Source organism: Beta vulgaris, chromosome 6 (genome assembly GCF_026745355.1).
Source record: "Beta vulgaris subsp. vulgaris cultivar EL10 chromosome 6, EL10.2, whole genome shotgun sequence".
Taxonomy (NCBI): Eukaryota; Viridiplantae; Streptophyta; class Magnoliopsida; order Caryophyllales; family Amaranthaceae; genus Beta; species Beta vulgaris.
In genome coordinates, this window is record NC_079207.1 from 60,597,656 (window position 1) to 60,669,744 (window position 72,089).

Genomic DNA, 72,089 nt, shown 5'->3' on the forward strand with positions numbered 1-72,089 from the left:
TGTAGTGAAGACTTATTGGTCAGTTGATCAAATACTATCACTGCTCGTCTTCTAAGGGAAGGTCATGGTCGGAGTCCTGGCAATAGTTGTTTAATTAGGGTTGGAAGGTTGCTCTTCAAATCTGAATCTTGAGCTAATAAAGCTCTAAGATAAGGTCAACCCTAATATATATTAGGAAAGTGTTTTATTGGACAATCGTTTCCTATTAGGAAAGAATATTGTATGTAAGATTATATTGCAAGCAAATTATTAGAAAAACTATAATTGTAAATTTGTAATAGAAGAATGAGTTCATCTACTTTTTAGATTATACATTGGGTTTTACATTCATTTGATAGGGTATCAAGTAGTCTATACCCTCCTGTACTCCTATACTTGTTTTATGGTCCAGACTATGTTTGTAATATGTGCTAGACGTGAAAGAATTTGCACCAAAATTCAGAAACTTAACTAATTATAGCATTTACGTTCAAAATTATATTTGGAACTAAACTAGTATAACATAATATAAAGAACCTCGTTTAATAATGTATTATTCTATTGGATTTACTTGCATACACCACTTTCGTTTCTTAATGAGGAAATGACATACGAATCAATGAGAACGAGAGAGAGATGCATGATTCATGTGATTAGAAAATAGACATAGGATTTTCGTATATAAATAGTTGTCTAGATGAGAAATGATATAAATTTTATAAAATATTTTTTAAAAAAATATGTTGTATTTATCAAGAAATGAAAAGGTAGTATGATAGAACTGGTATTAGATTTGAAATTATTTATGATGAAAAAATGTCCATATGTATATGGTATAGAAGTTCCTCGAATTGCAATTTGGCATAATATTGAGTGGAAATGCACAGCCTTATTGTTTGTGATTTTATGTCTATGGTTTGTTCTGGTAAGATTCTCAGTTTTCTGTTGGAACAAAAGTGTGGGGTTTTGTTTGGAATTGGATCTCAATTCCCAAGTCCTGATAACAAATAATAACAAAGATAACCGAAATTACCGCCAATGGAAGTATTCTGTTACGATCTCATAAGTAGCTTAGTAGATTACTTTTGCTTCTGCATCACTGCATGAATGATATGACCTATATATATTGCTTCCAAAGATAATCACATGGTGATGATGACTAGAATTATGGTATGTCTAGAATAATCAATAATGGAATCCACAACACCTCCACGTAGCAAAAAGTTGTTGGTTTTTATGTAACTTCATATAATCTCCACAATAAGAGAAAATAAATTAAATGCAGTTGCTCCCAACACTTTGCCAAAATTTGTGGTAGTAAATTAGTAATGCTTTTAACAAAAACTTTGCCCAAAATTTGTGGTAGTAGTGCTTGTCAAACTCCTTGGCCATTCATATTTTTGACAACAAAGTTACGGTGTAAACTACGCAACTTGACTTAGGTTGATTTCCCATCTCGATTATCAACACCAACGCTATATACTACTATTTTTATTTTGTTGTTCACGTATTTTTCATTTCCGTGTTTCTATTTTGAATCTTTTCATACATAGTGGTTGTTTGGTATTACGGGAAGAAATACATGCAATGGAAATTTCCATGCATTTCTAAGCTAGTCAGTTGTTTGTTTAATGGAGAAGTTCAAAATTCTTGGAAATTTGTAAGTACCACAAAATGTGATAATTTATTGACCCACCCCCCTCCCCTCCCCCCTTGTCATTCAAAAATCTTGAGAATTTTTAATTTCTTAATGTCAACCAAACAATTTTAGTAAATTCCTATGAATTACATGAGGGAATTAACTTCCCACATATTGTAACTTCCCATATGAATTAAATTCTTGTATGTAGCAAACAGCCACGTAGTGCAATTTATTATGAATCAAATTTCCCGTTAGTTTTAAATTGCAATAAATATGTTCATCACACTATTGAGTAGTCATTTTTTTTTATCTTTTTTTAATTTACCCCTCAAACTTTTATCTAATTAACTACCTAACATAGAATAACTCAAATCAGTGGTGGATTATTACAAGGGCGGGTCTGGGCCGGCCCCCCATTGTTATTAAATAAAAATAATCCAGCTACAACTAATTGTGTTAAGTTTAATTTGACACAGCGGTAGGTGTTGTTGATGCAGAGCAACATTCACAAACAGACTAGGTCTGAATCCCACTGAGTTTAATGTTTTGTACCTAGTGCTTTCTAAATTCTCTTAAAAAAATCTCTTTTTTCTTTTTTTTCCCCTTAATCGTTCCTATCTTCTTCTTTTTTCCAACACTGACATTGTTTTCCACTTCTTTTGTGATATTGTTTTGTACTTTTTTGTCTTCAAATTATTTCCAACAATCATAAAAATCAAGTACACCTCTTTTTTTTCTTTTTGTTGTGATTTAAGAAAGCAATTGGTAATTGACTTAGTTACTACTACTGCTTCTTTTTACTTCCTAAATTTTCTTATATGGTTGTTTTTTTTTTACTTACTACATTATTTCAACTTTCCTTATTACTTATTAAAAGATTTGGTCCACTAAAAACTAATACTATTATATTTGTTTTTTTCTTTTTCCACTAAAAAGTACTACTTTTTTCACCTTTTCCCACCTCATTTAATGTTAAAGGGGTCAAAAAGTATACCAAAAATGATAAAAGAGACATCTCTTAAAAACTAGTGAAAACAATAATGTAACAAATAAAAAAAATAAAGAGTAATAAACTACTTCAATTTCTTAAAATTTACGTATTTAAAAACTATTCTTTCAATTTCTTGAAAATTCGACAATGATCAAACAAATAAATAGACAAAACTCCTTCAAAGTTGAAGGATCAAGATTTATAGCAATTATATTATCTATAGCTTCTTTATAGCTATTGATGACATTATATTCGTTCAATTAAATTTGATGTGCTTCTATTAATTTTATTTCATTAATTTAATAATTTTATACTTGAACTTTTTTAATTTATCTATTCGACCCCTGTAGAATAATTTATCAAGTTCCGCCACTGACTCAAATGGCAATAAACGTGTTCACTCTAGTTTGTAGTTATTTTTTACTCTTATCACTCAAACTTTTATTATGTCATTGATTGCCTAACATAGAGTAGCTCAAGGGGTAAAAAATTTATTTTATTTAAAATAGTAAAATCATACCCATTTTTTGAGTTGTATTGGTTTCTCCACCGATTCTAAATAGGAACAACAACAACAAAAATGAATGGAGTATATATATATAACAAAAACAGTCCAACTAATGTTTGGGTGACATGATCCAGATATAATTTGAACTAGCCTTGCATGGACATGATACAAACTAATATTATATAGACCAAAGTTAGCCATGTGATATAGACATATAGTAACCCTTTTTCATATAGTCACCTTTTACAATCTAAAGTTACAATAATTTACTATTATTTAGTATAGTGACATTTTTTTCATAAAATCACTTGACCTTTTCTTACACTTTTTAATTATAATGAAAGCTACAAGGAAACTTTTTATCTCATGCAGTAACCATTACAGTTTAAGGTTACTCTTTTATATAATAGAATATTTTGTGGATATATTTTCTAAATAGATTTCTAATATAGATAGACTTCCTAATACAATATTAGGAGTATCATTAGTTTGTATACTATAAATATTAGGAAAAATCGACAATAGAGGTATGAATTTTGGGCGATAATTTTTAAAAGGTTTGAACTATTGATTAACCTGTGTAGGTCCCAACTTTAGGGGGTCTTAACTTTTAGCGGACCTCGGTGACTTAAAACTGACAATTTTTTTAAAATCTCACCTAGTTCCTACTTCCCTCCCTCAATTAACCCTTCTGGTGTAACCCAAATTTTAGAAGTTATGACCTATTAAGCCAGTTTCAAGTCACTAAAGCCCGCTAAAAGTTAATACCCCCTAAAGTTGGGACTTACACGGGTTAATCAATAGTTCAGATCTTTTAAAAATTATCACCTAAAGTTGAGACCTCTATCGTCAATTTTTCCTAAATATTAATCAAGTAGTTTCACTAAATCTAGCATGATATCACAACTTTAGGTTTCCTAGATATTGCTTCCAAAAAAAAGTTCCTTTGCTCTTTTCCTAGGGTCGTGCACCCCTCCTCCGCTCCCGCCACTTTGTGCCACCCTAGTCTGCTCAATGCATCCTCATGGCCCTAGAAAGTGAGCAATTAAAAACTCCATCACCTAGCCATTTTCGTCACTAGTATAAAAAATTGAAACATTCGAGGTAGCTCAACCACAACCGGTTCAAGCCTCTAACACTACCTCCCCACCACCGAACCACAACAACTGCTCACCCCAGTTTTTTTAACATAGTGTTACCTTGTTTTTTTTTTTCGTAAATCATATGTACAAGCATTAGCCACACTAAATTTCGTGTCAACCAAGTCCTTATAAAAAAATTTTACATATAATTACACATCAAGGACCTCCCTCCTTGTTTAAGAAATTTCATTTGGATCTTTGTATCGTCCATCTTTTGTTATAACCCAACTGAATTAGTTAGCTTTTTTTAAAAGAGAAATTTCATTAATTGAAGGTCAAACGGCATCTACGATATATATTAAAGAAAAACAAGATACATTTAAACAAGTTTAAATCAAATACATTTTTTTTTTACAGTTTTAATTTTTCATTGATGAAGATATTAGAGGGATTTGTAGGGAATAGTTAACCATGCTCAGTAATTCAAAATTTGATAGTTCTTTTTAAAGTTCTTCCATTTATAAGATAGTTTTGTAAAACAAACGTGACCGTTAAGAGTATGACAATTTTACCTAAGAATTACATATTACTCATATTGTCATCAATTTACTCTTAATTCGTATCTACGATTACTCGTAAGCAAAACATGATTTGATAAATTACTGATAATGCTATTTGTTTGGTCATTGATTAATGACGTTGGGTCATCATTTGAGTATACAGTATACACCTCCAACGCAATAAAAATGAAGAAAGTGTTCATTTGTAGGGGTTACCATTTTACCAATGCGTAGTTCATCTTTGGTAATGGATTGGGCCTGACAGACTGTGGGTCAAAAAACTTTCGGTATCTCATTTATAGCCTTTTTGCTGACCCAGTACGATGATGGTCCAATAACACCACCGAAACTCTTAAGAGAGGAAGAGACAATGAGATAGGCGGTCAAGAACTACATTAAACTTTATCTGAAGTCCATGACGAGACAGATTAAGTTTGTTTTGGGAGACATGGATGGGGGATGGTATTCGGAATTGTTTCTCTAGTTGTCGTTGGCACTCGGCATAGTTATTCAATAGGCGAGAGGGAGGAGATTGGCGGCATCAAGGGTAGGAAGGGAAACAAAATATGGGAGAGAATTAACGTAGGTCGCAGTAGCCAGTAGCGATGCCAAAAATTTATAGTTATGGGGCCGGATTGTCATTACTTTTTCAGAAATCGAAGAATGACCGGTTGAAGGGAGCGTAAATTAGCTGATCCAACTTGTGAGTTATTCGAACTTGACTTGGTCAAATTTTGGCCAAAACTAGCTCAAATTTGACTAAATCTCAAGCTAACCTCGAATATAAATGAACCAATCAAAGCAAAGGAAAACTCAACTCGAAAATTAATAGATAATTAAGTTTGAATATAACAACAAAATAGTTAGTAGCTTACAATTAATTTTTTAATACAAATTAGTATATTATGCATCTTTTTTAATTAAAATTTCATCATTAAAATGCATGAATTGAGGTATGGTTTGAATACTTTTATATAAAAGAAACTATTTTTTTATCAAGCTTAAAATTTAATCAAGCAATGCATTTGAATTACCTTAAAATTTGATCAACCTTAATGTTTAAAAAGAAGGAAAAAAAATAAGGAGATCAAAAGAAGGAAGAAGAAGATTTTACAAAGACAGTTTTAGAGTACCGAAAGATAGAGAGTGAATTTCATCACAAAACAATAAAGAAAACAAAAACAAAGGTTTATTAATTCGATTGTTGTTGTCAAAAGGAATCGACCTCCTAAAAGCATGGGCACTCATGTTAAAAAAACATGTCATCCTTTTCTCTCATCAACTTTCTCTTTCATCTTAAAAAAGTTGATCATGCCTTATGATCCATTTTGACAAATGTACTCCACTCATGATCTAAAAAAAAATATATCATCCTTCTCTCTCCTACTTTTTACTATACTCCACCACATTTCCTCTCTCCTACATCAATACATTGTTTATACCTTTTAATATTTGTAATATTATATAATATTATAGATAAAATTATTTTGTGTATTTATGATCCTAGTTAAATTCATTTAGTACAAGATGTATAATTTAGTCGGAAACTCTAACTTCTTTCAGCAATTTCGCAAGAAATTAACTCTAAATTTCTAGTCTTTTCTGGCAATACAAGTTAGCTAGCTTCTCGACAACCTGCCTATTCAAAGACGAGTCTCTTGGAATTTGATCTCTTTCATTGCGAATTTGCAGATGTATTAACAAAGCCGCTTAAAGATTCCAAAGGAAAAACGTGAATGATTAGGGTGATGGTAATTTTTTTTTTTTTGACATCGAGGTAACCCTACAAGAAAAATAAAAGCCCTAAAAACTAAAATTATTGTTCCTACACCAATACGCTAAAGAACATGCCTCAGCAACTTGATGTTTAGGCACCTGTAGTACGTTGATGGTATTTATAGTACAAAACTATAGAATGATTTAAATTAGGCAATAATTTAAGACCCAATTTTTGTAATCTTTAATTTGTTTTCCTTACAAATTAGGTGCTTGATTTATTGTGAATAATTTTTTTCCCTTGAAATAGTTGATTTATTTTTAAATTCCTAACATAATCGCTTAATATAATTGATTTGTTGCCTAAAATGTTGGAGGCTCAATTGAACCAATTGATTTAATTGACATAAATGTCTGAAAATATCGAGTAATGGTGAGACGAAGAAAAATTGATGACACGTGTTATAATCATGTAACTAGTTATTAGGCTCGGGCTATGCCCCGGGTAAGAAAAAATTTCATTTATTAATATAATACTTTATGATAATAACAATAAACACAACTTAGCCTAGTGGTTAAGACTTTAGTATATGTACTTGAGGTCTCGTGATCAAACCCTATACTACACAATTTCTAAATTTTTTTATTGTACATAGATTACATGAAGTAAAACTCCCTAGGGGTAGTACTGTAGTGGTCAACACTGCTCTTCAAATGGTATCATGCATACATAATTAATTTTAATGAACATGCAAATTTATTTATTTTTAAGGATGCAAGGGATATGTTTAATAACGTTAACTGTGGAAACATGGATCACTAAGAGAAGTTAGATGAGATGGTGATTCTTTGAAAATCCTTACATAAGGTCAGGGGTTCGAGCCCAAGCTTTAGCATATTTATTTTTAAAATAATGACCACTTGACTTTGTTGGTTGACAGACGCGTGACGAAATTCTGGTGGCAGGAAGAGGGTGTCATGTGGCGCATCGACGTTGTTACGCACGCCTTTTAATATATTAGTATAGATGCTTGAAAAAACCTAGGTGCAAGGAAAGGAGAGGATGAATCATGACACACCGCATAGTATAATTTTTTCTTCTTTTATTAGTATATACTCCATCCATTATGTGAAATTCTCACTTTTATTAGTTTGTCCAGTGAAATTCTACTCACTTTACCTTATTCCTCATTTGACAAAAGTTGTACAATAATTTAATCATCTTTGGCCCACACACTTTTTTTTCCATGTTTTCTATTTCCCTTAAAATAAAAGAATTTTTTGTCTGAAACTACATTTACTTTCAAGTTTTTGCGACAAAGTACCTTATAAAATTTGTTGTCCTAGACTACCTTACTTTTACTTTATGTTGTTGACAACTACCTAATGCTGATTTTCGATGTTGACTTGTTTTTTGAGTTCAAAATTGTGGGAGAAAACAAAAATTACAGTTGTGGAAAGTTGCTTGAGATTCAAGGAGACTGAGAGGGTGATTGATTGTTGCAATTTTAGTTTAAGTAGTAGAAGAGAAATTTGATGGTGGATTGGTGGTACGAGAAACGGAGAAAGAGAGAGGGGGGTAAAGTGGGGAAAATGGAAAAAGGATTTGAATACTTTAAGTGATATTATGTGACATTAAAAAAATTGAAAAAAAAAGTCAAAGCCGAAACCTCGGCATAAGGCAACTTTCAACAACAAAATGGTAAAAGTAAGGTAGTTTGGGACAACAAATATTTTATAACGTATTTTCTCGTAAAAACTTGATAATCAAAGGTAGTATGGACAAAAAAAAAATTAAATACAATAATCCACACTTTCTCTCCTCACTAGAACAAAAAAGTAAAGAAATCAAGTGAATTCAATTTTTACACTTTATCTCCAATGTATCGCAAAATGTGTATCTACAGTAAATGAGTAGAATTTCATAAAATTGAGGTAATATAAGATACAAAGTGGATAGAGAGAGAATTTTGACAAGAGACATTATCTTGATAAGAATAGAATTTTAAGCAATTAAATTATTCATATAATTAGATCATATTATCCATCAATATTTACATAATTACATCATATTATTTTTTACATATGATTTTCTACGCCAAAAGTTAAAAAATAATTGAGTATTACATGTGCTAATGATATAATAAGTTAGTACTTTTATTATTTAAAACTTTTTAAATATTATTATAAAACTAGAAAGTATATCATTTCATACATAAAAAAAGCTTAATAAAATCTACTTCTTTCTTATCATTTACTCCTTCCGTCTTATAAAGATCTGAACATCATGTTGTGACGCGTATTTTAAGGTGATAAGTTGTATTGTATAGTTATCAAATGTTATTCTATTTAAAAAAGTAGATGTAATAGGAGTTGGTGACTATTTTTATTAGAAGAGGGAGAAAATTGGGTAACTTTTATAAAAAAAATAATATATTAATAGTGCTCTTATGTTAAAAATAAAAATGTTCAAATTAATTTCGAACAAACATAAAATGAAAGTGTTCAGGCTATTTTGGGATGAAGGGAGTAAGTTGCAATAACTTTTCTTTTAAGAAGTTCCAAATTAGTTGCAACATTTCTTTATTTGGTAATATATTTTCTCTATTTCTATTCTCATCACGAGTTTTCTCTTTATCTCTCCCCATGTCTATAAACTTACGTCTCCTCCCCCCCCCCCCTCCTCCCACCCCACACAGGTTGCAACTATTCTGGAACTTCCGAGGAAGTAATACTCAATTTTCTTGCAAGCTTGTTAAATGCACCTTTTAGTTCCTTGACTTGTTTCGTAATATCTTTAACACGATACAACTCAAACCGAATTTCAATTAAGTTGGTCTTGAGTAGTTCACGAGTTTACAAATCATTCTTAAGTATCTCAACCTTGAAAATGAGCTCTTATATCCTAGTAAAACGACCCAAGTCAAGTAACCACAGACTCACACTAGACTCTATTAATTGCCATCTCTACTGCGGCTCCATCCAGAGTTCCTATGCATAATTAAGGGAACCCACAAAATCACGAGACACTTTATTATAATTAAAAATTTTGCAGTCAAAGTATCCTCATAAGATGATGAAAATATGTGAATCTTACGTGTTTATAATGTATAAGAGCTCTTCTTTGTTGAGAATCTGATAATAGAGACCTTTCTGAAGGAGGGGAAAGGCTGTGTGGTTATGCGAGTCTAAAGCAAAACACACACACCACTCAATTTAATCAACCACAACAAACATCCAAATGCATTTTCCATCTCCCTTTCTCCACCAAACATGACTTTAGTTGAAAATGCTTAATGCCCACATTCTCTCTCATCTCACTCTCACTTCTCTCCACCTCTACCTCCAGATTCCATGGCTAAGAGCTCAACTGAATAATTTTTCTTATTTCCTCTCTTCATCTACTTCATACGATTACACTCTCTCTCTCCTCGCTCGCCTCACTCTCTATCCTTCTCCTCCATTGAGTCATGACTTCCTCCTGTCTCCTATCTTCAACCAGAAACACCACAACCAACATCACCATCCTTACCAAGTATCACTACCATAACTCGAACAATGAAAAAAGAGATTGTCTTCTTTTCAAACTTCAACTTCCACCACTAAAATCGTCTCATCCAATTCTAAGGCTACGGACTTCAAAGTTCACCTACCCTCTAGCTTCTCTGTCTTCCTTTGCTGAAGCAGAAGGCCAAGAACATGAAGAAGTTATCACCACTCATCAACATAATGTCGACGATCACCAACATGATGAAGGAACGACATCAAATGATTTACCAGGAATGGCGAAAGCCTTTAACATATCATCTAGAACAGCTGTTGCTATATCAGTTTGCATAGCATTTGCTGCTCTTACCTTTCCCTTCTTTATGCAGTCCCTTGGTCAAGGGATGCCCCTTAAGACAAAACTGCTTTCCTATGCTACCTTGCTTTTCGGGTTTTATATGGCTTGGAACATCGGGGCGAATGATGTAGCCAATGCCATGGGGACATCTGTCGGCTCAGGAGCTCTGACGATTCGACAGGCAGTTCTGACGGCTGCAGTTTTGGAGTTTTCCGGGGCACTTTTGATGGGTAGACATGTTACAAGCACAATGCAAAAGGGGATTCTTGTAGCTAGTGTATTTCAGGGGAAGGATACATTACTGTTTGCAGGACTTATTTCTTCACTTGCAGCTGCTGGTACTTGGCTACAGGTAAATCTCAAATTTTCTGAGGTTCCTTCTCTGATACCGAATTCATAGCTGCTAAGATAATAAGAATTTATAGTTCTCGATTGCCATAGAGAACTCATTAGGGTAATAGAACAATTAGGATTAGTTCTGGTTTTCATTCTAATTATAGTTAAATCTTGGAAAGGTACAGATTAAAAACACAGGAATGAGGTATTAGTCTGTTTTTTCAGTTTGTGAATGTGATATCTTCTTTGAACAGCTAGGTTTGAGAAATGAGAATGCGTATAATTTGAACACAAACAGCAGAGTAACTGAGTTTCATATTTACAAAAGCCACAGTGAACATTTCAAGTACTGTTCCTAGGGTAACTCCCATAGTCCTATATCTGGGTTTGTGGAACCTGATTTTCTCAAAATTCTTTAAGCTTATAATGAGACATCAAATTGTAAAATATGAGCAGAGTAACTGTTACAAATAATGACTACAGTAAGCGGATATTTCAAAGTTCAAACAGCAGAGAGAGTGAAAAAGTAGGCGAAATCAAGAACCTATCCCCCCCTACTAAAGACTTACAAGTCTCGTGCGTAGGGTTTTTCTTAAGGCTTTAGCTGCAGTGTAAGTTTAGTAAAATGAATTCCTAATTACGCTAGAAAGATGTGCTTTTTATGACAGATTTCTCATAACAAAACTCCAATATTTGTTACAACTTGGCCATTTTGTAATGGAACGACTGAGATAATTTCATGCTAATATCTTACAGGAAGCACGACACTGATGCAGCAGATATCATTAGTATTGACATTCTATACTATGCTCCACAGGTAGCATCTTTTTATGGCTGGCCAGTTTCAACTACTCATTGCATTGTAGGATCAATGGTTGGGTTCGGTCTTATCTATGGAGGAACTAATGCTGTCTTCTGGAGCTCACTGGCAAAGGTTGCTTCTTCATGGATTTTTTCACCTGTAATTGGAGCAGCTGTGTCCTTTCTTGTCTACAAATGTATCCGAAGGGTATGTATTTGTTTCACAGCACTTCAAAAGAGGATTTCATGTCATAATTTTACTCCAAGTATTTTTAAATTGTAGGCATTTTAAAGTTTATGAGATCAACTCAAAGAAAACTCATAGTGATTGCTACTTAAACTAGAATTTCAACTAATACAGACCTCAGAAGATCTAACTAGCATCCCTTTTCTAGTTCGTTTACAGTGCTGAAAATCCAGGACAGGCTGCTGCTGCAGCTGCACCAATTGCAGTATTCATGGGTGTAACTGCAATATCCTTCGTAGCCTTCCCTCTTAGCACGACCCTTCCCCTAGCTATAGCCCAAGCATTGGCCTGCGGATCTGTTGGAGCAGTTATTGTCTACCGAATGATCAACATACAACTGGGACCCCTTCTTGCCAAAGCCAAGTCATCATCAGCACAACATAAAGACGATCACCATCCTGATCATCCAGAGCAGAAGAACATTGGGTTCCTCTCTGACATTGCTGGCCCTACAGGAACCCAATTGGAGATAGTTTACGGTGTGTTTGGATATATGCAGGTTCTCTCGGCCTGCTTTATGTCATTTGCTCATGGTGGAAACGATGTCTCTAATGCAATAGGTCCCTTGGCTGCAGCATTATCTATACTCCAAGGTGGGGCTAGTGCTGGAGGAGAGATTCTAATCCCAATAGATGTTCTTGCATGGGGAGGGTTTGGGATTGTAGCAGGTCTTATGATGTGGGGTTACAGAGTGATATCAACCATTGGAAAGAAAATCACAGAACTCACACCAACAAGAGGGTTTGCTGCAGAGTTTGCAGCTGCATCAGTAGTTCTCTTTGCATCAAAGCTAGGGCTGCCTATCTCGGCCACTCATACGCTAGTAGGTGCTGTAATGGGAGTAGGGTTTGCCAGAGGGCTAAATAGTGTCAGAGCAGAGACAGTTAAGGAGATTGTCACTTCTTGGGCAGTGACAATTCCTGTTGGTGGAATCCTCGCAGTTTTATACACCGCAATCTTCACCAAGATTTTATCCTATGTATTATGATTATGATTCAACGACAGCATTGACCAAATTGGTTTATCAGATTAAAGTGAGAGAGTTTTGATTTTGTATGTGAGAACAGAATGTTTCTCCTAGACGTAATCTCTTATTCGAGATTGGAATTTCATGACTTCATCATTTCTTCTATTTATAACCAGAGGTTCCTACACACAAACACACACATACACTTACATATAATCGTTTTTGGCCCAACTTAGCTCGGCATATATTATACTTTCTCCGTTCTTTTTTACCTGCAACATTTCCCAGGTTACGAAGTTGCATATTACTAACAACATTGATATTTTTCGCAATATATTCTCTCACTGCCTCCTAGCACATGAGGTTCTTTTTTCTTTTTTTTTTTTAAATCTCTCTATCTCTCTCCTCTCGTAAATTCTTGTGTATGCTCCAATATTGCAAGTAAAAAAAACAGACGAAGTATATAAGAATTTTTTTATGGATTAAATTTGAATATGTTTATTTAAAATCCCAATTGGTCAAGGAAGCTTTTCTGGTGGTATGCCTCTAGGAATCTCTAGTACATTAGTACTTTCAACTTTATGATTGTATTCCAAGCCCGCTGTATGAAAGTAATACTCTAACCGCTGAGTTAAGTAGGCCTTTTATCATTCCAAAGATGACTAAATATAACCATCACATACATTGCATCTTTTTCGTAATATGGAGCACAAAAATAAATATTTTTAGAGATTCTTCTTTATATGTTTATTTTTTGTCTGTTTATAGTTAATTCTTTTTACTACAGCTCAATCGAAAATGTATCTTCATAATTAATTCAAAGGCTTGACAATTTAGTTTATAAAATACTCCATAATTTAAGAAAATTACCATAGATTTCCGTTGAAAGAAGATAATTTTTTTTCTCAAATCTTAAATTAAACCTTTTATTTTCTAGAATCTCACAAAAGATTTAGGAGGCAATTCTCTATGGAGATACATGTGTCATTTTGGACTCCCATAATCTAACATTTATGGCATTAACAACAACAGTAGGATTTAAAGTTAATAGCTCTTTCTCATTCATCACCTCTGGTTTCTTATACTAATTTTCATGACGGAAAAAAAGGCATTGTCATCCTTAAAGGGAAAGTGATCTCCAGTCTTTTCATTTAGCACTTAACAAAGATCACTCATATATCAAGTTAACATCCAGGTCATGGAAACAATTATAGTTTCTCAATTGCTATCCTCCAAGCAATCTCAATAGTCATCACTAGACACAAGTAGCTAGTAATTTTGTTCAGATATAGAAACTTGAATCATATGTCTTGTAGTATCTTCAGTATTTAAACAAACACCAAGTGATGCAACCAATGAACTCCCACATACAAGAATATACAAAAACGAAAGAAGATAGAAGAACAGGTAATTGCTCAACAGCATACATGATATGACAGAAAAGTTATGCTGACTAGACATGTAAGTGCATAGCCTCTAAGACTCACATACATTGAATGCAAAAGCATTGTAAACAAACAATGATTACAGCTTTACTCGAAGGATGACATACCAGAACATATTGGATGATCTGTAGAAGTCACTCAAGTCAAAGCATTAAGCACTGTGTCAAAAGCAGCTGAGAGACATGTCAAAACATTAACAACCTTTCATATATCCTTCGAACTGGCCAGAATCTTTCATTCCCAGAAACATTCTCCAGCAGAGACATTCGTTTTAAATTATTCAGACATTCCATATGTTATCATCAATACAACTTTAGGACATCATTTGGCCAGTCCCACAGTTAAGAAAAATCCTCATGAGAAGATTTAATGGCTATTTCTGCATCACAGTTTCACTCTTTTGCATTTGACCATAGTAGTCCCAACAATGAAACAAGCTCTTTTAGCATATCTCCTCAAAATGCAAAGCATCTTATGGTAAACATGGTCGGCGAGTATAGCATCAGCAACCAATCTAATGTACCTTGGTTTTAGCCCTTTGAGAGTGTAAAGTTCATCAATCCCATGTTCTTTCAAAGAAAGAATGATGCACCAAAACCAATTTTGGGAACACACAGAACTGGCTCTTGTTCATTTGCTATGCAGCTATATGTCAAAACCTAAGTGCAAGAACAAAATTTTCAACTGCTATTTTATGCGCCTGCCTTCGTTCTTTGCCATCTATGCAAACACATTCTTGAGCTAACATCGTAGTCCCATAGCCTGGAATGCACCTGACGTTCTAGCTTCTTTTTTCTCCCACTAATCCAATTGTTGTGAAGAACATAACATCCCTTCTTTGCACAAGTTGCTCGAACATTTTTTTCCTGCCACAAATTTTGGTAGGCACCGTTAGGGAAGAGGTTTCTGTCCAGAAACTGAATGGTAAGATTTGTCCTGGGTTCCCAGCATCTATCATCTCCAACACGATTTGAGCCATCTAGGCCACATAGAGTGTCATAGAAACTTGGCTGCTCAGAGAGTTCTGTGGTCATAGCATGCATCACCACTCTCTCCAGGGCAGCAATGGTTGGACTATCAGACCAAGCAAAATAGAAGCCAGAGTTCAAGCGCCTTGGTAAGTTGATAGGTACTAGAAGAAAAGATCGAAATTAGAATCAGATATGCAGTTATCCGCATACTAAATGCATTCAATAAAAATTACTCTGAACTATTTTGTGCTTCCAGTTGTTTGACACAGATACAGGGGTGCTTGGTAAACAGTTATTGGGTCAAAACGAGTATATTCAATCTCAATATTGCATATAGTATATTTGAGTAGTCAAACACATATAATATGTTTGACAAGTGCATATTGAAAGAGTAGATTCAGGTGAATCTATTATTTCGAATATGCTAAAAATAGCAAATTTGCTTTGGAAATTTGAAATAAACCCTTGAAATACTAATCATTTACCTTATGCTGCATATATCCTCAAGTATCGTTTTATACATACAAACAGCAAGCTGTTAGTTTTTGTGATGCATTAACCTAGCTTGGACACCATTAATGATAGAGATTAAGGAAGAAAGAGAAGATTTGATTGATAAACTAAAATCACAGAAAAAGTAAATGATACTCAAGCTTTCGAGAGGCTTGATTCTCTCCCAAAATGAAATCTTAAAAGTTCACCCAAAATACTACTCAATCTCTATTATATAAGGGGAGGGGGAGCAATAGTGTCCTTTTTCGAAATGCCTATTTTGCCCCCCTTCCCATACTAAATTACAAATTCACTTACAAATCAAAGGGAGCTTCAAACAAAAATACCAAAAATATAATTATAACAATCACTCACAAGTCAACTAAAACCATAAAATTGCATAATTTACGTTATGCAAATCACTAAAATGAGGAAACTTTATAAAAACTTAAAAATTCACTTACAAACTACAACCTATGAAAAAATTGACTTGAAATCAAAGTGTCCACTTTCTTTACAATTTATGAAGTACTGTACTTAATTCAAAAATCAATTAAAAAATTATAATATTAGAAATCATAAATAATTCAATAAATTTTTATTTTGTTCATAGAATTTAACTTTGAAAAGTAAAAAAAAAAACAAAAAGAATGGTGAGAGACTTAAGTGACAGAAACTAAACCAATCAAATTTTGCAACTAAAAACAATTATACTTTGTATGTCTAATGTTCAAATTTTGACTCTTATGCCGAAGAAAATCGAGTTTCTGTTTCGAAAAAAATTCAAGCACGCATCGCGTGCTAAAAATTCTAGTATTCAATATGCCTTCCCTCTCCCTAATCTCCTATATTTATAGAAATATTTCCTCACTAACTTCCTAACTTATTCTTCAAGCTACTACTAAAAATAACTAATTATTGCAATACCAAAAGTGCCCTCTCCCTAGGTTGGTCTATTACATTTTGTTAACAAGTAAAAAAGCAAACTACTTAATCACCAAACAGTCAAGAGAATCTGTTCAGCTGTTAGTATCTATTAGTCAAATCTGATATCTACAATCTACAGCTTCAATACACTACATGCCAATGTAAAAGGTTCTTGCACCGGAGCACTAAGTTCTTTTACACTCATATGTGTGCTGTGTACTCTAGATTTAGATAGAAGAGAATAGAAAGGAATGCACATGAGATTTAGATTACCAGTTAGATTGTATTCATCAGATTGAGCAGCAAGAACAGCAGGACCAAAAGTCTGAAGCAATGGTATTGGGTTTCTGAACCAGTAGACATCAACATCACTTAGAAGTACATTGTATCCCAGCTTCAAAATCTGCAAAACTAGTCTGGACTTTGTCTTGGTAACCTTTTGAAAGCACTTAGTCCCGAAGTGACAATCATTGAAACTGATGTTTCTTGGAGCAAATGAATCCCTGAAAACAGGGATTCCCTGTTGAAAGAATTTGCAAAAAATATTTCAAGACAAAATAATATGGTACTCCTGATTTAATCAAAGAAAAAGGGACACAGGAACTACAGCGGAGTATCAAAAGAGCCAACCTGCAGGACAGAGAACTCATAGGTTTCAGCATCAAGGGCACAAACAAGAAAATTATTAATCTTTAGGTGGCGCAATCTGCACACCCAACTCATTAACATGTCCTTGTAGCTGTATCCGGCAACACTAAGCACCACAGTCTTGCTTTGATCAGCTAATATCGGTAGGAGTGTCTCCAAGTTATACGGAAGATGTAGGGGCTTTGAAGCATTTGTGTTGCTCTGAATAGAGTAATTTATAGTCCAAGCCGGTGTGCTGAAACCAGCAAGACAAGCGATTATTTTATTTTTCCTCCTGGAGACAACCTGTCCCTTCCACAAGCTTCTTGAGCTGAGATGTTCAGGAGAATAAACAACATTCTGGTCTTTGTTCGTAAACATAAAGTGTTTACCACACTTTACAAGCTTTATGAAGTCAGAGAAATTAACTTCACGGGAAGAAAATAGGCCATACAATTCAGCAAGATGAAGATTACCATTATACTCCCAAGCCATCTTTGCACATTCTGGAAAGGTAGAAGATTGAATGGGTTCATAATCATCTAAATCATGCACATGCAAATTTGAGATGGTCCAACTTGCATCAAACACAAACCTATAGTTGGAATGGTATACTTCATTGATGAACCAATGATTATGTAGCCCTTTCCCGTATAAGAAGGGAGGGAGAACCCCCATATGCAAAGGGACATCCCTGTTATTCCATGCCATAAGCATCCTCCCTTTACAGTATTCCCATTTCCAGGTCTGAGCAAGAACCTCCTGCAACTGATGGAATAGAGCAAAATTTCAATCATATTGTTTCATATGGCCAATCCACTTTGGACTCTGTATAACATTCTTCAATACCTTCCGCAATGAAATAGGTTTACCATCCTTTCTCAGCCACCGCCTCCCAGCTTCATCCAAAAAGAATGGGAAGAAAGAGCCTCTTTTTGAGGAGGCAACAAGGAACCAATCATGATCAAGTTCATGAACATGGTTTACAGCGGATATAAAGTCTGGAAGGAGAACGGTTTCAGGATGAATAAGAACAGATATATCTGACAAGGATGTCTCTGCTCTAGCAACCATGGAATGGAAGAATGGAACATTTAGGAATCTACATAAAGAATACAAACATCAAAAACTTCTGTCTCATTTGGCAACTTTTTGGTTGTTTATTCAAGGCTGCATCAATAGACACATCTGATTCTCAAATTATACAAATGTCACTCGAGGTAATGAATAGAATAACTGAGTCCTGGCCAAGATAGCAGACAGCAAACTTTATCGCACAGCAATATGTGCTAACTTTATAAAATGATTTTATACATTTCAGTTGAAACTTATAAAAAGCGAATACCTACAAAATACATGATACAATTGCTTTTGATTATGAAAATACAATAAAGACTCAACTTTCAAACAACCTAAGATTTAGAAACTGTTAAACTCAGAGAAAATAAGAAACGAAAAACGAAAGAGTTTCAACTTCCAAGTAGCAATAACAACATAGTAAAACACACTCTGATTTGCTCATCTAAGCCGGTGTACACAAAAACCGAAAAAAACATCAATAACAAGAGAAACAATTCAAAAAGGTTTCCTACAACATTAACCCTGCCCTTAAACCTACATGTACAACCATCAACAGGAGTTACAAGACCAAGCATAACATCAAGCAAATATCATCATAGATAAAAGTAATAAACCTCAGATAAAATCTCATGCTTCTCATAATAGAACTATAGTAACTACACCAAAAGAAAAAGAAACATGAAACATGGGAACTTACGAAAAATCGATGTCGGAATCAACAAGAACACGAGAACCAAAGGCAGAAGCAAAGGATTGAAGAGATGGGTCATTGCCAAAAAGCACAACATTGATATTAGGAGACAACACTAGCCATGATCGAACAGCAAGAGCCTGCCTTTTCCCAACAGAACCATTAAAAGGGTTTGGAGCACTGAAAATGGTTATACTGGGACTACCCTTTTCTGCTAAATTTGTTGGGTGCAAAAAACTGGGTTTTCTGATTTCAACTTTAACAGAAGGCAATAACTTAGTAGCATAAAATGAGAAGCAAATTAAAAGGAAACCAGATAACCAAATTGACCATATTCCCAGTTTCAAACCCTACAAATTCAGAAACAAACAAATTAATGAAACCCAAAATTAATTCAGATTAGTATGGTAAAGTTTATAACAATGCAAAAATAATGGGTTTTACCTTGGTGAAGCTGAAAGGAGGAAAGAGGGAAGAGAGAGTCATATTTGAATTGATTCACATGAAGAATCAAATTGAATGAAGCATTGATAATATGAAGTGGGTAATATTATTCATTTATTTGATTAGGAGAATAATTAACGGAAAAGGAGGAAAGTGGAGAAGTAACAAACACGTTAATAGTGCGCAAGCCAACAATGGCGGCATTGAGAGTTGGGAAGGTAGTGTACAATCCATGTGAGATGAGAAACAGTGAGTCTGACTCCTGCATACCGACTTTTTCATGGAGTAAAGTTGGCGCAAGTCCATCATCTTTTCAAACAACGAAATTTAATTTTTAGAAGAATAGCTTCCATCATATATTTACACAACTTTCACGGTTTCAAGGACATCCTTGTGACGGAGCACGGTTTTTTTTTATTCATATGAGCCACGAACCCATTATTACAAAGTACAGACAAGAAGAGGGAGATTTGAACCTGTAATCTATTGTTCATAAAACATCAATCTTAACTACTCGACTAAGACATTCTTGATTGTGATCGAGTATGGTCATTGGAAGGATCCGACCTTGTAAGTTGTAAGTTGTAAGTGATAAGTTGTAAGAGCATGCCCACTCATGCCCAAACAAAACATGTCAGCCCTCTCTCTCATCAACTTCCTCTCTCATATTACAAAAGTTTATCATGGATTAAGATCCATTTTAACAAATGCACCCCACTCATGACCCAAAAAAAAAAAGAACATCATCATTCTCTATCTCACTTCTTACTATACTCCATCTCATTTTTTCTCTCATACATCAATACATATTTATACCTTTTGATATTTATAATATCATACAAGATTTTAAATAAATTATTTTATATATTAACAATCCTAAATAAATTCATTTGGTAGTAATTAATTTTGATTAAAAAACTTCTTCAATAACAAAAACTCTCAAAAATAATTATTCCTATGCGTACAATGTATAGAGAAAATAATTGATTTCGAAAGTGTGTCAAAATATAGTAAAATGGATGTCTATTTATAGATCTCAAAAAGATAAGACCATTGGTGAAATTTTTATTTTTTTTAATTTGTATTATTTTAAGTTATTCATATTACAAAACTTGAATTCTAAAAAATAACATTTATGACACACTGCCACATGTCTACAAATGGTTGACTTACGTAATAAGATGATCAACCATGGTTTGGGTCATAGGATGACCAACCATGAATTGAGTCATAGCATGACCCAAATACAAACATCAAAAAATCATGGATGCGATGCCATATTTTTTTTGAGCAAGGTTCATGACTCAAATTGATGCCCAAAAAAATCATGAGTCGGGATGCTCTAATATCAAGGTAACATCTCATGTAAGGGAAAAGATCAAATGTCCCAATAAAAAACAAACACTTTAAATGGCGAAGCGTCTCAATTTAGAAGAAACGGTGGGAGTATTTTATTCCTCACATATAATTAACTAGGTAATGCCCGAGCTTCGATATTTAAATTTTTTGATGAAAAAAATCCAACTTCTAGTTAAATGTCTAACAGTAATACTACTTGCCTACTTTAACATGTAATTTATATCTAACTATATATATTTGCATAAGAGGTCTACAACTCATGTATTACCATGATCTTACCACTAAATTATGACTTGGGCTTGTGGCAACATGTCAACCCTCAACTATACATCCTTTTTATCTTAATAAATTAAGGGCTTTGCTAAACAACGCCCTAGTATTTCCTAGTAACGCCCTAAATACGGTATTTTTATACCGTATTTATATACCTGTATTTTTTTTTCTCTCCTCCCCTTCACTCACTCACTTTCTCTCTCCTCTCCACCACAACCCCACAATTTCTCTCTCCTCTCAACCACACCACCACCACCACCACACCACCATCTTCTTCTTCTCCAATTTCACACATTATACCCGGTAAAAAAAAAAATTCACACATTATGTATTTTTCTTTCACAAAATAACAGATTCTCTCATCTCTTAAAAAGTTTAAATTTATACTACATCTTATTCAAACAGGGGAGAAACTGTAGATTGTTGCATCATCTTATTAATTCCAGAATCATAATGGAGAAGAAGAAATATACAGTTTGAATAAGAAGAAACTGGACCCAATGTTAAATTTACAGTTTCTTGTCAAATTAATTCCACCACATGGGAGCGTCCACCATTGACAGATCTGAATTTTTTTTTAAAAAAAAAACAGGGGAGCGTCCACCATGGACGCCCCACCACTGGTGGAGGCGTCCATGGCAGGCGCTCCACCACATGGTGAGGCGCCTGCCATGGACGCCTCCATCAGTGGTGGGGCGTCCATGGTGGACGCCTCCTTTTTTTCTGAATTTTTTTTTAAAAAAAACAGGGGAGGCGTCCACTATGGACGCCCCACCATGGTGGAGGCGTCCATGGCAGGCGCCTCACCATCTGGTGGGGCGCCTGCCATGGACGCCTCCACCATGGTGGGGCGTCCATGGTGGACGCTCCCTGTTTTTTTTTTTTAAAAAAAATCAGATCTGTCAATGAAGAAACAGAGAAGAGGAGGGTGGGATTACGGCGGTGTGGTGCGGCGGCGGTACTGGTGCATCGGCGGCGGTGGGGCGGCGGTGGGGCGGCGACGGTGGTGGTGTTCAACCGGTGCCCAATGGTGATGTCTGATGTGGGAGAAGAGGGGAGAAGAATGAAGGTATTAGAAGGAAGAAAATCTGAAAATGAAAAAATACGTATATTATACGTATTTAGGGCGTTAATGGGAAAATTTAGGGCGTCGTTTAGCAAATGAGTAAATTAATGTGGTATTGTCTAGGTCCGACAACTAGCTACCCCTAAAAACAAAGCCAAATTTATAACTTTCTTCAAAAAAAAAAAAAACATTGGAAAGTGGTTTTCTTTTGCTTTATTCACAACAATAGTAATTGTTACAAACATTGTTATATGAGGTGCGATAAAACACTCATCTTGAGCGTTTGGACAAAACCACTCACAGGGATACATTATTAAAAAAGGTTGAAAATATTAATATAAAGTGGGTTTGGTATTTTAATAAGAAAAAAGTGGAAAAGGTAGGTGGTTATTTCCATAACGAAAGTGACGTTGGGAAAGGAAGGGGGTAAGTGCTGGAATGAGGTATAAAAACAACGGGAAACAATAAAAAAAAGCAGGGGAAATAGTTAAAAAAAAAAAAAAAAGAAGGGAACAAGGGAATAAGGTACTCCGTATTTAAGAATGTAAAAGATAGAAAAATCCAAAAAGTGGCGACTAAGAAAGACAAATGGAGGACGACGGAATAACTACGGTAAGTTGTTAACTATGATTGTTACTTACTTTGGAATTCATTATGAGTTAATGATAATTTTATTAACATAAAGTATAAAGTAAATGATAATATTATCAAATATAATTGCTTTTTTTTTCCAAAAGTGTAATAGTCCCAATAAATGAAATTACTCAAAGTGGTAATTATCTATACTAATATATTAAAAGGCGTGTGTAAACGAGGAACGGTGCCACGTGGCGCTCTTCCAAGAAGGTTTTAGTTCATGTAATCCATGTACAATAAAAAAAATTAAAAATTGCATAGTATAAGTTTTGATCCCATGACCTCATGGTTCATGTACTAAAGTTTAACCACTAAACCAAATTGTATTTAGTGTTATCATATCAAAATACAATATTAATAAATGAAAATTTTCCTTACCCAGGGCATAGCTCGAACCTAATAACTAATTGTAATAGAAAAAGATGGAGGAAGTACATAAAATGATGTCGAAAAATCTCATTTCACAGTAACACCAAATCAACAATGTCTTCAAAAGTAATCTTAAAGTGAAACAAAAATTAAATACATAATGGAATAACTACGGAATTATCTAGCTGTATTAGGAGGAACATAATACAATTACAGCCTCTCAACAGTTACAAAAAACAGATCTTTAGTTACAAGAAAAGTTTTGAAAGAGACATGTGCGCCATGATCATACACCAAAAAGCACAAAAACTCTCATGTAAAATTCCTGTCATAGCAATAGAAGAATGCATCCTGAACTTCTCACTGACCCGTAAATGTCACTAAGCAATAACATATAATTCAGTTTTTGAAAGGCTATCGGATATTGAATACAACATTACTACTCCATGAACGCCATCGGATACTGCCACTAGTCAACTGCTCAGGCCATTTGCGGACAGTTGAAGCACTTCATATCTGACACCATCATTCTGCAACACATCGATTTTAATCATCATTCTGCAACACATCGATTTTAATCATCATCTGCAGCGACGAGCTGGTGATTTCGACCTTGATCTCAACCTCTTCCACGTCGATTTCAATTATCATCTGCGGCGACGAACTGGTGATTTTGACCTTGATCTCGACCTCCTCCCCCTGCATAGCAATTTGATAGATGACAAATTGTACAGCTTTGACAAAATTGGCAGACTTTACCTTTCACCTAGTTTTGTACATCCTTTTCTTTTCATGTATGTTGGTCACCTTTACCTAATCTAATAAAGACTCGTACTTCTACAACCCCCAAAAAAAAAAAAGAAAGAAAAACAAAAAAAAAAGGCAGACTTCCTTCACTTATATTTTCCCCTTCTCATCTCCTTGCTGCTTCCCTTCAATCCTTTTTTAAGCATGTTAACGTATGAAATACTCGCAAAATTAAGACAGCGACAACAAAACATACCTGTTGTCGTCAAGAGAAGAGTAAGGAGAATGCCTGCGCTGTGAATGCTTGCTATGAGGAGACCGCGAGACTTGTCTAGAAATAAAAACATCCATCACACTAATCCCATGAGCAAATGACTTTAATAACAGGACATGATGCTCAGCCTTATTCATTACGAGAATAGTTAAAAGTGAGCCCTCCCAGAAAAAGGGAGAGGGGTGTTCATCACATGGATAAAATACGTTCAAACAAATTCCGTCCTTTCCACCCTGTAAGCATGTAGTCTATATACCACAAGCAAAAACAAACCTGGACAGGAAGTTGGTTTCCCATGCAAGATCAAGCAAACGCCAATATAATCATATATCACATTCACATTTCACACAGCAATATTTCCCACCATCAGTAGACAGACAACCACACACAGACAACTTGAGAGGAGAGAGAGAGGTGGCAAATGGGCCGAGTTGGCCCCAGCCGACCTGATCCAGAATCTGGTCATCTGGTTCAGGCTCAGTATCGACTCGTGTACAACCCAACAGGGATCAAACTAGTGGAGGTTTGAGGTCAAGCTTCTAAGCTACCAATCCACCTGGGGAAGTCCAAACTCTACCCCAAACCAGCCAGGTTAACACAGTAATGATTTTGAGCCAAAATTTTTTAAAAAAAGCAATTGGTTAACCCACCTACCTAAACAGACCCAGGTTACAGCCCAACCAGTGACCCGGCTACTCATATACAGATATACTTGGTGTGCGATTCTGTATCCAGTCTTCCCAATCAAGCCCGGCCCACCCAGTGGCTGCCTCTAGACTACTAGTCTATGAAGTACTGCTTCCCTGTTTCCGGAACGTTTCTATTCCTGAACCCCAAACGTTTCAGTACTACTGAAGCATAAGATTTCCCGTTTTGAAACCAGCATATTTCCTAAACGTTTTTAAGCTACATAGCTGTTTGTCAGCAATTCGAGAAACAGAGAGAGAGAAGAGAGAGCAAAAACTTTAGTAGATAAAAAAGAAGGTAGAGCACCACCACTCCCAAACTTCAAAATGATACATTCAATGATTCAAATAATTCGATGAAGATAATTCATAAAGCAACAATAGAACATATTACGATCTATATAATCTAGACTCAAAAGTCTAAAAGATCCACCCGTGTTAATAATGGTTCTGAATCCATAAAAATGGTTATACCAGATGGCAGAGAAGGACAAATCACCATCTACAATCATTCCTGCTGAGGCAGCCTTGCCCTACATTAGTACTAGTTGGTCTACAAAAGGACCGTTTTACCTTTACGGTGCTATTTGAGCATTGTAGCATAAGCAAAAAGTGAACAATTTAAGTTAAATAGTGAGACAGTGAGCTCGTCTTACTTAAGAACAGTGACCGCACTACTCTAAAGAATATTATAGAGGCGGTTTACTAGGGACCCATAAGGAAAAAATTCCCATAATGAAACATATAACTAAATTTTCTCCTGAAACATAACAGACAAAACATAACTTTACAAATCCTTCATAAATTATAAAATATTGAAAACAATCTCAGTAGTACTGCCAACAATCATAATATCAACCACAAGGATAATATTAATAAAACTAGCAAAAAGAGGAAGAGCAATGACAGGAAGTCCGGTACATAGAAGGAAAAGAAAAGGTAAACAAATATACAAATCACTTAATAGGTATTGAAATGTGATGCTACAAAATATTAGAGAAAAAAAAATCATTAAAGTACAAGAAACCTCAACAATCATGAAAGAGAGAAGAGAGGAAAGGAAAATGCGCAGATCTAAAGAACTCTCATTAATAAGATAAACTAATATCTAACGATTAAAGCGAGGTAAAAATCAAAGTCTTCCATCCAGAATATGTTCGCTTCACAACTTTGTGAGTAAAACCTTCCAATGGCAGGCAGCAAGAGAACATGAATACTGAAATATCTAGAAGTGGACAACCACTACATGACTTCCTATGGAAAATGAAAATTATCTAGAAATGAAGATTGTTTCCTATTACTATCTTAGCATCTCAACTTTGTGAGTAAAACCTTTCAACGGCAGGCAGAAAGACAACATGAATACTGAAAAATCTAGAAGTGGACAGCCACTACATCACTTCATGAATGGAAAATGAAAGTTATCTAGCAATGCAGATAGTATCTATTACTGCCTAGAGGTTTAAAGACGTTTTATTACACACTTTCAAGTCTGTTCTTAGCCAAGAAAACACATCATGAAGGGTGTTACAATGCAAACACATGATAAATAGACCAGCTTCAATCTTTAAGGCAGTCCAGCAGAAAACCATCAAGTTACACAAGTCCTTGATGGACTATGATACTGCTCATATTCATCCAGGCTAAGATGGAGCCAACCAAGACAGCATAGGTGATGGCAATCAATAATGCCAACTGCACAGGTTTGAGCATCCACCACATTTAAATGTCTAAACAAATATCAGGTAATATCAGACCAACTCCTATTATCTACTTCAATAATTATGCAGCAATCCAGGAACAGGACAATTATACAAGAAACTGGATCAAAGTAGTTGTACAATCTTGTCTGTTTTCTTCTAGATGCTAAGCAGCAATGACATCACATTAAAAAAACGAAAAAAGGAGAAATACACTAAGGTAAGATCGTTACATGAAACCAATATAATATTTACAGGAAAATAGGGGTAACTTTTATGAGTAACCTTTACGGGTAATTTTCAAAAGGATTAGAAAATGGGTGATGTGTGTAGTCATATTATTAAGTATATCCAGCCACATTATCCTAAATTTGTGAAAAAAGAAAGAAGTAATCAAAGAGTCAATGCTTGCGAGACAGTAGCAATAATCCAGAGAAAGGTACAAGAATCAAGATTCAAGATTATGTGACAATCGCTAGAAATGAGGTGTCACAAGTTCAGATTTCATGGCATATGACAAAGGTTTCATTAGTTAATGTAGTGACCCGGAACTATATTTACGGATACTAAAAAATTGGCAAATAAAATAAACACATCTACTGAACACAATAAATATTAAATGAAACTTATATAATTCTGTTAAAAATAGAAACTCCAAAAAAATTGTACGTTCTTCAACCCCAATGTATAAGCTTGAGAAACATTGACACCCTCAAGTAGAATTTCATCTAAAGTTAAACCAAAAACAAAAGAAACTAATATTCTTCCCAACAATTGCAGTTATCCTCAAGACCTCGACCTCTTACCACTTGCTCTCTCTCCAATATGTTCTTCCTTACTCTTTTGAGCATTGCCACTCCTTCCCCTCCCTCTTATATATCTGGTGGACAGTGGTCAAAACTTGAGAATTATAGCAGCTAAGGGAGATAAAGAGAGAAAAAAATGCAGTCAAGATGGGGAGGAGCCACAGCCAGACACAGAAAAAAGGGGTGGAGAATCTCATGGCTACACAATCCCAGGATAAGGAGATTTGATTTTAGTTCCACCCTCCTTCAGTTTATCCTGATAATAAATCCATTCCCCTACAGGAACTGAGCTCCACCTGATGCCAGGTCCACCAACAAATGAACCCATGCTCAGCTAGGCTGCTAGAAAACTAAATTTGTAAGCAGACCAATTTTGAAGACTAGACAAGTTAATCCTATCCCCAAAAGAAATAAAAATTACACTTCAGGAAGATACAAGCAGGTTTTGCACACTGATAAGAAAAATATATATTTACAGAAAAAGGAAAACAACTCTGCGGATAAAAATGCGTTCCTGAAAACATCTTTCTACATTAAAGGAGTTGTAGTACTCAGTACAGCAGAAAGACCAAAATTCGAGATAAATAATTAAAGGTGGACGACACTTTAGTCGCTCCTTTGTCTTGAGTACTTCATATATACATCATTGAAGTTAAGAGCCAAAACTCGTCTGCTTGAGCTTTCAGATATAGCATCAAACTACAATTTTTTTAAGGTACGATGAAGATCCCTTGCAAGTGGGGGGAAATTTGGGGATCCCACTTTGCAAGGGGTAAAAAAACGAATCCCTGTCACAGCATCACTACACAAGCACTATGAAATATGAATAAGTCAATATCCTATCATCTAGCTTTTTCGAGAAACAGCAAAGTTGATACACGCACACTCTTTCCTAATAACTGTTCAGCATTCAAATAATCAAACAAATACACTAAAGCGTACTTACGGATGACAAAAGGCACTAAGTACATACCTTCGCCTCGACCTGACAGGAGATGGTGACAAATTTCGTCGTTTTGAATGATCCTTCCTGCAGAATAAATGAAAATAGGTTAGTGTGTAACGGAAGGGGATTGGCATGTACCAGACAAAAGGGATAGAGGAGCTATTATTTTAATCAACCTTTTAGAGCCATCTGATGCTTCATCATCTGATCCACCTGAAACTACTGCACTTGCCTCATTTTTCCTAACCCTAGTAGCTGAGGAGGAACGCCTCCTTTTGTGTCTACTAGCATCACTTGAGGATTTGTGTCTTGATTTATCACCTTTCTCATCCTTAGTTTTCTCTCTTTTCTTATCAGCATCATCTTTACGGCTTCTCTTCTTGTCTCTCTCCCTTTCTTTTTTGCTATCTTTATCTTCAAGGTGAGGGGACCTCCTTCTTGAATCAGATTCCCTTGCTTTCTCCCCATGTTTATCATCTTGCTCCTTCGACCTTTCTCTTGAGATATGATAATCCTCTGTCTTATCCTTCTTTTGACGCTTTTCATCTCGTCTGACACGAGTCTCTTCCTTCTCATTTTCTCTTTCCTTACCACTCTCTATCTCCTTGTAATCGTCCTTCCTCTTACTTTCATGTCTGTCGCGTCTTTTGGGATCTCTTTCCTGAGAATCATCTTTGGCTGACTTCCTCACATGTCCTTTTTCAGTTGGAACATCTGGAGCACTAGAAGTTGTTTTACGACCATTATCTGTAGACTTAGACGCATCAGACTTAACAATGGATTTTCCATCATTGATAACACCATCCTCTTTCTTACTCAAAGACACTGCGCCTCTAGAAGAGGCTTTCTGAACCTTATCATCCAAATCCTTGGCTATCCTACGATCACTCAACGTAGAAGCTGGAGTGTCATGGTTGCCTTCAGACCCAGTTGAACTGCCTTTACTGCGACCACCTTCAGTAGCAACCAGATTTTTCCTAAGATCTCCAGCTTCTGGCTGCCGATGACCATTCTCACCAGCACTATTAACAACAATCCCATCAGACTTGGGGGCACTTAAAGTCTGTATTACATCATCATCATCAGAGGCATAATTTGCAAGACCTAGAACATTTCCAGCCCCAGTTGTACCGGAGCTAGATTCCCCACTACCATGTCCGTCGGATTCTTTTCCTTTCACTGGAATGAGAACCTTTGTGGAAGCCTTAAGAGTCGGGACAGGTGGACGAGTTGGTGATCCCTTGTGAATAGGGACATGGTTCTCAAGGTTAGCCATAGCTGTTAAGAAAACAAAAATTCAGAGGGCCAAAATGTCAGGTATATATCAAAAACGGTTTTTTCACCAAGTACCCCGTGGTATTTCAAGATTCATGGGGTACCCCTACTTTTAAAAAAATGCACCAGGTACCCTTACTTTGGGGGTAAAACGCGCGAAATGCCCTTAATGACTAACGGTGTTGAGTTTTCGTTAATCCTTAACCCTGAATAACCCCCCTAACCCTAATTCAGCCCTCTAGACTAAACCTAACCCAAAACCCTAATCCTAACCCTAACCCTAACCCCAAAACCCTAATCCTAACCCTAACCCCTAACACCCTCCCCCACCCTCCCACCACCCCGTCATCCCCCACCCCCCACCCCCCACCAGCCCCACTTGATTTCCCCACCCCACCCCTCCCCACCCCGTCAATTTCCCCTCTCCTCCCCCTTTCCGCTCCCATTTCCCCAACCTCCTCGGTTTTCGCGCCCATTCACTCCACTCCTGTAGATTTCCGCATCCATTCCCCCACCCCCATCGATTTTCGCAATTGTTATCGAGAGAGTTAGCATTGTTAGCGGCTGAGGATGACTTATTGGAGGTAAAGGAAGTTTCAAAGAGGAGAATTTTGGAGGTTGAATCTGGAGAAAATGCATGTTGTTATCGAGTGAGGAAGTTTCGAGGAGAATTTCAGGGAGGTGGAGGAAGTTTCAGGTATTTTTTTATGCGGTTTCGAAGGATGAGTTATCGACAGTTTCAGGGTTGTGGGAGTGAGGGAAGGGCGGTAGGCTGCATGGGTGGGGGGAGGGGTGAGGGGGGTGGGTTGCGTGGGTGGAGGAGGGGGGCTTGGGTTGGGGGGTGACAGGAGTGGGGGGGGGGGTTAGGTGTTAGGGTTTTTGAGTGGGGGTTAGGGGTTAAGGTTAGGGTTTTGGGGTTAGGTTTAAATTAGAGGGCTTAATTACGCTTAATTAGGGTTAATAACGGAAACTTAAAACCGTTAATCATTAAGGGAATTTCGTGCATTTTACCCCCAAAGTAAAGGTACCTGGTGCATCTTTGAAACAGCAGGGGTACCCCATGAATTTTGAGAAACCACATAAGTACCTAGTGAAAAAACCGTATCAAAAAAGGTGACAACAAAACAGATAAGGATGCAAGCATTCTAAGAGTTACCATCAGCACTAAGATCATCCTCATTAAGTACTTTTGTTGCAATTTCATCAAATAGCTCATCAGTCACCTATGTGCACAAAGAGAGAGTCAATAAACCCTGATACATGAAACTTGAAATAACTTTCAAACTTCCATAGCAACCTTCAAGAGAACTTCTGTCAGAACACGTTTAATTTCCTGATTGATGGTTGCAGTTCTCTGTGCCTCTTCATAGTCCTGATAGAAAGGAAAAATTTGAGAATCAGGAACACCTCAAGATCAGTTGCCATGATGCGCAAAACTTCAACCCGCTCAACACCAAAGAAATATCAGATACCTCGTCATCATCCTCTTCTTCAGGTGACCTGGCTGAATCCACACTTTTGCTGTCTGTCTGATCAACCTTTGATGTTGACTTGCCAATCATTTCATCTTCATTAGACTCACTTTCGTCTTTAAAGGGCTCCGGTGTGGAGTTTGTGATTGTAGCTTTGTTCTTAATTATTTCTTCTCTTAGCCAGTTAGGCACTGCCGCCTAATCAAACAAATGAGTAAGCATAACATATTTAACGTACAAGTGAGCAAGTCACACGATGATTGTTAATATAAGAAGAGTGCAATACCTTTTTGGGACGATCAGAACCCAAGGGACCCCCATATGTATCAGCCGAAAAAGCTGCAATAGGATGAAGAGAACTTCCTGCACCCAAACCAACAGGTGCACTGATAGATGGAACAGCGTTCTGAAAGCTTGTGCCTCTGCCAAACAGAGGTGCAGGTTGTCCAGGAAGTGGAGGTACGCCAATAGACGGATCATGCTGCAACAATTACAAATATCAGCTTATATATGTCAGCAGTAGAAGCTACAACTATAGTTAGTTAACTTAAATCAAAGACCTGTGGTGCTAATGGAAATGCAGGTGTAACTGGGGGATACGATGTGCCAGGTGCAACTGGACCTGTCCAAGCATGCAAAGAAGACACAGCTGAAACAGATTCTGTTCCTCTTACAGGTCCTGATGAATCAGGATAGGAGTTCATCTTTGGGTCGATTTCATGACTGAATCTTGGTGCAAACTCAAGAGGTTGATCCATTGGATTCATTGAGTGGTTTCTATATGCGAACGGAGCATGATCCATTGGTATTGATCTACTATCAGCAGGATGCAAGGAGTGTCCATGTTGCTGTCCCATTGAGCCATTGTCTTGTCCTGCTACATAATGTAGAGTCAATCAACTGACAATATGACTCCATATATAACAAAATGAAATGCACTCATGTTTTGCTTATAACTCTCCATACGGAGATAGCAAAAACAATTTTTTATGAAGACTTTCAAGTATAGCTAGAAAACTCATACTGTCGTAAGTTGTAATGCATCTCTTAAACCGAGGCAATAGATAATTTTGGGTCCTAGCAACCCAGAAACAAAAAAACGCCTTAACAGTTACACCACTAATATGGGAGAGCATCTGACAGGTGCATATTGTAGGGGTATGTAAGTGTAACTGACTAACTGTATCCAACATCATTGAACGAAGCCTGAGCTTATAAACAGATCAAAATCAGAAGATACACAAGATTCAAAACAACAACAACAAGAATAATAATAATAATAACAATAATAATAATAATAATAAAATAATAGTAGAAGAAAACTACTTAGGTAAGCTACAGGCACAACTGTTCCGAAATCCCGTCATAGAAGCATTATTGCATCTTAGGTTACGAGGAAAAAGCTAAAACATCAGGACATTTATTAAAGTGGACAGGTTCTACAGCAATTGATTAATAATTTCTGCACAAAGACCTTTCGTCAATGCAATGGTTTTAAACGTTCACTGGTAAGGCATTGAGCATAGAGGTTGACAGTTGATTAGAGACTGCTAATAATTGACTCATGAGTCTATAGTCGTAACTTCAGGCATAACCATTCATGTGAGCTACTTCACATGAAAACTCAAAACTCCAAGTGAATTATTACCTGGAACAGAAGAATAACTAGAAGGTACCTCCTGCTGATGAACTAAAGTGCTTGTTGAGCCTTGATGGCGAGGAAATGCAGTGTTCATATCTCCACCAAGAGCTCCATCCTTAGCAGCAAATGAGAATTGTGCATCTGGAGCATATGAGCTGATGGATGCAGGCTCCTGCTGATGAGACATCGGCGGCCTATTCATAGGTGCAGCTGGTCCTTGATAATTCTGAAATCCAGATGTAGGATTGGAAGTTTGCTGAACATCTTGATAATGAGATTCAACAGGTTGTGCATACTGGTTTACATAGTGAGATGGCTCTTCTTGCCGCACCACGGGCATGAACTGAGTCTGTGGATGCTGATTTTCCATTGCAGATCTGGCAGATGCCCAAGCCCTTGCCTTGGCTGCCCAGTCTTCTTCATTGGCATGGGCTGTTTCAAAGAAATACGATTACTTCTTTCCTCCTTTTCTTACCCGGGGGCGGGGGCGCGGGGGCGCGGGGGGGGGGGGGGAGAAGGAAGAAGAAAGTTCCAATAACAAGCACTACAGAAATCAAGAGCTGACACAAGTCCAGAAAAAAAGAAAAAGGAGGCTGAAGGTACCAGTGCGCCTACCCAAAATCCTAAACAATAATCCAGTTAAGTAATAATGCTAAAGAAAAAGGCGATGAGTATGCCCAACAAGGATGAATGCAACATGGGACCAAGCCTCATAGAAGTCTGCTAGACTGCTATAACATACACGCGCAGACACACGCACACACACACACACACACACACACACACACACACTCACTCATTCTCTCTCTCTCTCTCACACATACACACATACACACACACACACTTCTACACACACTCACTCTCTCTCTCTCTCACACAAACACACTCACACACATATGCACGCTCGCTTACTAACGCACACACACACACTTCTACACACACTCTCTCTCTCTCTCTCTCTCACACACACACACACACACACACACTCACACACATATGCACGCTCGCTTACTAATGCACACGCACACACACACAAATGTTGCCAAATAAAATAGCAAGAAATTTTCAGTATCTAGAAGTGTTTTGGTATCTATTAGAAACTATAAAACCAAATAATTATTTTTCCAATCATATCAGTTTCCCTTCTCACATGAACAAATAGTTGAAGGCATTGCAGAAAACACATCTGAGCAAGCAATTAACTACCTAACCAGAGAAGACTACATGTTCAGTAAAAAATAGTCATTAAGCATCCAGTACCATATTGACTTACCTGGATATTCCCAGCCTGATTGATGGCTCCAATTGGCATTTGTCCAATCCTGTACATTTACAAAAAATTACTTCACAGTTACTAACAGGAATTGCAAATTCATATATCACAACAAGCCATCAGAAAAAAAGTATATTATCCCCTCCTAAGAGCATTAAATATATGGATACAACAATGATTGGGAAAATTAGGATCTAATAATGGAGTTCTGAGTCATCGCATCAATCCTCTCTCACAATATACCCTAAAACAGTAAGAATGTTCTAGCAGCAAAGAAACACAAGTATGAAGAGTAGAGTCTTATAAATTTTTTCTATCTACAAACAAACAAAGGGGAAAAAAGGACATTTCGCTCAAAACAAATTATGGTTTGTCTCTTGCAACACTACATAAACAAATGAACACAGTTGGAAATCCTGATACAACCACGAATATGCATATAACAACCAAAAACTGATAACGTTCTAAATGACTTCCAACTTGTACATTCCGCTATATGAAACAGCTAAATCTATAAGTGAAATGCAGAGCATGTTGGCCAGACGAAGAGGCATGCAAGACATAACTCTTTTCATTGCATAACAGAGGCATCATCCGGCCAAATCATCAATATAGCACCAAAAGAACCTTCTCGCTTTTCCTTGCTTCCAGACTTAAAGAAGCAAGGGGCTAAACGGTGCACATAACTAACCTGAAGTTTAACCTACTAGAAAACTTCGACTTGATAACCATTTCCAACAACAACAACAAACAAATCAAGCAATGTCCTTAACAAAAAACTTGGCATATCGACAACAACCTCCAAACATAGATCACCCATTCCTTAGGCTTCCAAAAAGCACTAGACTAATCAGTTCTAACATATATTACAGAATAAAGTATACAACTCCACAAGTGCTTAATAAGTCCTCCAAGAACAGTTAAGATTCAAAAATGTGAATATAAAGTTAACATTATGAAGCAACAAAACAGATAATCTATAAGTAATGAATCAACCACTTCATATAAAATCAATTTAATAAAATAATAGAAGTGCATTTTGAAGAAAGAAACCCTAAAAAAGGAAAACCCTAGAAAAAGAATATAGATAATATATACCTGATGAGAGTAAGGGGGAGGGGAAGGACGAGGGGGAGGAGGAGGAGGAGGAGGATAGGGTTGCGCAGGATAAGACTGGTGAGGATGCGCAGGATATTGAGGTGGTGGTGGTGGTGGTGGTGGTGGACCCCACTGATTTTGCTGCTGTTGCGGCGGCGGAGGAGGAGGAGGAGGAGAGTGAGAAGGGTGGTATTGAAATTGGGTGGAAAACCACGAGTTGGAGGGAGGAGGAGGAGGAGGGTGTTGGTGTTGGTGTTGGTATTGGTGAGAGAAATGAGGATCCGATGATAATGAAGGTGGTGGTGGTGGTTGTGGTTGTGGTTGTGGTTGTAGTTGTTGTTGTGGTGGTCTCATATTATAGTGGTGGTGCGGCTGTTGGTATGACTCCATTTCTAAGTTTCGCTCTCCTCTATTGTTTGTTGTTTTTATTTTGGTGTAGTTAGTGTTGCTTATATTTTGCCTTAAGAGTTTTCGAGCCAACTATACAAAGAGTAACCGAGTAGGTTCACGACGTGTTCGTAAGAGTTTTTTTGTTCCATTTTATTAGTTTTGTTTTTCACAATTAATAAGAACGAAAGAATAAAAACCACAAAATTAGGACCGGTTCGTGATATGGGTCAAATTATTGTTAGTAATTAATCTAGTTAACTGAGCTAAAGTTAGTTAGCTTTGCTGTCAAATTCAGTTAGTTGTTGTAACTAACTGAATTGAGCTATAGGTATTCAGTTACTTGTAAAGAATACCTATATATACTAGCTAAGGGTGTAATAGCAGATTTTATCAAAGAGATTAAACACTTCCTCCTCTCCTAAACTTTCTAACTCTCTGTTCTTCCATCTTTCTCTCTCTTGTCTAAAGTCTGATTCTATCTTTCTCTTCTCTTCCCTTCTGAATTCTATCTATATACTCTTATCATATAGTAAACAATGGCAAAGAGCTAAGCTCCTGCATCAGTGGCATCAGAGCAAACACCTTCCATACCCATTTTTCCGCCATTAAAACAGAAAGAAAGCTTGTAGAAAATTGTAATGCACTAAAGGTGTTTGATAGATTACCAATCCAAGAAAGTTCGTGTTCTTAATTGTGAAATTCATATAAAATTTTGCATATGCCTACAACCATAAAGACTCTAGCTGTAGAGGAACATGTTAAAAACTTGGAGAAAAAGTTGGAAGAACAAGTAAAAACAATGCATATTTGATGCAAATGATCAGGGAATTGAAGGAAACCAGTAATTCCTCTGATGCAAGTCCAAGAACATCTGTTAATAGCAGTTTCAGACAGCAAGGTATGAATCCAAAACTTGAATTTTCCAAGTTTGATGTGTCTAATCTAAGAAACTGGATTAAGAAGTGATGTAGATACTTTGCATTATGTAGAGTTCTCGAGGAACAGAAGGTTAATCTAGCATCACTTTACATGATAGATAGAGCTGAAAGTTGGGTTACAAGTTATCTGTCAGTAAGGGGAAATGTAGATTGGGATGATTTTATAATTGATTTAGTAGCAAGGTTTAAGGATAGCAGAAGTTTGAATGTGGTACAGCAGTTTAATAAGCTGAATCAATCTGGGTTGTTAGAAGATTATAATGATGAATTTGAAAGTTTGAAGTCTATTATGATGCAAAGTGGTCATATATTACCTGATGCTTATTTGTTAGACAGTTTTGTGGGTGGATTGAAAGATTCTAGTAAATCATTTGTGAGAGCCTTTAAACTTAACAATATTTCTGAAGCTATTGAGCATGCAAGCTATCTGAAGAACAATTTACCATATTAACCCACAAACAATATTCTAAACCAATTACAGCAAAACCATTACAATCTATTCCTTATAACCAAAATGCAAATAAACCCCATTATTACCCCACACCTGTAAACACAGACAAAACTATTACTAAATACCAACAACCTAGACCATTTAAACACATACCAGCTAATGTGAGAGCTGAAAAGATAGCTAAAGGTTTGTGTTATTATTGTGACCAAACTTATGAAAGGGGACATAAGTGTCAGTTTAAGAAACCTCAATTATTCACTGTGGAGTTCCTAGGAGAAGGAGACAAGCAAGGGAGACGGTTAGTGGAGGATAATGTTGGTAGTGATGAAGATGAGCAACCATTGTCATCATATGAAATGTTTCCCCAAATTTCAGTGAATGCTTTATCTAGTAATCAGAATTACCATACCATGAGAGTTCAGGGCTTGTTGAATGGGAAGCCTCTACATATTCTTATTGATTCAGGAAGTACTCACAACTTTCTTGACACTGTTGTTGCCAAGAAATTAGGTTGTTCACTGAGTACAATAGACCCTCAATCGGTAGCTGTGGCTGAAGGCAATCATATGACTTGTACACATATGAGTAAAGAATTTCAGTGGAGTATGTTAGGCAAGAAATTTGTTACTGATGCCCAACTGATTTCTTTGGGAAGTTGTGATATGGTGTTAGGAGTGTAATGGTTGAGTACTCTATGTCCTATAAGCTGGGATTTTAAGAATTTGGTAATGGAGTTTGTTATGGAAGGTAGGAATACCACCAAACAGGCTGAAAATAGTAGAAGGTGAACCTTCTAGTAAGCTATTTACTACAACAGCCCATGTATGCTTGCTACAAGTGCTATATACTTCTTGCTACTCTGTTAAAGTGACAGCAACACATTCTGTCATTTACACCGAGTTAGAAGAATTGAAGCAGAAATTCAAGGAAATCTTTGAAGATCCAGTTGGTTTGCCACCTAGTAGGGGTGTTTTTTATCATAGGGTAGTGTTGGAGGAAGGAAAAGGGCCTGTGAACATTAGGCCATACGGATACCCTTTGAAGCAAAGAGATGTGATTGAACAACTTGTACAAGAGATGTTGTACAGGGGTATAATTTAAAATAGCTCTAGCCCATTTGCTTCTCCAGTAGTTCTTGTGGGAAAGAAAGATGGCAGTTGGAGGATCTGTATAGATTACAAAGAGTTGAACAGAAGGACTATCAAGAATAAGTTTTCAGTCCCAGTTATGGATGAACTTATTGATGGACTCATAGGAGCCAAGGTGTTTACTAAGCTGGACCTAAGGTTGGTTACCATCAACTTAGAATGCATGATGGAGATATGTTTAAAACAGCTTTTAAAACACACAGAGGGCATTATGAATTCTTAATCATGCCATTTGGCTTGACAAATGTTCCGGCCTCTTTTCAGGGGTGGATGAATCAAGTTTTCAAGCCCTTACTCAGGAAGAGTGTATTGGTATTTGTTGATGATATATTAGTGTATAATGGTACACGAGAGGATCATTGGAGACATTTGGAAGAAGTTTTTGTTCTCATGAAGAAGAATCAAATGTACATCAAGGCTAGCAAATGTACATTTGCTACTAACAGAGTTGAATACCTAGGTCATTTCATATCCAACAAGGGTGTAGAAACAGATCCTTAGAAAGTGGCAGCAATAGCTGGTTTGCCTACTCCTACTTTTGTCAAGGATTTGCGCAGCTTCCTTGGTCTGGCAAGGTATTATAGAAAATTTGTCAAAGGCTTTGCACTCATTAGCAAACCTTTAACAAATTTACTCAAGAAAGGAGCTTTTCAGTGGACAGAAGAGGCTCAACATGCCTTAGAAACTTTAAAATTTGCTTTAACTACTGCACCTGTATTAGTTGTTCCCGATTTTAACAAATTTTTTGTTGTTGAAACAGATGCATCTAAGTATGGTATTGGTGCAGTGCTTATGCAGGAGGATCATCCAACAACTTTTATCAACAGAACATTGGGCCCTAGGTGGCAATCTTTATCTGTATATGAAAAATAACTATTGGCTATAGTGTTTTCAATACAAAAATGGGAGCAATATTTGATGAGTAACCAGTTTGTGGCCAAAACTAATCAAAAGAGCTTGAAGTGGTTACTACAACAAAAAATTTCAACACCCTTCCAGCAATTCTGGTTATCTAAGCTTATGGGTTTCAGTTATGAAATTCAGTACAAGTATGGGGAGGAAAATCTAGCAGTTGATGCCTTATCAAGAGTCCGTGGTGCTGAAATTGTTTGTATGGCCATCTCTCTTATTTCTTCTGATTTAAGCAACCTTATACAAGCAAGTTATCAATCAGATCCATTCCTAAGTGATTTAGTTGATAAGTTACAACATGGAAATCATATTGATGGATATGTTTTAGTAGATGGCCACTCAGGAAACATACCAAAATTGTGGTAAAGCTAAAATTCTTTTATGGAAACATTCATCACCGGAAAGTGGCCATGCTGGTAGAGAAGTTACTTTAAAGAAGCTTAAAATCCTTTTTTATTGGAAAGGTATGACAAAGAGTGTGAAGCAGTTTGTCAAAGATTGTGCAATCTGTCAAGCATCCAAGTATGAAAATACAGCTAAATCAGGCCTTTTACAACCTTCACCTATACCCGAAGAAGTGTGGGTAGATATCTCAATGGACTTCATTATTGGGTTGCCTAATCCATGGGAAAAGAAGTTATATTTGTAGTGGTGGATAGATTGAGTAAAGCTGCCCACTTTATGGCATTAATCCATCCATTTACAACAATACAAGTGGCTCAGTCTTATTTAGACAATGTATTCAAGATCCATGGTTGGCCTAAGTCTATTGTGAGTGAAAGGGATTCTGTTTTCCTTAGTAACTTTTTGAAAGGATTGTTCTCTCTTCATGGAACTAAATTTCTTCTCTCTTCTGCTTATCATCCTAAGATAGATGGTCAAACTGAAGTGAACAGATGTGTTGAGACTTATCTGAGGTGTATGTGTGGAGATTCACCTAAGGATTGGTGTATGTGGCTGCAAGTAGCTGAATGGTGGTACAATACCCATTTTCATACTTCTATTCAACTGACACCTTATGAGGTGGTTTACAACCAAGCCCCTCCTGTGCATCTATCCTACTTAGCTGGAGATTCATCTAATGATGAGGTAGACAGAAGCCTAGTCAGAAGAGAAGTTATGATTACATTGGTGAAATTTCATTTAGCCAGAGCTTAGTGTAGAATGAAGAATATGGCTGACAAACACAGGACAAAAAGAACTTTTATGGTTGGTGATTGGGTGTGGTTGAAATTGCAACCCTATAGACAGATGAATGTTAAAATTAGGGGTAATTAGAAGCTCGGTCCTAAGTACTATGGGCCTTTGTCAGATCTTAGAGATAGTTGGAAAGGTTATTGCTTACAAGCTTAGGCTACATGCTGAAGCTAAGATTCACAACGTGTTTAATGTTTCTCAATTGAAAACTTTTTAAGGGATCCTTCCTATAGCAACACATATTCCATCTTGGTTTCAAGGTCAAGCTTCTACTTCACCTATGTTACATGCTGTTGTGTTAGCTCAAAGAAGAGTCAACCTTCAAGGCCATGATCAGCTGCAATATCTGGTGCATTGGAATTTTCCATCAGATGAAGCCACTTGGGAGATTGCTTCTGAGTTACTTTACAAGTTCCTTCATTTGTGGTTTAATTTTTCTTGTAATACTAGACTTGGGGACAAGTCTTTTTATGGGGGGAGGTATGATATGGGGTCAAACTATTGTTAGTAACTAATTTAGCTAACTGAGCTAAAGTTAGTTAGGTTTGTTGCCAAATTCAATTAGTTGTTGTAACTAACCGAATTGAGCTTTAGGTATTCAGTTACTTGTAAAGAATACCTATATATACTAGCTAAGGTTGTAATAGCAGATTTTATCAAAGAAATTAAACACTTCCTCCTCTCCTAAACTTTCTAACTCTCTATTCTTCTATCTTTCTCTCTCTTGTTTAAATTCTGATTCTATTTTTCTCTTCTCTTCCCTTCTGTATTCTATCTGTATACTCTTATCATATAGTAAACAATGGCAGATAGCTAAGCTCCTGCATCAGTTCGGTATTACTATGGTTTTCCGTTTTTTTGTTTTTTGATTTTCAAAGTCATATGATATATGTCCTGTAATGATTAAAAAATTAATCCAATTTGTTGGGATCATGATGATTTTGAAAACTGATAACTAAAAAGTGAAAATTACGAGTCCGTTCAGTATTACTGTGGTTTTATGTTATTTTGGTTTTTTGATTTTCAAAGTCATATTATATATGTCCTATAGTGAATAAAAAAATTAGTAAAATTTATTGGGAACATGGTGATTATGAAAGCTGACAACTGAAAAGTAAAAATCACTTTTTCAGGTTATCAGTGTTTGGTTTTCAGTTTTCAAAAAAAACTGAAAACTAAAAACAAAAAACGATAAATAACGGGCCCTACTTTTTTGCTTTCATGTTTTTGGCTTGGTTAAAGCTCGGCCTGTTCGAGCACAGTTTGGGTTTGGCTTGGTCAAAGCTCAACTCTTGGTAGCTCGGTTGGGATTCAGGTTCGACTCGAGACCTTAACGAGTTAAGCCGAATTAGGCCAACTTGGCTCGGTTGGAAAAGCTCGTAATAGGCTTGATTATTATTTTATGTAAAAAAATTAATATAAACTTAAGGACTTTGAAAAGTTATTATGTGCGAAAACACTTTTAAAAAATTTATATGTATCCTTTAATACTATATTTTACATTGAACAATTCATGTCGTTTCTTTTTGTATTCTTTTAGAAATAGTTTTGTCGATTTCTTATGTATATTTTGATTAGCATGTAACAATGAAATAAAATATGTTTTTTCATGATACTTTTTGAATTTAGTTTATGATTCTACAAGATCTTTCAACAATTTTTTTAAATGTCGAATATGAATTTTCTATTTGTTTTAATGTTGTGTCGTTTTATTCTTAATTTGTCTCAAGTCGAGCTCGAGCCCTTGAGAGAAGCTCACGAGCTTGCTCCGAGCTTCACTTATCGAGCTCATGGGCAGAGCCCAGCTAAACGATAAACGATCCGAGCCCAGTACAATTTTGCTCGGCTCGTGCGATAAGCACCCCTAGTTTTAAGGCCCCACTCTTTTGGACTGACACAATGTAAACTGGACTGAAATAATAATAATAATAATAATAATAATAATAATAATAATAATAATAATAATAATAATAATAATAATAATAATAATAATAATAATAATAATAATGATGATGATGATAACAACAAATACTAATATAAATAATCATTATTATTGGATAATAATTAATAATATAACAATAATAATTAATAATGACAATAACAATAATAATAAAATAAAATAAAAAAAATAATAATATTGAATTACACCGAGCGAAACTGAAGTGAGCTGAATTGAAGCGAAAATAACAAAAGAACATGGCCTAAGTTTATTATACCCTTATATATCAGAGTAAGTGGCTAAGTGAGTCCATCGACAGGCTCTAGAACTGTAGACACATAATCGTTTCTCTCCATTTAAGGGTCCAATGATGAAACATACTCCAATATTAATTGGTCCAAAACAAGGAAGGAGTAGTCCGAGGAGTCAGGCCCAAAACTATTTTAAAGTGTAGAAGCTTATTTATTTGCAATAATGATCCAAAGTCCTAATTTAAAGCCCAATTAATTATTACTTGTAATTAATTGTATTTTGAGCCTATAAAAATATTTTGAGTCCAATCCTTCACTAGTACAGAAGTGCTAATTTGCGTCGGACTTTGGATCCCCATTTGCGTCGGGCATAGGTCCGACGACATAGGTCTCGACGCAAATGACTAATACATGTCTGCGGCAGACGTACAAATGACGCAGATACTAGATTACTTGCGTCGGACCCCAACCAATATGCGACGCAAGTCACTCTCCCCCACATCCCTTGGGACACGCAACAGGCCTAGGCAATGACCATCTGCTTCGCACCTACCTCCACATGCGACGCAAAAAGGAATAAGCAGCAGGCCTAGGCAACCCATCTGCGTCGCATGTGGAGCAAGGTGCGACGCAGATGATGTAGCATCTGCGTCGCACTTTGATACTCATGCGACACAGATGGGTATAAGCCGCAGACTATCAGCAGCCTAGGCGAATTATGTGCGTCGCATATTGTGCAACACACGACGCGAATAGTGGTTATCTGCGTCGCATATTGCACCTTGTGCGACGCAAATGATTATTTTTTTTTTGGTTTTTTCCAGCTTTTTTGTTGGTTTTTTTTCCATATACTAAACCTTAAGCTTCAGAAGTAAACTAATATTATAATAATAATTGTGAGCAGAAAATTTGGCAGAGTCTCCTTTATAATTTGGACAACCCAAGAAATCGTTGGGAAAATTTTGCATATATAACCAAAACATGTTTCAATACATTGATCAAGCAACCAATGTTGCAATCAAGCAACAAACAAAGTTCAGTAAACAAAATATTGTTCAACCTAATACATACACTAACTAGTTAGTTTGCTGCTTCTTCGACGACAGGTAAAAAGTATTGCGCAAAAAGTTCTTTGAGGTCGTTGATTCTCAGGTATGTAGTATAGCTCAAGACTTGAAAGAAAAGCCTATAGATATATTAAATTAGTTAAATACTTTAAAATTTTATAAGTATAAATCACGAATTTACAACATACATATACCTCATACAAATTACTTTAATCATAGTACAAGCGGATGATTAGAAGCATGCATGTATCTCATCACGAAATAGCCGCATCAATCTCCTCCCGATTGTTAAGCACACTACACCAACTTTAAGATATATATATTAGAATCAGAAATAAAATAATAAATAGAATTATAAAATGTGTATCAAATATAAGACCATAAGAGTTTTACCCACATAGTTATCCAAGACAATTTAGTTCCTTTATTGGATCTTTCAAGACGCGTGAATTTTGTATATGCACTAAGTACAAAAACTTTGTAACAATTAATCACCATAAACATTTATAAATTATTTAAAATATCATAAAATACATGTAAACTTATTAACATGTACTACCTCCGTTTCCTAAAGATCTTCCTTGTTACTGTTACTACAGATACCAATGAGAATTAATTTGTGTGGAGTGTGGGGTGGGTAAAGTAGGAGAGAGAAAGTGGTTAAGATAAATAAACAAAAAAAAAGGTTAAAGTAGGAGAGAGAAAGGGAGTAAAATTGAATTAATAATGTAATGGTGGACCATATGATAACATGAGAGGATAAAAAGGGATTTTTTTTTTCAAATAAGGAATAAAGTAAAGGAGGGAAGATCTTTTGGAAATACACTTGAACGGAAAGAGGGAAGATCTTTAGGAAACGGAGGTAGTATAAATAACAACTATTAACTTACGTATTCAATAGTGTCTTGATAGCTAAGGATCTATCTCTCCTAAACGAATCAAATATATATATACCGCTTTCTTAGATAGACAAATAAGTACTATTGTTCAACTATAGTACTAATACCTAAAGTTGTAAACCAAATACCTACTACAAGCTAAGCATTCGCTAATGCCAAACGACATGAAACTTGACTCTTAACATCCAATGAGAGCACAATGTCATTAATTAAGTGTTTAGGAAGCATAATATAATAATCCTGCAAGTTCACAAAAATGGATCATTTCCCCCCGAATGACAACTACTAAGAGGAATTGGTGTGTTAGGATTTCGGACCAGCGCATCTTCCCTTGTTTGATTTTGTACTTGAAGACCTAATTGCGCCACAAAAGCCATGAACCTTTATTGAACTAATGCATCTATTTTCAAGTTCATCTCTTCCATCGTCTGTTCTCTAAATCTTTGGCTCACTCTAGCCTCGAACGTCTGCATCTCCTCATCATTCATGCCACTACCCTTTCGAGCAACACTACTCCGATCAGGATCTCCCCAAACAAATGGAATCCCAATGCTACGCCAGCTATTAACACACGCATAGTACAATCTTTCCTCTGTAGAGCACGTGATAGAGCATCATCCATCCGACCTAGAACAAACTCTCATTCTATTTCTTTTTTTTCCAATCATCCTGCGTCCAATTAAAAAAATTTGTATGATTAGTAGAATACGAGTAATTAGACAAGAAAATATCATAAAATTTGAAGAATGCTTACAATCGACTCTTTTATATTTTGTGTTGCTTCATTAGGGAAGAAAAGATTTTCTTCCTTATCTTTTTTCGATCTCGCGAGAAGCCATGGCAAAGTTCCATCTGCTAAGGAGGAAATCACTGCTGATGTAGAGGAGTCAACCGATGATGTTGTAGAGGATGAAAGGATGTACCCTTTACGTTTCTAAACTAGATCATTCCGCATATGACTTTTGACCCATAAAATGAGAATGCTTGTTGGCAGCCTGAGACATTCTTGCCTTTTCACTTTTAGCCTAATATAAATACAAGTAACTAGTCAATATTCACAAAACAAATCATTATATAATTTCATATGATTGTAACATACATATTATATACCTTAAACTCCTTAGAGCTACACTTTTTAACAAATTGGTCTTAAATCTCTTGCGTGATGAAAGGATAGAGCACATATGGTTCACTGGTGGAAAATTAAGGAAGGGTTGCGGTTAAAACAGCCATAAGGGCCGCGTTTTTGGCCAGCAGCCCTTTCCGTAGCAGCCCTTCAATAGAAAAGAAGGGCTGCGATTTTTTACCGCAATCCTTCACAATGAAGGGCTGCGGTTAAGGCTCAAAACCGCAGCCCTTCCAATATGGAAGAGCTGCGTTTTTGCGCCTAAATTGCAGCCCTTTTAACATAGAAGGGATACGGTTTTAGCCCAAAACCACAACCCTTTTGGACCCCAAATTTTTTTTTTTTTTTTTCATTTTTATGCCTAAATGATCACCATGTTTTACCAAAAGATATAACATTATTTGTGTCCCAAAACACTTTGCAATTGGGTAACGCTCCAATGCGAAAGAAGATGAAGTAGCAACCAGAGAAGCTTGGGAATGAATAGCTACATGCCCACAACCTATGTCAGGTTGGGATGGATGAATAGGCAACATAAGTCCTGCAAACAATTTTTTAGAACAGCGAGCAATTACCTCAGCATTTCCTAGTTTCATAAATCATATTTCACGATACAATCTTTGTCTGCTCTTACACACCAACTATGCTTGGAATGTAAATCTTTTATTTTACATGTAAATCAAGGCCAAGCAAACCATAAGAAAGTACTAGTAATAAAAAGGAGCTAAAAATGCTCCACATTCAACAATCAAGTTCACCAATTTCTCTAAAACAACAACACCAAAAAAAATCTTCAAAGTCACAAAAAAAAAACCTATATCCAATCAATCCAGAAAAACAGAGAATCTAAAAAAAGAAAAGAAAGAGAGAATCGTTTTCGGCGAGTTCAGAAATGAAATGAGAGGCACGTCTTCTTCAACATTCCATGGCAACTTGATTCTCTCAGACTGAAATTTGTTGCTAGTGCGGAACCGAGATTTGCGCAAAAAATGGTGGCGGAGATATGTGTTTGTTGCCATGTTGGTGTTTGTTGCTACTCGACTCAGGTGAAGAGGAAATCAGAAGAAGAGGGAGAAGATATGTGTCGTGGTGGCTGGGTTATGAGAGGGAGGAGGGAGTTCAGAAGAGGTGAGGAGAATTAGGGTTTGTGGGATTTGTGAGATTTGTGAGAGAGGAGAGAGAGAATGAGGGTTCAACAAGGAGTGCTGAATATTTTAAAAGCCCGCCCATTGAGTTCCTTCCAAAATATTTAAAAGTCCATTGAAATAATATTTCGCGGGTGGGTAAAAAGGGTTGCGGTTGGCCGAAAACCGCAGCCCTTTTATTACTTATAGGGCTGCGTTTTTTTTAAAAACGCAGCCCTTTATTACTTAAAGGGCTACGCAACCCTTTTTTACTTAAATGACTGCGTTTTTAAAAAACGCAGCCTTTTATTACTTAAAGGGTTGCGTTTATTTAAGAAGTGCAGTCCTTTATTACTTAAAGGGCTGCGTTTTTGCATTGACCGTAGCCCTTCGTTTACGAAGGGCTGCAGATTTTGGGCTAACCGCAACTCTTCACTAAAAAACGCAGCCCTTGCACCGCAGCCCTTCTGCTTTTTTCCGTTAGTGGTTGTGTACCATTGTTTGGCCCCTTTCTCGTTTTTGTGATCCATCTAGTCACCAATCTTGACTTGAAATCTCTCCACCGCTTATCACAAGTAGTCAAGACATCTCCTCTCTTCCTCGCTTCCTCTTCTATTCCAAACTCTCTCCTCAATATACAAAAATGTATCAATAATACACGATTAGTATAATAAACACGATCCCAATTATATTAAAAGAATAGTTTTTAAAATACATAGGTTACTTACTTTAACATCTTCCCATATAATCTTTTTTATGCCTTTTGGAACATCATCCCAACTGTCGTACAAGATAGACACTTTGCTTCTACTGATTTCGCCGGAATTTGTCTTTTACGCACTAGCATACTCCCCAATCGGACATATCAATTCGTCCCACTAAAGTACTCTTTGGACCCCGGGTTTGAAAAGTATCCCTTTTGTAGGACCTCTTGGCTTTGTCATTTTTTTCTTCTTCGCAGCTCCATCAGTAATCTCGGGCTCAGAACGTGGCCGCTGATCATCAGATGCATCATGCATTATCTCATCTTTCATCACTACACCTGAAACCAAATACTGTTAGATTCATCAATGAAGTACTACAAAATTATTTTAACAAATATATAATTAAATATTATAAATAGTAGTTAGTTGCAATAATATTACATAAGTTATCTATTAATCAATTTTTTCTTTGACAACGTAAAATCCCTCATTATGGTCTCAATGAATGTAATTTGCGTCTAGATCTTCCTCAAATGTACTTGGAATGACTACTGATGAAGCAATGACTTCATTGAATTGTGTATCGTATTCTTCTTCATCATGTACATCATCATTTCCAAGTATTCTCCTTTTTTCTTCAATGACAACAAACCATTTTGAATCGACAGGATCAACCATGTAGAATACTTGTTTTGCTTGTGATGCCAATATTAAGTTATCTTCATGATGCCCTAACAGGCTGAAATTGACTAATGTAAAAAACTCATGTTCATTCTTCTTTATACCACGACGAATATCAACCCACTTGCATTGGAAGAGCGGAATCTTGAAGTTAACATAGTCAAGTTCTAATATCTCTTTAATGAACCCGTAGTAAGACTTCATTGTCTCAACAATCGTTTTATCCCTTCTACTTTTATACTCTAATGACAAAGCCCCAACGTAACACCACTGTTTTGCATCATGGATTTATCATCTTGCCACTTAATGTAAAATGAATAACCATCGATGTCATACCCTTTATAGAAAAGAACTTGCATTTTGACCCATATGCCAACTATCTCAACGTATCCGATACATCATTAGGAGTGTTACATAATTGGTTCATAACTCGTTCTTTAAACCAATCAACAAACGATAGATTATGCTCAATCATCAACTCACGTTCATTCTTTAATGGATATTGAACACTAAGCACAATCATGTGCTCATCTAAGTAAGGATGAACTTGTTTCAAATTTTGTAACACAATCAATTCTGCTTTTCTTTTCAACTCTCCATCAAGACATAATCTTTTTCTCCCAATGGTACCACAACCATCAATCCTTCCTTCATATGTCTAGATTTTGGCAATCCAATTGCTTGTGCACGTGCTAAATACTGACTTACATATTCAGATACTTCCTCCGCAACTGTTCTTTGGACAATACTTGCTTCTGGTCTGGCTGGATTCATCACTTTGCCCTTCAGAGTACCTATATGCCTTTCGAAAGGCCACATATACCTCATACAAACGGGCCTACAAAGTTTAATTTCTCAGACAAGATAAATTATCAAATGAGGCATGATGTCAAAGAAAGATGGTGGGAAGTACATTTAAATCGACGCATCGTCTCTATTAAATCTGCTTGCAAGTTATCTAGAGTGTAAAGATCAATCACCTTGCAAGAGATATTTCTGAAGAAGAACACAACTTTATAATCATATATCTTACTTGGGAAGGCAAAATTCCTCGTATTGCAACAAGTAATGAATGTTGCATCAAGATATGACAATCATGAGATTTCAAACCAACGAGTTTCAAGTCCTTCAGTGAGATAAGGTTTCGAAAGTTTGACGAGTATTCAGCAAGAACCTTTAACCTATGCAGAGACCCAAAAAAATTGGTTTTCTCATTCTTAGACAAAGTGTAGCAAGCTCGTGGAAGATAATAGCGTTGTCCCCCCTCGTGAGGTACTAGTTCTGGTATGCTCATTTCAACTATGTCTTTCATAGCTTTAACTCCATCCTTTGTCTTCCCGAACATGTTCAACAGTTCCGAAAATGAAATCACAAATATTTTTCTCCATATGCATTAGATTATGACATTGTCTGACTTCTAAACATTCCAAATACAGGAGGTCCTAAAACTCAGACCTTTTCTTGTATAAGTTCTTCAACCGTATACCCTGAAAAATTCCCATAAGCCAGGAAATCATTAATCGTGCAAAATATCATGACACGTGATGTGAAGTCAGTTTTCGCATACGCATCGAACATCGAAACACCTTCTTCCCACAACAATTTCAGATCTTGAAGGAGTGGGTCAATATACATATCTATGTCGTTTCCAGGTTGCTTAAGACCCGATATAAGAAGCGATAACATAATAAATTTACGCTTTATACATAACCAGAAGGCAGATTATAAATGGTCAATAGATACGACCAAGTGCTATGCTGGGTACCTAGTGTTCCAAATGGGTTCATCCCATCAGTACAAAGTTCAAGCCTAAGATTTTGAGATTCTTTACCAAAATCGGAAAACTTTCGCGTCGATATTTCTCCATTGCGGAGAATCGGCCGGATGTCTAAGCATCCCATCTTTCTTCCTCTCGTCTGCATGCCACCTTAATAATTTAGCATTATTTTCATCTGAAAAAAACCTAAATCTCGGAATGACTGGAAGATACCAAAGAACCTTCTACGGAGTTTCTTTCTTTCTCACCCCCTCATCATCCTCCTTTACCATGTATCGAGACTCTCCACACCTTGGACACTCACAAAAATCCTTGTACTCGTTTCGATACAGCACGAAATCGTTTTGACATGCATGTACTTCTCATATTCCATACCTAATGGACACAACAATTTCTTTGTCTCGTAGGTAGAGTTGGGAATTTCGTTCCCATCAGGTAGCAATTCTTGTAAAAAAGTGAACAACTCACTTAGACTTTTATCTGTCCAACTATGCTTCAATTTCATATTGAACAATGTGAGGATGCCAGAAAGTATAGTGAAATTCTTACACCTCGAATACATAGGTTTGTCCGTTGCACTAAGAATAATATTATACATATGCGGACGATCGGTTCCTTCATCCTCTAAATTGTGCAACATCTCATCTACCTTATCATTCTTATCAACTACCCTATCATTCTCATTATTATCATCCTCTCCTTCAACCTCAACCTCATCATCAATATGATCAACATGCAAATCATCACACAATCTAGTGGAGCTCACACCTTGATCATAAAACTCACCATGCCATGTCCATGTAGTATAGTTACTCTTAAACCCATGACGAATCAAATGATCTTTAATTTGATCCACATCACGATACCCCCTAAAGTTATTGCAATCACAACAAGGACACAAGACTAACTTTGACCCATACTGCGATTGATGTTCTAACGCAACCCTGATAAATCATCAACCCCTTGCAGAAATGTCGCCGAAATTCGATTACCATACATCCAGTTTCGAGCCATATTCATACACTAGAGACACCAAATAAGAACACAATCGATCACATCATTCAAAGTGGCTTATCAAATGCATTCACGAACATTTGGGTCCTTATCACTCCAACCTAACCCATCATTGTGTTTCTCATCTCACTAGTGAACGAACATTTGGTTTTAAATTCTAAAAAAAATCCGGTAGCACTTCCGTACAGTTCTACAAGTACACGATGAAGATAGTAGTTAAAATATCAACATATGTACCAAGAGAACGCTTAGGAATAAGCGGGATCTTTCTTAGAATCGAAAATCAAAAATTCATTCACATCCTAAGGGAGATAAGAAACTCAAAGACAGTCCCAAATTGGGGCCTATTCAAGACTTACTCCTAATGAATAAGCCTCGAACTGGTATCTAGGCAAAAGATGCACATTGCAATTAAACATCACAAACAATCCATTCCTTAGATTTCCCTCCCTACCCCATTAAGGTATGTCAATATAGGTTTGGTTATAATTCAACATATACTTTTCCAATCACATAACCAAACAATTCACATATACTTTCCCAATCATATAACTAAACAATTCCTTAGATTTCCCGACCCCCTATGCTATAATTCAACATATACTTTTCCAATCACATAACCAAACAATTCACATATACTTTCCCAATCATATAACTAAACAATTCCTTAGATTTCCCGACCCCCTATATAGGTTTGTTCATAATTCAACATTATAGAGACAATTAAAAAAAATCCACAAATCCAAACTAATGGTTAAATTAACGTAATTTAGAACATAACAAAAGGTATATATAATACATACCTCTGCTCTCAAGGAGCGGCGAAGAAAAGCACAACAAGGTGAGCTTGGAGAATCAACAACCGACGAGTAGAGGATAGAAGGTGGCAACTGAAGTACAATGTAGAGGAGTGACAAAGTGAGAGATTGCAACACCATTGAAAGAAATGAGTTTGGATTGTCACACAACATATCACTAAATTTCACAAATTCAAGGTAAATAGGAAATTATAATATAAATTCTTATAAGTTTGAAATTCTAAAGTGAGCATTCAAGAATTCTAACTCATAGTCGAAACACATAATTCTAAAGTGAGTATTCAAGAAACACATGCAAGAAATTGATTCAATACAAAAATTATGAATATAATTATATATTAGCAAGGAAGTATTTTAGACCACTACAAACTATACAAATTCATAAGCAGTACAAACTACAAACTATAAACTACAAACATCCTAAATTCAATCTCAAAATTCATTTCACACATGTTTACCATGAGTTGAATTCTAATTTTAACCCCTTAACAAAAATCAGAATAAAATCATTGAAAGCAAGCCCTAAAAAAATTAAGAAAACTTGAAACTACATGATTATTGTAAATTAATACAAATTTTTTTTAAAAGCAACAAGAATTACATACATTGCTGGCAGCGGTGGCGATGAGTCGGTCTGCAGCGGCGGCGACGAGTGAGAGAGAAAGAGTGACCGAGAATGAAAGAGAGTGTGGGAGACACAAAACCAAGTGACCAAGAATGAGTCTAGGAGACGCAAAACCGAGTGCACCGGCGGCGAGACGGTTGCATGGATTCGCCGGCGAAGTGGGCGGCAACCGGCAGTGAGTGCGATTGAAAATCGAGAAAGAATGAGAGTGAGGACCTTGAATGAGCGAGAGAGCGAGTAAGAGTGTGAATCTGAAAACACCAAAAATCGCAGGAGAGGGGTTGAGTGAATTCACCAGCGAGGGTGAGGGAGCGTCGGCGAGTGTGAGGGAGAGGGTGAGTTTGTCGCATGAGAGAGAGAGAGAGAGAGAGAGAGAGAGAGAGAGAGAAAGAAAGAGAGAGAGAGAAAGAGAGAGATAGAGAAAGAGAGTAGAGTGCGAGATTTTAGTTCAAAATTGCGTTTAGGGCTCGACAATAATGCCATTGGATCGAAAAATAAAGTGGGGCAAAAAAGTGATTTGCATCGGATGGGCCACGGGGACGACGCAAATCAGTTTTTGCATCGCACTAAAGAGAAGTGTGACGCAGATAGGGCCTTACTTGTTGTATCCAAGCATGCAGCGATGTGCGTCGGATTGGACTCAAAGTCCGAGCACATCCTTGTATTTGAGTTATATGCATCGCATTACTTAAGGGTCCGACACATATAGCTTGTGATTTGGGTCTTGCGCAATGATGGTTTGCGTCGTACACTAGCTAAATACGACGAACATATGGAGTCTTTTGCGTCGAGTCCAATTTACAGGCAACACAAATGAGGTCCGCATTCACTTCTACGTCGTTTTTCCTATTGTGCGATGCACTTGGGGAGACGCAAATTGTTCTTTTTCTGCTAGTGCTTTGAAAAAGCACAATTAATTATTCATGATAATTAATCATTTTTATTTATTATTTTAATAACTATTTTTAGAAATAAATAAATGTTTTCAAAGATATTTTAAAATTGAAATCATATTTTATCTTGTAAAAGTTGAGTTATGGATTTAAAGGGATAAAAGAAAATCGTGCAAAAACGCGTCGAATAAAGAGGATGTAAGCGTGTCTGACGTAGGCGGTGTGTCTAGCACACCACATTGTGCGGCGCATTGGATGGACCACTGGACTACGTCAGGCGCACCAATCTACGTCTCACACGTGGATTTGCGCGTTATGGAGAGACGTGCACCCATACCACTAAAGACACTTTCACGTACTCTTTGCGCCTGAATACTTGAACTCTCATAATCTCATAATTTCAAACACACAAACACATATACATATATATTTTGATAGATCTTCACAAGTGTTCGTTGAAAGACTTCACGATTGCTCCTACCGAAGGTTGTTATTACCTTAGGCCCAAGCCACATTGGTATATTCCTGAGGGTCCTTGAATAAATTTCTCTTATTTATTTATTGAAGCTACTAGCCTTTTATATCATGATGTAGATCTCTAGTAAAAAATGATTATTTTGTATATTCTAACCTCTACTCTTTTTTATTTAGTTTTCTTAAATATTGTTATGATTATCCTGCTCATGTTTTCATCACCCACATGTCATTATTGCTAATCAAGACCTAAGGCATTGTTATAATATTAATCAGATAATTTTAACAACTTGTTAGGAACCCTGTAATATTGATTGTTTAATAAAGTGTCACTAAAAATAAATCTTTTTGATGTGTTTAATCAACCAATTAGACTAATATTTTCAGGTTGCTTATTATTTGTTTGTTCTTTTGTATATAACTTTGGTATGAATCAATATTTATTAAAGGCCAGCAATGGGAGAACGTGGTTCATGATTGTGTTCGTACCCTTACCCCCCGAACTCACTTTTTGGTTCATGACCATTAATGAAGTTATGACGGAAAAATTTACATTGGATAAGTTCCTAAAATGTCCATATGGTTTGCCAAATACCAAATTAGGTTTATGAGTCTTCCTCTAAATACTTGTTGGCGACTTCAAAACGTTTTTAATAAAACCTTAACAAATTGGATAGTCAAATACCCTGTAGGCGAAATATAATTCACGCCTACGATTTGGAGATTCCATTGGGGACGATTTAAAAAAATATCTTTATATGATTGGATGAAACATGAAAATACGATTCATTCTCTGCTTATGCCTTAGAAGAAAATATTATTTGGCATAAGCACGACTATTGTTTAAGCCACGATAAGGTAAATCTTCCTTGCCTCATTTAGCGCATGTTCTATGTGTCAGACCACTCCTAGAGGGTTTGTGTTGTGTCATTCCCAAAAGCTTGTGGAGCGATAGTGGTGAATCTTAGTCATAATCAAACCTACACAACCATCGCATTATTCTCATGAACCTGACTTGAGAATTGGAGTGTGTCTTACACATCACCACCTTTTTTAGCAAAGGTACGAAGCGTGGGATCAATATTAGCCTAAACTTAATCATAGTTGAAACGTAGAACTGGACATTACGCTGAGTTTTTTTGGCATCCATATATATTATGTGACATTTGCGTATGATTGCGATTTTTGCCTGTTATTTATTTGTCAAAATGTTGATATGTATTGCACTTGAAATCGCGTCTAATAAAATCATTAAAATTGTCCAAAAGTTCTCCGAATTAGCAAAATGTATGCGCGGGGGGGGGGGGGGGGGGAGGGGCAGTGTGCCAACCACACCTACACTATAAGAATCCGCGTCTTTAACTACTGAATTTTATCATCTGCTCTAACATCGAAAGGTAATATAAAAAATACCGACCGCTTATAATACCGTTGGCATTTACCTACCGCTAGCAATCATTACTGATCGTTTAGCGGTAGGTAATTTTTAAATTAGGCGACCAATAATGCTAACTGGCCCATATAAAGTAACTCTAAATTCAGTATACAACTCTTCCATTATTCTAATCCCATCCCTTTTCTCACTCGACTTCTCCTCTTTTAGAACTCCTTGTTTCTCACTCTTTAACTCAGTCACTTCATCACTTTTTTTTGAGAAAATTACTTCATCTTTCCCTTTCCTCTTACTTTCTCTTTTCATTATTCTCTCCTTTAACCCTCATTAATTAACCCGGAAGACAAAAAGATGGAAGAACTATGCTATGAAACAAGGCAAAAGGGTAGCAACAACAACACCTACCAACAGACGACGAGAGATTTTCAGCCAGTTCCCTAAGAAGACACAGTGAAACTCGAGCAAAAGAAGACACAGTAAAACTCGAGCAATACTCCCACACCCAGAAGAGAACCGTCTTGCTGGCGAAAAATGTTATATAGGAGGTTTTCCTATTTGATTGTATGATAGGTTTAGATCTAGATCTTAAGAATAGAATGATTTTTTTTTTCAGATTTAGGTGATAGAGAAATTTGTACATTAGTCATTTCTTTTGATTTGATTTACTTTTGTTGGTCTTAACATCAATTAAAACTATAGATCCATGCTTTTTTGTTGTTGGATTGAAGATTTTTACCTTTCAATATGAACTTTACATTTAGTAATTGTATAAGTTGCATTTCATCTAATTGATTTTATTCACTTTTTTTTTTGGTTTAACCATGTAAGTACTCATGCTAAAGTTTGAACAATTGTGAATCTTGTTATTTTGGAAGTTAGAGACTTGGAATACACTGGTTATATTCATCGTATTTTGTTTTAGATTTGAAATTTAAAAATTTGAATTTTGAAATCAATTATTGATAATTTCATTAACTAGTTAATTTTTTATATTTTTTTGCCTAAAAGTTACCGACCACCTAGCGGTAGGTGAATTCAATATTGCCTACTGCTTGACGATAGGTAATTTTACGTATCGCTAGTCGGTCGGTATTCTCGAATTACTGACCAACGATATACCAACTAAACATTGCCGACTGTTTAGTGGCCGATAATCAAGTTACCGATCATTTTCATTCATTACCGACTGGATTTGCCGTCGTTAAAAACACTGATTTTTGTAGTGCTAGGTTCACCTGGTGCACAACTCTTGCGCCGGACGCATAGGCTTCGCACCTCGCACATTCCTGTTGCTTAGCGTGCAACCTATATATACGTCTCATGCTATTGCCAATTCGAATATCGTTTAAAGTCCTAAAAAGGCTGTCAATCAATCCATCATTATGTTTGTTAATGTAGGCATGTTTTTATTCCGCCTTCGCGGGATGAGCGCGTATTTGAACCTCATGTAAAGGTTTTGTATTGAAAATGTTTTAAAGTCGCCAACAAGTCTTTAAATAAAACTAATTGGATATTGGAAAATCGTAGGGAAAAATTAGGGACTTATCTAATGTAGATTTTCCATCCTGACTCCATAGATGGTCAATGAATCATAGATTGAGTTCGGAGGTGAGGGTACGAATACGGTCATGAACCACGTTCGCTCAATGCTGGCCTCTACTTAATATCGATTTATGTCAAGTTTAATGCAGAAGAATAACCAAATAGTATTTTCATACACCCTATAGACTAGTCTAAGTTGGTTCCGAAAGCACATAAAAGACTACTTTTCTAGTGATATGTTATTAAGCAATGAATATTATTGGAAACCTAACAAGTGGTTCAAATTATCTGATTAATATTAGAATCTTGATTAGCAATAATAACATGTGGGTGATGAAAGCATTAAATCATACAAGCATGCATGCATATGAATATGAAAAATAAATAAAAAGAAAAAGGTTAGAATGTACGAAAAGAACGTTTTTTATATTAAAGATCTACATCATGAAATAAATAGTTAGTAACTTCAAAATAATAATTTTATCAATTTTTTCACCATATACCCCAATAGACACATAACCGTGTCATCCCATTTAAGGATCCGACGAGGAAACATACCATGTGTCTTAATTGGTCCGACCCAGGGGCAGAGTAGTCTGAAAAGCCATTCAAAACGATTTCAAAAAGTGTTAAAGTCATAGTTTAAAGCCCAATTAATTATTCATGATAATTAATTGTATTTGAGGCCAATTCTTTGAAAAGCCCAATTGCTAATTAATTGATTTATTTTAATAAATAAATATTTTCAAAAGATATTTTTTATAAGTCAAAATCAAATTTTATCCCGTAAAATCAGATATCTGTATTCAAAAGATAAAATAAAATCGTTTAGAACGCCTTTTTATCAAAACACTATCTAGACGTGTCAGAAACAAGCTTTGGGTCGAGCGCAAGGCTTGCGTCGAGCACATGTGTCCTAACACATGGGATTCCACGTAAGCCGCGCCTGGTGCACAGCCTATGCCAAACGCACCAGAACCGCCACGTAGACTTCTGTTTAATGTAGAGTCTTGCGTCAAGCGCAGTTAGTTCTCTGCTTGAGAAGCGAAATTTCTTATCTTTTTCAAAACTTGTGTCACGTGTACGCTTTTTACTGGGCATGCCGCGTCACGTGCTTGACATGTCAGCTGCGCCGGGCGCAGCTGGCGCGTGAGGCGCAGTTATGTTTTCCCTATAAATAGGCCTGATTTTTGTACAGACTCACATTAACAAACTTCGAACTCTACGAATATATTACGAACCTCTCCATGAATTACAAAATCCCCCTACAAAAACTCATACCTTTCAAACGTAAACACATTGAAATCTACACTTTCAAACATTCAGATTTTCAAGCTTCACGATTGCTCGTCCCGAAGGTTGTGAATCTCGCAGACCCGAGCCACTGTGTAATCCTTAGGATCCTTGAATAAATTCTCTATTTTTATATTGAAGTTACTAACTATTTCTATCATGATGTAGATCTTTAACATAAAATCGTCCCGACTACATATTGTAATCCGTCCTTTTTTAATATATATTTATATACTATTATATGCATGGCTGATCATTCTATGAACATTATATGATTGTCCTGCTTTATTGCTTTTATCATGCACATGTTATTTTTGTAAATCAAAGACCTAAAGAACTATTCTAACATTAATCAAATTAATTTAGACAACCTACTAGGTTCCCTGTAAATTGATTGCATAATAACATATCACTAAAAATTACTCATTTATGTGTTTCTTGAACCAACCTAGACTACATTATTTTTCAAGTGTATAAAAATATTATATGATTATTGTTTGGCATTAAATCTGTAATGAATCGATATTCAGTAGAGGCCAGCAATAGGCAATATGGTTCCTTACTATATTGTACCCTCACCACTGAACTCAATCTCTGGTTCACTTTGACCATATATGGAGTCATGAGTCATGACATTGGATAAGTCCCTAATTTGTCCCTACAAATTTTCCATATCCAATTAGGTTTATGATTCTTCCTAAAAAGAATTGTTAGCAACTTCTTTCAAAACAATTTTCAATAAAAACTTAATAATTGGGTAGTCAAATCAAATAAGCGCTCATCCCGCCTACAACCCTTGACAATTGTTTTTTTGCACCATATACACTTGTGAGTTTCCGAATTCACCATATACCCCAACGTTTAAAAAAAATACATCAACCTACCTTACGACTAACAAAAGTCTAACGCCGTAAGTCATTAACTTCTAATCCCTCCTCTAAACCTAATTAACTAACCTAAACCTTAGCCAAACCCTAACCCCTAATCTAATACCCTAACCCTAACACTAACCACCTAACCATCCCTTACCCCTACTGCTCCACCACCCCCGATGCCCCCTTCCACCACAGTTCCCCCTCCCCTTCTCAACCGTCGCACCCATGTGCGACGGTTGCGGAGGAAGGGGAGGGGGTTGCGTGACTGCGATGGAATAGGAGGGGGAGGTGGGGTTGCGCTACTATAGGGGAAGTGGAGGTGGCTTCAGGGGTGGTAGGGAGGGGTGGTGGTTGGGTGGTTAGGGTTACATGTATTAAATTAGGGGTTAGGATTAGGGTTTGGCTTAGGTTTAGGGTAGTTAATTCAGATTAGAGGGGGATTAGAGCTTAATGACTGACGAATTAACTTCTGTTAGTCATAAGATGTACTTCTTAAAAAGTATTGGGCATATGGTGAATTTCAAAAGTCGAAAGGGTATATGGTGCAAATTGTTTTTTGTCAGGGGTATATAGTGAAAAAATTGTAAATTTATTCAAGGACCCTTAGGATTATACTCTAGCTTGGGTTTGAGATATTGACAACCTTCGAGGCGAGCAATCGTGAAGCCTAAAAATTAATATGAATGTCTGTATGTATGTGTTTTGTCAGAAAATATGTGTTTGTGTGTTGTGTTTATGTTTGTTTATGTGTAGATATGAAATATATGGAAATTTTTAGAAAGAATCTGCGAGTTTATTCGTAGAAGTGTGAGGTGTGAAAGTCATAATGTAAAAAAGTGTTTTTCAATTCTAAAATCCCCAGATATCCGAAATTTTTCGTATCGGATTTTTGGTGATTCGAAATTTTCGGACTGGATCCGATATCCGATTATGCACGCCCTACAATTCCGTTCACTTCAGTTTAGTTCAATTCAAAAAAATTAAGCTTAGTTCAGTTCAGACAAATTAAGTTAAGTTGGTTTTAGTAAAAAAGAACATATATGTTCGGAGATAAAAAAACCGAGATAAGTTCGGTCGAGGAAAAGGGTTTTAACCCTATTTCTATTTTAAAGAAAAATTTGTAAATCAAGAAGTTAGGAGATAAATTTTGAAAAAAAAATTAAAGATAAATTCAATAACTAATAAAAGAAAAAAAAAGTGATGTCATTTCTTCGACAAATTGTCAGCGCAAATTATAATATATCAGTAATTTTGATACTCTTTAATTCAATTAAATCAACTCATTATGTTGATTGTTTTTGTTCGAAATCTAGTCACCGATCAAATAAAATTAAAAATCACAATCACTCACTAACTTTTTGAGTCTGGTAACCGAGCCCAACTTTAGATCTCCAACCTTTTATATTAGTGAATTAATATATTCATATTCATCTAATTATTAAAATTTCACATTTTAAGCATAATCATTACTATTATATATAGTGAAATAACAAGTTTTGAAAAAAAAAATCATGCATGCACATAAGATTAGTTTAACATATTACTAGGTTTTAGCGTCGGCTCCTACTACAATTTGAAGGATTCGACTCGTATTTCATACCCAAGTTGGTGTCGTATCGCGCAAAACCGGATATTTGGCAAAAAATGATGAGTCCAAGTAACAGAGTTTCATATAGGGTTTTTCACAAAATTGAAACCAAAAAACCCGAAAACTGGTCAAAATGGGCAGTTACTGAACCGGAAAATTTGGGATTAAATGGTTCAATTAGTGAACCGAGAAAAATTACGGTATAACGGTACAATTACGGTTATGATTTTCTATAAAACGGTTAACTGAATAACTAGAAAAAATATCTTATTTTATTATTATTTAATTTTAATAATAATTATATTAATTATATTTTTTATTAAATATAGTAATTTACTAAGTAAAGTAGTGTAGAGTGTGGAGCCTGTAGACTGATTTATGTAAGAAAATGTAAGTCTGTAAGTATTAAGTAACAAAATGTAAAGCCTTGTTCATCCTTCAACTTGTAATAGTTACTATGTTGCCTTTGTGTACTCAATGTGAATTACTCTCTCCCATAGTTTAGAGATGATTGTTAACCGTTTATGCGATTACCGGTTTGAACGGTTACAGTTACGGTTCGCAAAAATGGCGGAACCAATACTTTAGGTTATGGAACCGAAATCTTATTTCGGGACGGTTAACAACTATGAACACCCCTAGTTTTATACTAGCTAAAGGATAGTTTTGGCATTTTAATAGTTACATAACTAAGATCACAAATCAAATGGATCAAAATATTAGGATAAATAAGAAATAGAAAGGGGATTTCTTGTTGGTGACTATGGCTGACGATCTGATCACGAGATGCGCGAATCTCAAAATAACGATGGAGGAGGAGGAGGTTATAGTTCTTGAGACTTCCCTTGACAATGCTGCAACATCTAATATTGAACTTTCTGTGGTGGGACGAGTTATGACGGAAAGACCTTTTAATTTCGAAGCTTTTAAGAGAACCATGAATCAAACATGGAGTATCTCGAAGGCGACACTTTTTCGGCCTATTGAGAACGGGCTCTTTGTGGTGCAATTCGCCACACATAGGGATCGAACGAGGGTATTGGAGAGACGCCCTTGGATGTTTGATCAACACTTAATTCTAATGAACGAAATCGATGGTTGTACGCAACCTTCCGATATTCAACTCACTCACTCCCCGTTCTGGGTGCGTCTCTATAACCTCCTATTGGACAGCCGAACTGAAAACCATATTCGTTCGTAGCATTGGAGGCACTGTAGGCAAGGTGTTGGAGGTGGAGTTTTCGGGTGTTTCATGGGACAAATCGGTTCGTGTAAAAGTGTTGCTTGAAGTTTTAAAACCGCTGCGCATAATCATCAAACTCCGCAACACTAAGGGTACCATTGTTATTGTGGAAGTGAAATATGAACGTCTCCCGACGTTCTGCTATACGTGTGGCTGTCTTGGTCACATTGAACATGACTGCAGTAGGGTGCATGAAGATGATAGGGAGGTGGAAAAGCAGTGGAGCACTTGGCTTCGTGCCTTCCCGCGCCGATGCAGATTACAAATGAATGAGGAAGCGAAGAAATTCTTGCAGAGTGCAAAAACTTTAGTCTTTGACAAAAGGGTGGAGGATGAAGAAATCACGGTTGGTGATCCAAATGGTGTAGAAAATGGTGTGTAAAATGTGGAACAAATTTCAAAGAAGGACAATAATTTGCTTGGTGCTTATGTGGCGCCACTTTTGCAGACTACTTTGTCTCCAATATTGAGTACATCCACATCTCCAGTAAGTAATAATAATACTCCTATTTCATTTGTTGTGGGTAGTGGAGGGAACATGAATAAAAATTAAAAATTAAAAAACACAAAAAAGAGAGTAGTAGGGGAAAATAAAAAGGGTGTTTTCAATGGGTTGGTGGTCCCTGGTACTACTAAGAATGATAAAAGAAAGATGAGGGAGGACATGTTGATTGATGATGAAAAAGATGGTGGTGATTATATTACAAAAAAGAGCAAACTTTCTTGTGATAATGTTACTGATTTGGTTGAAAATAATGGGCTGGTGTCTGTTGTGCATGAAACTGTTATGGGAGGTCCAATTGATCTTCAAGTAGCGGAGGTTGGAGTGAACCAACCCCGCGAACATCAATGAAACTCTTGAGTTGGAACTGCAATGGGCTTGGCAACCCATTGTCAGTTAAAGCTCTCCAAGACTGGTGTTGGAGAGATAGGTCGGAGATGGTTTTTGTAATGGAAACCAAGATGGATTCACAACGACTTGAATTGATCCGAAATAGATGCAGTTTTACTAGTGGTGTTTGTTTTAGTAGTAATCGCAGATCAGGAGGAATGGGTTTGTGGTGGCGTGATGTGACGGTGAACGTTTGCTCCTTTTCTAACCATCATGTAGAGGTGGATGTTTGTGATGGGAATAATATCGCTATTTGGAAAGCGGTGGGGGTGTATGGTTGGCCTGAAGCAACGAATAAACATTTGACATGGGATCTTATGAGATCCATTAGACATGGAAGCGCTTTACCGATGCTTTTGTTTGGTGATTTCAATGAGATTCTGGGGATGCACGAGAAGGAGGGTGGAGCTATTCGCGGAGAGCGACAGATTGATGCTTTTAGGGAGGCTGTTGAGGAGTGTGGGTGTCGTGATTTGGGTTACAGAGGCAACATTTTTACATGGCAGCGTGGAAAGTCCATTGATACTGTTATTAGGGAGCGGCTGGATCGGTGCATGGCAGATATTAATTGGTGCAACTTATTTCCATATGCGGAGGTGATTCATTTTCCTATTTGTCAATCGGACCATGGGGCTATATTACTGAAGTTTGGAGACAAACCGGAACGAAGGCAACAGGGGAAATTATTTCGATTTGAGGCTCTTTGGTTGTCGAGTGAGGATTGTAGCAAAGTTTTTGGGGATGTGTGGTTAGCTGGGGTCGGGGACTCAATCCATTCTCGCATTGAGCAGGTTGCAAACTCTCTCTCCTCTTGGGCCTCGAAAACTTTTGGTGATGTGCGTAAGAGAATTCAAGGAAACTGAACGAAAGCTAAAAGCAAAGCAAGGGGGTCAGCTGGACGCCCATTTGATGCAGCGTTGCAATAAGTTAAGTACTGAACTATGCGATTTGCGTAAACTAGAGGAGAGCTACTGGCACGCGCGAGCGCGTGCTAATGAACTTCAGGATGGTGATAAAAACACGAGCTACTTCTATCATAAAGCAACTCAACGCAGGAAGAGGAATTTGCTTAAGGGTCTATTTAATGAGCAGGGTGAATGGAAGGAGGACAAAGAAGATATGGACCTGATTATTGACCAATATTTCTCGAAATTATTTGCATCAGAAAATTCGAGTGGTTTCGAGGAAGCAATGGAGGGTCTAGAAGAACTGGTAACGGGGGAGATGAATGAAAATCTTGACTTAGAGCCCACAGGGGAAGAAATTCGAGACGCCTATTTCAGATGCATCCTAACAAGGCCCCGGGGCCTAATGGAATGCATGCCCTATTTTTCCAGATGTTTTGGGGCACTATTGGGAGTGATGTGATCCAGTTTGTGAAAGCTTGGTGGCGCGGAGATGTGGACTTAAAAGAGGTAAATAGCACTTGTATTGTTTTAATTCCGAAAATAAATGACCCAAAGAGAATGACAGAGTTTAGACCTATAAGCCTGTGCAATGTTTTGTACAAAATTATTTCTAAAACTCTTGCAAATAAGTTGAAACCTATGTTGGGATCTATTATTTCCGGTAATCAGAGTGCTTTTGTACCTAAAAGGCTTGATACTGATAATGCGTTGGTGGCTTTTGAGATTTTTCATGCTTTGAAGAGAAGGGGGGATGGGAAGGATGGTACGGTGGCATTGAAATTAGACATGAGTAAGGCGTATGATAGGGTGGAGTGGGGGTTTCTGGAGAAAGTTATGCTGAAGATGGGGTTCAGTCGCAGTTGGGTACAACGTGTAATATTTGTATTTCGAGTGTGACTTTCTCGTTTAAGTATAATGGCAGTATTTCGGGATCTCTCTCTCCTATTCGAGGTCTTCGGCAAGGGGATCCAATTTCGCCGTATTTATTTCTTATGTGTACAGACGCTTTCTCCCGTTTGATTACGAAAGCGGCAAGTGAGAATAAGATTCATGGTGCGTATGTTTTCTGGGGAGCACCTAGAGTTTCTCACCTTTTCTATGCTGATGATAGTATTTTATTTGCTAAAGCTAATTTACAGGAGTGCTCTAAAGTGGCTAATACAATCAGAACGTATGAAAGAGCATCTGGGCAGAAAGTTAATCTAAGTAAAACAGAAGTAGCTTTCAGCAAATGTGTGAATCTTGAGAGAAGAAAGGAAATTGTGGAGACTCTGGGGGTTAAGGAAGTTGAGAAGCATGAAAAGTATCTTGGATTGCCAACCATCATTGGGCGATCGAAGAAGGTGGTTTTTATGTGTTTGAAGGAGAGGATATGGAAGAAGATGCAAGGGTGGAAGGAAAAGCTGCTTTCGCGACCCGGGAAAGAAGTTCTTATTAAGGCTGTAGCACAGGCTATTCCCACTTACATGATGAGTATTTTTAAAATTCCTGAAGGGCTCATTGATGAAATGCACTCAGTTCTAGCAAAGTTTTGGTGGGGGTCCACTGCAACCTCCAGGAAAATCCACTGTCATAATTGGGAATCTCTTTGCCTCCCAAAAGCTATGGGTGGCATGGGCTTTCGGGATTTGAAGTGTTTCAATCAAGCTTTATTAGCAAAGCAGGGGTGGAGATTATGTCAGGATACCTCTACTCTTCTTCATGGGGTGTTGAAAGCTCGTTACTTTAAACATGCGGCATTCCTTGAGGCTATGAGGGGTTTTGACCCGAGTTATAGTTGGAGGAGCATTTGGGGAGCAAAATCTTTGTTGCTGGAAGGCTTCAAATGGCGGGTAGGTAATGGTACTTGATAAAAGTGTGGAAGGATGCTTGGATACCATGGGAGGGCGCCCATTTCGTCCCGACTCCTCTTCCAAATAGCAATCTTGAGCTCCGAGCTTGTGATTTACTAGATGTTGAACATGGGGGGCGGAAGGAGGATATGGTGAATGAAACTTTTGGTGTGGAAGAGCGTCAAACTGTGTTAGACATTCCTCTACCGTCGACTTGGAAATGTGACACCCAATATTGGTGGCCAACTAATGATGGCAATTATACGGTCCGCTCAGGGTATTGGTTGGGGCGAATGGGTCATGTGCACACATGGGATTTGTTCTTTGGACGAAGAGAGAGAGACATATGGAAGCTTGTATGGAAGATCACGGGCCCCCCCAAATTGTGTCATTTCATATGGAGAGCGTGTAAGGGGAGATTAGGTGTGATGGATGTGCTCTACAGGCGACATATTCGTGAGCATAGCACTTGCCCAGTTTGTGGGTGTGAAGAGGAGACCATAATGCACGCGCTTTTTAATTGTACCTATGCCTCTAAGATATGGCTGCACAGTAACTTTCAAGGCATGCTAATGGAAGCTCTGCACACATCTTTTGCTGAGAGGTTTATGTGGCTCGCTGGAAGGCTTGATAGCGAAGAGTTGGCTTCATTTGGGGCACTTGTGTGGGCGGCGTGGTTCTGCAGAAATCGAAGAGTTTTTGAAGGAGATGCGGGGTTGAATGCCGTCGCTACTGCGGCCGGATTTGTGAAGCTGAAGGTGGATTATGGGCTGTACAAAGACAAGGTTCGCGGTCTCTCTTCCTCGCCTACGCTTGTTGTTGTCTCCTCATGGCAACCCCCTCCACAATCTTATGTAAAAGTGAATGTCGACGCGCATGTAATGCATGGTAATGGTGTGAGTATGGGATGATTATTCGTGATGAGCATGGCAGCATCAAAGCTGCGGGCATGAAGCGTATTGCCTCAAACTGGGCTCCTGAGCTAGCTGAAGCGGGGGCAGCGAGATTTGGCCTTGACGTAGCTCGAAGGCTGGGTTTTGATCGAGTAGTTCTGGAGTGTGATGCATCAAATGTGGTTCGATGCATTAGGGAAAGAAGACAAGGAGCAGCTCCTATTTTCCTCTTCTATGATGATATTCTAGAAATTAGTTCCTCATTTCTGTCGTTTGATTGTGTTCATGTTAAAAGAGCGGGTAACACGGTTGCTCATTCTGTAGCTAGATGGGAAGTTGATGTTAATTCTGAAACTATTTGTACTTCTTTGTTTCCCCAAAGTCTTCAAATTCTGGTGGAACTAGACTTAATATAACTCCTGGCTCTCTTTTCCCCTAAAAAAAAGAAAGAAACGGGGTTTCTTACCTCAATTTCCTTTTGAACGGTTTGGTTCAACTTTTTTTTTCTATTAAATTCCTTTTCTCCTTTTCTTCTCAAATTTCTCAACGATAATATTTCTAACCGTTGTTTCCCTCTCTTACTCCTTCAGTTCTCTCCCTCTCTTCTCTAATTGTGTGAAAATGTTTGTACCCCATCACCAAAAAGCATAAGCTTTTCAGATCTAAATATTGAGAGGCGTTTAGTCGGGTTTTGTGCGACTTTTCGCGCTTGGTGAATTCACGGCGGGTTTCGACATAAATGTCGCTCTTCTGGTGTGTTTTGTCTGAATTTGTCATAAATTTTCTCTAAAATTCTGATTGATTTTGATTCTTTAAATTTTCTTGCGATTTTGATCATCTTACATCTATGTATTCTTGATTGATTCGTCATTTTTGCCTGCTTCTAGCTCCATTCTTCTTGAATTTTCTGATTTTGATTTCTGTTGATCTTTCAATCTTAATTTGAATCAAGCGTTCTGATCTTCATCTTATCCTTCTTATTGATTCTTCCTTCTGAATTTCTTCATTTTCTCATTCAATCATACCTGAAGTTTTAAATTCCAGTCCTTCTGTACCTCTAAATCAAAATCAGAACAATATATATAATATATTCTGCTCAATTAGTATCTTTGAAATTCAATGGTGAAGGATTTACTATTTGGAAAAGATCAATGTTACTAACCTTATCTGCTAAGAACAAGATAGGATTTGTTAATGGAATGTATAAACAACTCGTTGATGAAACATCTGATGAATTTAAGGCCTGGAGTAGGTGTAATGATTTGATTTGTTCGTTTAATTTGGATGAAACTATTGCTGGAAGTGTTATGTTTAAAAAATGAGCCAGATATGTTTACTTCTTGGTAAAATAGATAACATGTGAATCTTAAGTCATACAATTGTCAACCTGTAATAGTTTGTGATCAAGACTTTTAATAGGTATTATGGTGGACGTTCATGTTTGAATACTTGAATAGTTGGATGTGATACTTGAGTGACTTGTAATAGGTTTTGGTTCCATCTCTAATGGTGCTGATCTATTAAGATACCCAGTCAAGTATTAGGAAAATCAAGTAGGTTGTTTGAGGACTATCAAGTATCAACAATGAAAGTTCAAGAGTCATGCGTATTAATTGTATCATCAATCTATGGTGCATTAACTTCCGATTTCGCTTCTAGTGCTTGAGCAATGTTGTTCATTTTGTGGGTATGATTAGGATCTGATGCTTGGGGTTGGATCAGGTATGCAGGTTAGGATTTATTCAAGAGTATTAGAATTTTATGTAGATAATTTAATGACTTTTGGTTTAAAGTCTTGCTTTTGGTGCGTAATAGGTCATTATATTCCAGCTATAGCGCTATGGACATGAGGTAGGAGTTCTTGACTGATGCTATTCTACATCTTGAACTCTATGTTTTTGCCTTATGAAGTAAGCTATAGTTGTAATGCAACTTATGCTAGTATGTGATCAATAATGATTTGCCGTTCAATGAAGATGTTGCTTCCATGTAGAGTAGTATGTGCCTTGTATTTTTCACATGTTTCAGATTAATGTCATATAGGCTACCCCTATATATTGCCGAAATACCAATTTAGTGGTTGAGCCTCAGTTGACTTTGAAGTTACTTAGAAAATGTTGCTCCTTCTCTGACAATGATTTTTTTAATGTAACTTCATATAATTCAAGCTCATCTTGAACTGCAAACATATATTCGATTAGATGTTGATCATGTAGCCTATGAGAAGGCTCAATTTCGAATCAACAGTGTGTCCAATAGCAAGCCTTCTTGTTCAAATATCAATTTGAAAGCTTATATGCTTTTGAGGAACTTTAAAGAACTAAAACAAGTCATTGGTCAGGTTGATGAGAAGCTCTTATTGTCTGGAGTTGATGGGATTGCGATGGACTAGGAATGTCTTCCATGCAGGTATTTAAACACTGCAATAGTAAATTGCAACTCCTAATAGTGTGTATGCACATTCTTTTTTCTTTCTGGTTACAAGTTTAAGTATCTTTACTGAGTCTACTCTTATACGGTAATATGAATCGAGTATTAATGGATTATCTAAGTGGCTTTTGACGTTCCTTGTAAAGTAAAATATTGCACTCAACAATATACTCTTGAGTGTACATAGACCTTATGAAACTCGATATTCTTCGAGGTGGCCCATGTTAGAAATGATTGAATTACATGGGTGAAGGTGAAACTAAGGCCTTTTTTTTACTATTTTTACATTTTGATCTAATTTCTTTCAAGACCTTTTTCTCGATTTAGGGATTTAATCTTATACATGTCTTAGTTAATATGAACTCTAAAGGTTATTAGAAGGTGATCCCTGACGTGAATTCTTTTTGAATCACTCTCTTGAAATTGAGTGAAAAGAATCATTTATTCCTCTTGAAAATTAATTTATCTTCTACAGTTGGTAGCCTTTTAATCATAATGTATTGGCTCGCAATAAACCTTCCGTTTTCTTTTGATTATTTAAGGTCAAACTTAGTGAACTGTAACTACATTTTTCTACTAATATGTAAATAATAGTTGCTCTTGGGATAACCTTCCAGTTAAAGCAATTACGCCTACAGAGCCCATGTTAAGAGGAAGTTGATCCGTGTTGCATACTTGCAATTACTCCACTTTGAAAGATCACCAGGTATGTATTCCACTTTAAAATGATCACTTCTCCTCCAATCATTTTTAATATCCCGAACCCCGTGAATACTTTCAAACCATTTTGACATGCCTCTACATTTCATTTAGATCTCCACCAATAATATTTTTGTTTGAGGGATACCCACTTCATCTAAAGCCTTCAAACTGACGTGAAATATCTTCTTCTACATTGACTTGAGGGCTGAGGTGCATAAATTAAACACTAAGAGTATGTATAATCTCTCTATTATTGCATATGATCTTTACTCTCATAATACTATCGCCCTTCCTGAATACCTTAACTACTTGTATTATACCAATTACACTCCCACTTGTATCTTGTCCTGAATATCACAAGTTATAAGCCCAAGGACTATATTTCTAACTCACTCTCCTGCATTGGGTCTCTTGCAGACATATTATGTTTTATGTTTATTCTCTTCATAATTTTTTACTACCTCTACTCACTTCCGTATAAGATATCCAAAATCCTATATGCATCTTAGTCCAAATGTACTTCCCTAGTCTCCTTTGCCTATGACTTGTCCTAGAAGCCTTGCTCATCTTTCACCACACTTGCAAAAGGGCGTGGCGTGTTGCTTCAGGGAGACGAGCGAATACTTATCATCCACGGGAGGTCTAGGAAGTGCATTGCATCGCTGTGAGGCGACGCCCCCCCAAATAAATATCTTAATGGCTCAAGCTCATGGATGTGACTGAGTTTCACGCTGCTGCCAGCCATTGCAGCTCTGCTCCTTCATCTGGGCTTAAGGGCCTGTTCTCCCCAGCTTATTTTCAGTTCAGTTCAGTTCAGTTCAGTTCAGTTCAGTTCAGTTCAGCTCTAATAAGTTCAGTTCAGTTCAGTTCAGCTCCAATAAGTTCAGTTCAGTTCAGTTCAGCTCCAATAAGTTCAGTTCAGATCAGTTCAGTTCAGATCAGTTCGTAGTTCAGTTCAGTTAGTTCAGTTCAGTCTATTCTTTTTATGTAATATTTTTTATTATGTTTTTATAATTTATTTTACTAATTACTATTATTATTTATTATATTATTATTATTATTATTTAAATATATATCATTATATTAAGATTTATTATTATTATTAATTATTATTATTATTTATTGTTGTTGTTGTTGTTTCTATATATTTTTTTATTATAGCTTTACTAATTATATTACTATTATTATTAGGAGGAACATGGTTTAGGTCAAAGCACAAATAAACCACTTTTTTTACCATAAACCAATCAAATCGCGTCAAGACGGTTATGATGTAATTTTCGCGGTCAACCCAATCATATTTTTTATTACTAAATATTTTTAAATTATTAAATCTAATTATTAAAATAGTAATATTAATTTACTTCTTAGATATTTTTTTATCGTCAATTTATTGTATTAATATATTAATACAAATATAATATAATATTTTAATTATCATTACTATCATTAATTATTATTATTATTAATTTATGATTATTAATATTATTTATTTATAACTATCATTTAAAGATATTCAAAATACTACTATTATTATTATTCATTATTATTACTTATCATTATAATTATTATTTAATATTCATATTATTATTGTTTAAAATATTATTTATATATTTATTACATTCAATTTATTTCAATGTAATATAATTCAATTCAATTCAATTCAGTTCAGTTCAGTTCAGTTCAGTTCAGTTCAGTTCAGTTCAGTTCAGCTCTGATAAGTTCAGTTCAGTTCAGCTCCCATAAGTTCAGTTCAGTTCAGTTCAGCTTTGATAAGTTCAGTTCAGTTCAGTTCAGTTCAGCTGTTTTATGCCGAAGAGAACAGGCCCTAAGGGCCTGTTCTCCCCAGCTTATTTTCAGTTCAGTTCAGTTCAGTTCAGTTCAATTCAGTTCAGTTCAGTTCAATTCAGTTCAGTTCAGTTCAATTCAGTTCAGTTCAGATCAGTTCAGTTCAGTTCAGTTCAGTTCAGTTCAGCTCTTGACAATACTTTTACTCTCACATATCACTATTCATTTCAGTTCAATTCAGTTCAGTTCAGTTCAGATCAGTTCAGTTCAGATCAGTTCAGTTCAGTTCAGTTCAATTCAGTTCAGTTCAATTCAGTTCAGTTCAGTTCAATTCAGTTCAGTTCAGTTCAGTTCAGCTGTTTTATGCCGAAGAGAACAGGCCCTAAGTCTTGTACTCACAGGCTGTGCTTAATTTAACATATCTAATAATTTTTGATATTCTATAAGTGATTTGTCTTCTGCCACTATGTATAATAAGATATAGGAAATATTATCTTTAATAAGTTAACTTTTGCGTGTTTTTCTTAAAATAAGTCAACTTTTTAGTTAACTATGAATAAGTTAATTTTGTATTTACTTTTGCTATAAATGAGTTAAATCACAACGTCATCCTATTAAAATGTGACACATATGATAATATCCACATCATTAACTCGTTTATGGGAAAGTAGATACAAGATTAATTTATTTTAAAATAATCAAAAGATTGACTTATTTTGAGAAGATCAACCACAGGTTGACTTATCAAAAATAATTTTTCCTAAGATATAGTTATGCTCTTATATTTCATATTATATATCAATGGAACATATTGCCACTGATTCCCAACATCTTTAATCTACTATTTGTTGGTAAAATGATTATACTAATTGATGTGCATACCAAACAGGGCCTTAAATGATATGCATTCATGAGTATTTGTGATCGATAAAATGCATCAACCTATTTATCTTAGCAGAAAGTGTTTCCCTGAAAACATAGTTGAAATCCTATACTAATTAATTATTTGTAAATCACATGATGGAAGTCCCAACATTGAATCTCAACTGTTTTATGCTTACTCTGCATGGGGCTTTGGATCCCATGTGTGCTTTGCCACAAATTTAAAATGATGATATGTTTGTATATTTTATTTGTCTTTATTGAATATTTCCTTCTTTTGGAGAAATTTTATGAACACGGGGCTAAAGAGGGATCATGTAATTAGGCGTGTGCAAAGGGTAGGGTCGAACTGACATTCGGATCAGATCAGACTGAGGATTTCGGTCCGGTTCCCGGTCCGCCGAATGGTTCAGTCCCCGGTCCGCCGA

General features: G+C 36.4%; 4 protein-coding genes across 8 annotated transcripts; 2 read left to right on the forward strand and 2 right to left on the reverse strand.

The window, feature by feature from the left end:
• The first annotated feature begins 9,696 nt into the window (after positions 1-9,696).
• On the forward strand, positions 9,697-12,845 carry LOC104897289 (inorganic phosphate transporter 2-1, chloroplastic). Its single transcript, XM_010684143.4, has 3 exons — positions 9,697-10,674; positions 11,476-11,667; positions 11,855-12,845. Exons 1-3 carry the CDS (start codon positions 9,949-9,951, stop codon positions 12,692-12,694), a joined length of 1,758 nt encoding a protein of 585 aa, XP_010682445.1. The 5' UTR covers positions 9,697-9,948; the 3' UTR covers positions 12,695-12,845.
• Positions 12,846-13,939: 1,094 nt separating this feature from the next.
• On the reverse strand, positions 13,940-19,697 carry LOC104897288 (hypothetical protein). Of its 3 annotated transcripts, none has more exons than XM_019250399.3 (6): positions 19,351-19,697; positions 18,913-19,256; positions 17,731-17,903; positions 17,139-17,641; positions 16,782-17,028; positions 13,940-15,250 (listed from the first exon to the last, which is right to left on the reverse strand). In XM_019250399.3, exons 1-6 carry the CDS (start codon positions 19,390-19,392, stop codon positions 14,811-14,813), a joined length of 1,749 nt encoding a protein of 582 aa, XP_019105944.2. In that variant the 5' UTR covers positions 19,393-19,697; the 3' UTR covers positions 13,940-14,810. The 3 variants fall into 3 exon arrangements, with proteins under 3 accessions (XP_019105944.2, XP_010682444.2, XP_019105946.2); XM_010684142.4 differs by adding an exon at positions 17,985-18,237 and having other exon boundaries at positions 17,139-17,903; positions 19,351-19,695; XM_019250401.3 differs by lacking the exon at positions 19,351-19,697 and adding an exon at positions 17,985-18,136 and having other exon boundaries at positions 17,139-17,903; positions 18,913-19,052.
• Positions 19,698-23,185: 3,488 nt separating this feature from the next.
• Positions 23,186-35,427, reverse strand: LOC104897286 (uncharacterized). 3 transcript variants are annotated; one of them, XM_010684139.4, is made up of 12 exons: positions 34,973-35,427; positions 33,875-33,923; positions 32,608-33,033; positions 31,520-31,836; positions 31,246-31,440; positions 30,960-31,157; positions 30,785-30,859; positions 30,644-30,710; positions 28,389-29,490; positions 28,240-28,296; positions 24,057-24,131; positions 23,186-23,752 (listed from the first exon to the last, which is right to left on the reverse strand). In XM_010684139.4, the coding sequence occupies exons 1-12, from the start codon at positions 35,360-35,362 to the stop codon at positions 23,701-23,703; spliced, it is 3,003 nt and encodes a 1,000-aa protein (XP_010682441.2). In that variant the 5' UTR covers positions 35,363-35,427; the 3' UTR covers positions 23,186-23,700. The 3 variants fall into 3 exon arrangements, with proteins under 3 accessions (XP_010682441.2, XP_010682442.2, XP_010682443.2); XM_010684140.4 differs by having other exon boundaries at positions 31,520-31,833; positions 34,973-35,426; XM_010684141.4 differs by lacking the exon at positions 24,057-24,131.
• Positions 35,428-62,183: 26,756 nt separating this feature from the next.
• On the forward strand, positions 62,184-65,877 carry LOC125498516 (uncharacterized). Its single transcript, XM_057395821.1, has 6 exons — positions 62,184-62,974; positions 63,018-63,438; positions 63,564-63,641; positions 63,804-63,998; positions 64,046-64,976; positions 65,087-65,877. The coding sequence occupies exons 1-6, from the start codon at positions 62,184-62,186 to the stop codon at positions 65,875-65,877; spliced, it is 3,207 nt and encodes a 1,068-aa protein (XP_057251804.1).
• The last annotated feature ends 6,212 nt before the right edge of the window (positions 65,878-72,089 follow it).

What these genes read in the sequence shown, in the direction of transcription:
- LOC104897286 (XM_010684139.4), bottom strand. Translation starts at nt 35,362, where the DNA reads ATGGAGTCATACCAACAGCCGCACCACCACTATAATATGAGACCACCA. An exon ending in AAGAAGAGGATGATGACGAG is followed by an intron (nt 30,860 to 30,959) that starts GTATCTGATATT and finishes CCTTTCTATCAG; the next exon opens with GACTATGAAGAGGCACAGAG. An exon ending in CCTGTCAGGTCGAGGCGAAG is followed by an intron (nt 24,132 to 28,239) that starts GTATGTACTTAG and finishes TTTTATTTCTAG; the next exon opens with ACAAGTCTCGCGGTCTCCTC.
- LOC104897288 (XM_010684142.4), bottom strand. Translation starts at nt 19,392, where the DNA reads ATGACTCTCTCTTCCCTCTTTCCTCCTTTCAGCTTCACCAAG. An exon ending in CTCCTTTCAGCTTCACCAAG is followed by an intron (nt 19,257 to 19,350) that starts GTAAAACCCATT and finishes CTGAATTTGTAG; the next exon opens with GGTTTGAAACTGGGAATATG. An exon ending in ATGAGTTCTCTGTCCTGCAG is followed by an intron (nt 17,029 to 17,138) that starts GTTGGCTCTTTT and finishes TTCTTTCAACAG; the next exon opens with GGAATCCCTGTTTTCAGGGA.
- LOC125498516 (XM_057395821.1), top strand. Translation starts at nt 62,184, where the DNA reads ATGAAACTCTTGAGTTGGAACTGCAATGGGCTTGGCAACCCATTGTCA. An exon ending in GAGATGTGGACTTAAAAGAG is followed by an intron (nt 63,642 to 63,803) that starts GTAAATAGCACT and finishes TCCGGTAATCAG; the next exon opens with AGTGCTTTTGTACCTAAAAG. An exon ending in TGGGGTTCAGTCGCAGTTGG is followed by an intron (nt 63,999 to 64,045) that starts GTACAACGTGTA and finishes TTCTCGTTTAAG; the next exon opens with TATAATGGCAGTATTTCGGG.
- LOC104897289 (XM_010684143.4), top strand. Translation starts at nt 9,949, where the DNA reads ATGACTTCCTCCTGTCTCCTATCTTCAACCAGAAACACCACAACCAAC. An exon ending in CTGCTGGTACTTGGCTACAG is followed by an intron (nt 10,675 to 11,475) that starts GTAAATCTCAAA and finishes TATGCTCCACAG; the next exon opens with GTAGCATCTTTTTATGGCTG. An exon ending in TCTACAAATGTATCCGAAGG is followed by an intron (nt 11,668 to 11,854) that starts GTATGTATTTGT and finishes TCCCTTTTCTAG; the next exon opens with TTCGTTTACAGTGCTGAAAA.